This window comes from Carica papaya, chromosome 7 (assembly GCF_054855325.1).
Source record: "Carica papaya isolate Zhongbai chromosome 7, ASM5485532v1, whole genome shotgun sequence".
NCBI classification, from domain to species: Eukaryota; Viridiplantae; Streptophyta; class Magnoliopsida; order Brassicales; family Caricaceae; genus Carica; species Carica papaya.
In genome coordinates, this window is record NC_142315.1 from 3338562 (window position 1) to 3394674 (window position 56113).

Sequence of the window (56113 nt, forward strand, 5' to 3'; positions counted from 1 at the left end):
ATTTTTAGGTACGTGAAGTGTGTTTTAATTTTCGTAAAAAAATTTAGAAAATCCAGAGACAGCCAGTAGGTACAGTAGAAAGTTTGGTATTTCGGACACCAATTCGGGTAAGAATCTATCACCTTATTCTCTGTTATGGAATTGAAGCTTAATAATCGGTAATATGGTATTTTGTGTAATTTAAAATTTTTTTAGAATAATCACATATTACCAATAGAGCCAAAAATCGATTAGTCATTTATTTGTTGTCCTGTTTAATTGATGGTTGAATTTATAGCTTTAAATATATGATGATATACTGAAATGATTAATTGATTCAGTTGTGCTTTCTTGATATATATATATATATTACTTGTCTTGTGTGAATTACAGTTAATTTGTGAAATTGGTAATTAATATGTAAACAGAAAATTGATTGGTCATATGAATTAATAAATGGTAGTTTCACTGAATATCCTGGGAGTTAGTGGACGGAACGGGTACATAGGGAACACTATCGTGAACGTTACCTCATACTGGACGGGGTATCGAGAATTGATATTTTTTGCGCTCATACCAGACATGGTATGAGGATGACCTGATTCACCCTCATACTGGATATGGTATTGAGGGATAATATTTTTGACGTTCATACTGGACGAGATATGGAGATGACCAGTTAGTTGACAATGTTGAATATTAGTTCACGTGTAGTGAGATATTCTTATGGGTCCTTAGGGATACTAGTAGCAAATAAAAAGGAAAAATAATTGTTATTGCTCACTTGAAAATGAGATTGGAATGCTATTTGAATTATGGTATCTATAGGTCGATTTTACAAATCTCGCAACGGTAAATATATGCAATAAATAATTTTTCTTATGATAAATGAATTTATTTAAATTAAGAGTTCAATTAGTTATTTTTATGATTTTTACCAACCTTCAATTTCTGCATTAGTGAGTAGTGTAATATTTTTATTAGGCTAACGTAACTCACCATTCATTAACTATTTCAAATCAAGAGGACTAAGACCCAGATCCCAATCAACAAGAGAGTTGTGAATAAGTTTACCACCCGGACTCCCTTCAGAAATTAGTAAAGGTCGTTCTAAAATATTAAGTTATTGACTTTTTGCTTATTTTTTTTATTTTCGTATTTTTTTTGTAGAATTAACATTTTTGTAATACTATTGAGTATTCTAAATTATTGTGTAAGGAATGTAAACGCTAAATTTTATTATTTCGCTTCCGTATTTAATTCGTGTCTTTATTTCTTTTTAAATTTCGAGCATTTTACAAAAAAAATACTTATTTTATTTTGGTTTCTTAATCTATAAGCTTTTTATTAATGGAAGTATATAAGAAGTATATATTTGTATAAACTATTAAATAAAAAAATAATTATTTAAAAAATAAAAATAACATGAAATTTTTAAAAAATTATCATTATTTTATTCACTATTAACTCACGTATATGACTTATAAATAAAGTAAATATATTTAAAATGTGACTTTATTTTTTCAATTTACATGTTACTTTAGCACGACAACAATTCTCTATATTAAAACAATATTTTTTATTGAGTTTTTATTTTAAGTTTAATAAATTTTTTATTTATTTTCATTCATTTGTATAAGTGTATAGATTCAAGTTTTGAAATATAAATCTATGTGTTCCTATTAAAAAATTATGTTATATAACTTCTTACTAATCAATTATATTATTATTGTTGTACTCGTATTATTTAATTAGTAAAATAATAAATTTATATTTAAAAAAATATTTTCTCATTTAAAATTTTTTGACAAAATACTTATTTAGAGTATGATACACCTAAATCAATATGTCATAATTATTTAATAATAAAAAAGACATTAATAGAATAAATTCAAAGAAAATAACATATATGGACTTAATTATTATATTAAGAAAAATATGCTAATTTTTACATTTATAAAAATAATTAATTTATCAAGTCATTCACATATATAATAATAGATACAATTTCGAATTTTGTTTTCATTAAAAAATTTTAAATAATTTTATCATGCAATGAATAAATTTTTTTTACCAATTTTAAATAATTATTATAATAGTAGATAATAATCATCTTTTTTTTTTTTTCATAATCTTATGGACAAAACGACAGTCGTATTGGCAATTGCAGATAATTTATAGTAACATTATGGGTCGAAAAATAAAAATAGAATAAAATTAGGACCAAAAAGAAAATTGAATATAAATACATTAAAATTTGAAATTCTGAATCCAGGTGAGAGGCTCGCGCAATAATAAAACTCTATCTAGTTTCATTCTCCCGCGGCCAAGACAAACTGAAAGCAAAACCGTTTGCATCTCTCTGTTTTCTCCCAATTTGAACTTCGAAAATTGTATAATGGCGACAACTAAAAGGAACTCTAGAAAGCGAGGGTCAGAATTTGTGCTTACCAAATCGGATCCAGTAACTCGAGTAGACGACGACCTCGATCTTGATCTCTCTAGGTTTCGTTTCCGAAGACAATCTCATTCTATTCCTTTTTCTTTTTCGAAGCAATACCATATTTATGGCTTCTATTTGTTGACAAAACTAATTATGGTGAAAATCCAGTGATCTCAAAGGTATCTTGTCGGCTCTGCAACAGATTAAGGAGAAAGCGGCCAAGGACGGTCAAAAGAAGAATGAAGAGACAATTTCGAGGTGTTTAAATTTGGCATTCTCATTTCCGTGAAATATAGTTATGGAAATGAAGGATTTTCTTCTTTCTTCGTTTTCTAATGCTATGACGTGATCGTGTGCGCTTTTGTGTTGTCTGTTACTTTTCTATCATTTTCAAACAAAGTTACGGTTTCATTTCTATTTTGTTGAATTTATTACCGTAGAGGAAGTTTTACGGTTATTGTGAGGTTCAACATCATTTCATTCAGAATTGAAGAATTTTCGTGATTGTCAAGCAGTTTATGAGCTTTCTGTTTTGGTCGATTAGTTTAGAGGTTTGATTAAATGACTGAAAATTGAACACCTTCCAACTATTCTCTAACATTCATGTCTATCGCATCATTTTGCATGGATTAGATTAAACTCGTGATATATCGTCATAGTCTTAATATATGTTGATTCTATTAGTATATATGCTTTAGGTGGAACAATCAAACTTAGTTTTGTAGACATTTATAGGTTTTACAGAATTCTATAAAACTGAAGTTCTGATTGTTCGTAATAAACTCTTCTTCCTTATTTTAGATTTGCTACCAGAAAAACATGTGCTGTAATTAAAATTCCATCTTTGACAAAAAAAAAGATGAATTGTAATATCTTGTTTCCAGTCAATTTTGATACGCTTTCCGTATGTTTTAAGGAAAACAATTGATTCCTTCAATTGCTATTATGATCCACTTCTGCTCATTCCTAAGGCCTCATCAATAATGGTGAATTGGTTTTGTTAGTTTCTGTTGTCTCTTTCCCAAGTTTGGCACACCCGACTGCGGAATCATTTTTGCTACTTGCTGTTTATGTTTTTGGTGACAGTGTAGCCTCTGATATAAGGTCTAAGATTGATGAGTTGAAATCAAAGCTTGAGAAAGAAAGGTAAATTCAAATATGAAGATTCTTTCATTAGATTAACTTGCTTTGTCATAATCATACCAGCCTTATTCATGCATGTGATGTAATTAAATCTGCTGATTTTGTATTCGTAAAAAAAATTTGTACTGCAGACAAAGTTTTGCGAAGGCACTTTCAAAGAGCTCAAAAGAGGTTAATGGAGAACAAAAGAGCTTAGAATGATTCCTATTGAAATTGAATTTGTCTTCTTTGGTTTTATGAATTCCTTAAGCCATTCATTAAGCGATTTCATATCTGCAGTGTGAAAATTGCTTGAAGAATGAGACTGCCAAATATAAAGAGCTTTATGAGAAATTTTGCAAGGAGAAAGCTGGTCATCTGCAAGCCTTAAAAGGTACTCCCTCCTAGTAATTCCAGTACAAGTCATGTAATTAACTTGTACTTTCATTAGAAGCACGTAGTCTACTTCAGCTTTTCAACTGCTAATGTTCATATTGATACCTGGTTCCTATTACTATATGCATTACCACTGAAAGTAGCTGTTTCATTTAGTAGCTTTCAGTAAATGTGATTAAACAACTAGTAAATCATACTTATGAGCCGTTCATGATCTGGGTTTGCGTCCCTTTAAGCTGCATTGTTTAAAATATGTCTGTGTGTGTGTTGGGTTCATACTGATAAAAATATTTTTATCTGGAATGATGTTTAATTTTAAACTAAAGACACAATTCTGAATAGCAAATACTTTTGATTAGTATTAATTGTTGTATGTGCTGCTTGTTGACAGATACTATATCAAAGTTTGAAGAAGAGAAGGAAAGGCTATTCATGAAATATGAACAACTAAGTGAGCGTTGTAAAACCGACTTTCCCTCTTTAAGCAAGACATGAGCTCAACAATTAAGCTAATATTTGGTCAATAACAGGAAAAAAAGAGAAGATCATGATATCTGAACAACAGAAACTTTTCGCTGATAAAATTGGCCAATTGGAGGAATCCTTGAAGAAGAAGAAGCAGGTAAACTCATCTTTTTAAATCAATCAATCGCCCAGTTTAGACCTTGTTTTCTGAAAGTTTTATATCCTATTGATTGCTTTCCTGGTGAAAAACAGGACAACAAAACTTTCAGCCTTTTAAGGAAGACTCTTGGCTCATTCTTTGAAAATTCCTCCGATGAGGACTTCCCATCTTATGGTTGAATGTTGCTTCAGTGAACATCACTAACGGCAGTAATCTCCATGTCCTCCCAAGACACAAGCTCATGTTTAATATCCAGAGGATTCTCTTCATTTCAGGTGCTGTACAGGAACCAATGAAAATCTAATCTTTGCTCTCTAAAGTACATTATACTGCCCGTTCTTTTCTCTTCTTATTGCATCGTTTATATGGGAACAAGAACTCGTGTATTTGTTTTGAAGAATATAATGCTCAGTTAGTTGTATGGAAACAAGAAAAATATTTTTTTTTGAAGAATATAAAGAAAAATAAATGTTAAATACTAAATGCTAATGAACTGTCCTTCGTAAAATCTACTCTAATTATTTTTTTTGAAAAATAATCAACTAAATTAATTGATCACCTAAATAATATAAATACTAATGTAAGTACCTAAACTAAATCCTTTAATTTAAAGTACAAGAAAATTAAACTCAAACCCATAACAACATTTTAGCAAATCATATAAGTAAACAACATTCCATAGCCTTAATTTTAATTTTTAAAACCCCTAATCTCATCAACCATTGATTTTGATTATCTTGATTCTCTGTTTAATTATATTATGTTGTAAACAAATTAACGTATTATTGAATTTTTATGCATTTTTGATCTTCAAAAGTTATTTTACATTTATTTTCTAAAAATATTAACTTTTAAACCAACAGTTTATGGTTTTAGGATGATAATGAAATAGGTGGAAAAGTGCTTCATTTCATTCTGTTATTTTTGCTTGTCTCACATCGACGGAGGCTCTTTGTTGCAATAGAAGGGCATACTCTCATGCTTTGAAAATCATCTTATATAAGATTAAAGCCTTTACTCTTTCATGTTTTATTGTCTTTTTTTTTTTTTTTTTTTCTGTAGTGATATATTATACTAGTAAATTATAATTTAAGAAAAAAATTCTTAGACAAGATTGGTAAATTAGATGGTTAGAGGCTACAAAAAATTCAACGGGGCTACAAAAAACTAGTGGCTCAGCCTCCTTTTTCAGGGGATGGATAATAGCATTCAACGCATGTTTTTTTACTAACGTAATATATCACTCCATCAGGAGATAACTAAACTAGATCTTTTTGTGGCATCATGGCTGCCGGTGCTTAGGTTAGAGAACTCGAAAAAGAAGCTGTTAATCGACTGTAACAAGCCAACTTTTAGAAAAATCAGCAAATCTACATATATATATATGTATAGTAAAACCAACTAGCCAGTAACCCAGGGACGCAGCAAGAAGTTCAACTACCCACATAAGTTTCCGCTTACTCACAAGCTTTATTGTCTACTTTAGGAAAAACTGTTGGTTCGTGGACTAATTTGAACTTAAAATTTAACAATCATTTGACTCCAAAGCAACCTCAATTTCCTGCAAGACACATCTTGGTTCTTTAGAAGGCATGTGCATTCCATAGCAAAAGAATAGAAAACATAATATCACGATTAGAATGTTGACATCGCAAGTCTTACATGCCCTATTCAGCCATGGATAAGAAGTCTTTTGAATTGGATGACTTCTATGCATTGTCTTCAGAAGAACTGTGAGATCGGTGAATGAAACTTGCCAACGACATCCATGGAATCATAGTGCTTATTGGAGAAACATTGTAATTCCATCCGACATGACTCTTGAAGTAGCAGACACCAACTTGTGTCCATGCCAGCCATTGCCCTCCAAGTACAATACAGATGTAGGGCAATCCAGCTGAGGTATTTGGTAGCTACAGAAAATTTGTGGGCTAGTATAAGAAACTTAATGAACGGGGTTGGAAGGGGTCGGTTGCCCCTGCTGCACAGACCATGGAGGACGCCTGTTGTGTTCCTACAGGCAAAACCATCAACACAAATCAAGGTCTATAATGAACCTTCATGGACATGTACGCAACAGCTATCACTTACAACAACAAAAGGAACAATACTCTTCTCGGTTCCAGAACATCAAATTTCTTACAATAGGACTCTCGAATATTTCTTAAAACTAAACTTTTTACTGTCCCTACATTTGTACCTGAATAAACATAAGTAGATATAAATAAACATCCTACTAAAATGGACAAAGAGCAAAAAGATAGTTCACATACTCCAATTTCCGTCACATAACAGCAAGAGGAACATCTAACTGATGGAGCACCATAGGGATACATCAGCAACACTTGACAGCTCCCACATTTAACCTGTCCAACTTCATGAGCTGAAGATGTATAATAGCTTGTTAATTTTTATATAATTAGCAAAATCATAACACGAACGAGGAAAAAAAAAGTAAACAAAGTGAAGAATGTTACAATCGTATAAATTTCATTATATGCAGTACACAACATGAATTTCCTCATCCTGGCATCTACTTCAGATTATATAGTCTCCATAATTAGGAATCACCAAGTAAGCGTTGCAATAGTAACATGTTGAACCACATATTTCGTTCATAAGGAAACTAATCACATAATGGGAATTGGGCGTTTAGACTGGAAAATTTGCAAAAGACCAACCTTAGATTAGGTGTCCCACCTAACAATTTTATTTTAGTTAAGTATTGCAACTTACCTGATAAAAAGGGGTTTTTTTCCCTCATATATGGCAATAGAAAGAGCATCTATCCTGTTTAATGTCAATGGACTACACCAGCAGTACTTGTTGCTTGTTGAGTTGGCCGCAATGAAATGAATGTTCAGTAGAGACAAATGAAAAAAATCAGACTTATTGTTGTACTCGTTGGTGTAGGTTGATTACCATTACAAGTATTTTAACCATAGACTTTTTTGGTAAAAGAAATCAAAGTAATTATCTAAGGGATTCAAAATCTTCCAGAGCCCCAAAGAAGATCAATATTGCAACCAACAATCTGATAGAAATGGCACTTCATATTTCCAAGAATGAAGCATTTTAAGCAAATAGTAACTGATAATTATGAGAGATTGATAATCAGATTTAGGTAGCATTATAAGATAAGGGAGGAACCTTCTAATACATAATTAACAGTTTCGCAGCATGAACATTGAACATGTCTTGTTCCCCGTGGATATGAAAGTAATTGCCGGCAAGAACCACAAACCATTTGTGCCATTTCTGCATCCATGCAAATATTACAAAGTGATCCGCACAATCATTAGTACAGTGGAAGTATATGCCTACAGCCACTGCAATTTTCTAACTACCCCACAATTAAATAGAAAAAGAAAATTTATTGATGCACTTCACAGAAAGGAATATAATTGAAAATTCCAGTCACAAAAGTAGTAGAAGGATTTTTTAGCTCTAAAATCTGCAGGTGCAAAATTGAAAAAAGAAAATAAATAAAGAGATAGAAAATAGTGGAATGAAGACATAAGTTCTTCTCGAATCATTTCATTTACCGTAACTGGGAGTTATTAACGTTACATGACAAAATAGTTTCTTCTAATAATAAGATCAATAATTAAAAAGGGCTAAAAATAACAAATGAAAAGAAGAAGCAACCCTAGACAGCACTATTCACATGTAAGATATCTTGGGAATGGATTAAATAGCCAGCTCAAGGTCACAGAACAGACATTATCCACTCTTTTCACTTAACAGGTCAAAGGTTCGGAAGATGCCTCATATAAGTGCTGAAGTTTAGACATGTGAACATATATCTTAACCAACCTAACCTCTCCAGTTTTGCATCCTCCAGTAAGAAAGTAAATGGTTTAATTTGAATGCCCAAACGACCAAGTACCTGAACTCAAAAGATCATGCATGCCAAAGCTAAGAGATGGTTTCTATACATTGAAACCTATCCAAAACAGCCCTCTCCACTTTAGTGTTCTGTCTTCTGCTTCTAGAAGCAGGATCTCGATCTCCCAAATTCAAGTCACATGGAATTTTTAGACCTCATCCAAATCTCTAAAGAACATAAAGACATAAAATGCATCTTGAAATAAAACATGAATTAAGACCAAGAAGTTTCACAAAAAGAATCTCAACTAGCTTAAGAATTTATCTGAATACATGGTATCCTATCATAGGTATTGAATCAACCCATCATTCCAACAGAATTTAAATGGTCACACCCATTGCAGCAAAAATGGCTGAAATGCAAAGTAATGAAACTCGGCCAAACCCTGGACGAAAAAATTCCTCTACTTTGACATAGCCACTGCACGACCTAGAACTAACCCAATACTTTTTTTTTTTTGAGATAAAAATCAAGTTTATTAAGTATATGGCACCAAGGGGTTGCTGCCCCTATACAAAATATTTACATGTCAGTTAAACATCAAAGATTTTCCCAACATCATCCTACCCATATACATCATGACCAAAAATTAGAGCCTCAAAAGTATGTATTCACTATCTCTAATTCTACTAATATCCCTCACACACCCATCAAACGCTTTGTTGTTCCTCTTTTTACACATCACCCATAAAATAGTTAAAGGAATGAGTTTTATAATTTTTGACTTTTTGCCAATCCCACCCCAAGTCCAAAGTTCATTTTTTCACCAAACCCTCAATCATCTAATTGATACCCAGTAAGTTATACACCATATTCCCTGAACTATAAGTCACTGGGCACCAAAGAAGGAGATGGTTGCAAGATTCGGTTGCCTCCATGCATAAATAACAACCATTAACCATAATGTGGCCCCCTTACATCAACTTGTCAATGGTGAGTATGCATTCTCAACCTGCTTCCCAAGCAAAGAAAACAATTCTCGGTGGCGCCTTCACTTTCCAAATCTGCAGGTCAGGAAATTTCACACCATATCACTCACTGCTGGCCAAATAGTCATAGAAGGACTTAACTGTAAAGATACCATCTTTCTTTAACTTCCACATAGCCTTATCCTTAAAAGCTTCCATACGCACATTAGCCAGAACTTGAAGGAGTCAAGAAAACTCATCAACCTCCCAATCATTAAGAGTTCTAAATTTATGTCCCACCCACTCCTCCCATCCAGCCCTCCAAATACCTCTTCCACCACCACATTCTTCCTAATGGTTAAAGCATACATTCTTGGGAATTGGTCCCTAAGATTACCCCTCCAAGTCCACTCATCTCACCAAAAGTTAATGATATTACCCCTCCCAAGCTTCCACTTTCCAATATAACCAAAGTAACCTGGCATATAACCTCAATGTTCATTTTCTAATTACAATCAGAGCTCACCTAGGAAATTTGTAACCTGATTTAGCAAAAAGAGTATCCTTCCTCTATTCATCCGAACACAATAAACGTATGAGAATCATTCCAATAGAGGAACCTTTATAACCTTTCTAGTTATCAAAACGACCAAAGAGCATGCTTCAACTGGCAAAATCTCATTGAGGGTGCAGTGAAGTGGTGGGTAAAAAGGTAAAAACCAGTACGGAATAATTGCAAAGATACATAATACATGGCTCTGGGAGTTTCACTGCAAAAGAACACCCAGCTGACATTCAAGTATTTAAAATACAAAATTTTGATACATTAAAGTTTCCTGAGAACCATTTAAGTAAACAGATTTATAGAGCAAAGAACGAAGCTCAAGAGCAAAGTCAGATGCCATGCTTCAACGTTTGTCAAACATATTCGCTTATCCATATTGAAAAAAAAAGTCAAATTGACATCTCATTCATTATCAAGTGTATTCAAACAAATTTAAAGAAGAAAAAGAGAAGATTTTACCCATGTGAATCTTAAAAACACTGGCTCCCAAAAAAAAAAAATCCTCTTGCACCCTCTTTTGCTCTCCGCTTGCACTGTTTAATCTGCTTCTCCCCCTCTCAATTCTTTTCTATGTTCTGCTTCTTCGCCCAGCTCCCTCTGTTCTTCCTATTCCCTCTTGCACTTGATTTTCCCCTCTCTCCAAATCGCGCCAGATTCCCTTCCTTTATAGTGTTTTCGTCTTCAGTCCCCGCCGTCCCTGAGTCTCCCTCATCCAGCTAGAAGCAATGGCGTGGTGGTTGCTACAGATGAATCACACGCCTCCAGCAACGTCCTCACCGCGACAGCTTCAACGATGAATTGTCCTTGCCTCAGGTTGTAGCATGCAAGCCTGCTCTTCTCTGGTTTTGTCACTTTGCTCTGTCTCTCCTCTTTCTCTGCTGCAAGTCTGTACCTCTCTTGCTTCTCGCTCTACGCTTTTCTCTTGAAGCTCCGTAATGTCTTCCTCTACTTCTCTCTGAAAATTGGAAGTAAAAAGAACCAGGGAAAATAGCAAACGACGTCGTTTGGAGAGCGGTAGATATGCAGGCCGGGTTGCGCCCAGATTGAATTTGGGCCAGGATATGCAAGCTATTTAGAATTCACGCTAAAGAAATTATTATTTAAATTAAAAACGTGTTATTTATATGTATATTTAAAATAATAATAATAATAATTACAAAGATAGATTTCGTATACTAAAATTTCAAATATAAAAATTATAATTATAAACCAAATAACAGAATTTAATCATTATTCATTGGAGTCTTTTCAATTAATTCTATCCAACTAAATTATAAGTTATTTTAAAATAAAAATAAAACTAAAATACAAAACCGGGTCGGTTTAAACTCCGAACCGGACGGAATTGGGTCCCGGCGAATCCCTCACGGCCAAACCGCCACCGGGCTCCTTATTTATTTTTGTTCAAAATAAAAGGAAAGAACACCGCTCCCTCTCTCATTCCGCAGCAGACAAACCTCAACTTCTACTACTGCTCTCTGTAGCTCCTTAAAGCGAAAACCTAAAATTTATTGGGGGAAGGGTTTTCCTTCTTGTTAATCTCATAATCTCAATGATGGAGGACGATCAGGAATACGACCAACAGTACGAGGAAGAGGATGATGAGGAGATCACCCAAGAGGATGCCTGGGCGGTTATCTCGTCCTACTTCGAGGATAAAGGTTTGGTGCGGCAACAGCTTGACTCCTTCGACGAGTTCATCCAGAATACCATGCAGGAAATTGTTGATGAATCGGCCGATATCGAGATTCGCCCCGAGTCGCAGCACAACCCCGGTCACCAGTCCGATTTTGCCGAGGTGTGTTTTGGTTTTCTCGTTTTCAATAGAGGGAACCAGCGAAGCTGTTTAGGGTTGAAAAAAATTGAAGCTTGATTTTGAGAGCCTGGCTAATTGCTCTTTCTAGGGGTTCTTTAGGGTTTATATCCTCTAAAGGTTTTGAATTGTTTTAGCTGGTTGGTTTCTTCTCGTAAGGGTAATATGTGGGACATCTTTGTTGTTTTAGCTTATTGGTTCCTTGCAATTTCACAGTTAATTTGCTGTACAAACACACGCTTCTTAGTTCTTATCAAGAAAGCTTGCTCTGAAATCTTGTTACCGAAAGAAAAGAAGTCTTGAGTTTTACTTTCTTTGACTATTAAAAGCCGGTGACTCAATGGTATGGCTTTGAGTTTGAAATTAGTTCTTCAAGGGACGTGTACTTGTAATATGGTATATAACTTATTGGGTATTCTGTGGGTCTCTTCGGGTTCCGTGCTGGCTGAAGTTTGGGCTTTGGGTGGGATTCACTCTACAAAAAATATTGTAAAGATTAGTCCTTTGACTATTTTTTGAGTCATTTGGAAAGAGAGGTATTATAGAGCCTTTGAGGGAGTAGAAGTAGATAGATACAAACTTAGAGATAGGTGGTTTAAATATTTTGGGTCTTTTTCATTGGCGAATGACATCATTAGAGATGAAGATTTTAGAGATGTCATTGATACCCTTATTCACTGTAAATTCCTGTGTATACGAGCAGTACACCCCTTGGTGCCATTCTAATATAATTTTAACTTTTTCTTTCAAAAAAATAAATACTTGTAATATGATAGGCTTGGGCTAAGGTTTGTAGTATGTTGTGAAGTTTTTATTTTGTTCCTGTGGTCAATTGACAGACTGGCTTAAACTTGATTGGGAGGTATTTTACTGGAATTGCATCTTCTTAAAAGAAATGGAACCATAAGGATTTTAGTTTAGGCATTTATCGTTGATAATTGGAAGCTTTTAAAGTTTGAACTCGTCCTTACTGAACTGGTAGTCAATATTCATTTTATCCTGGCTCTGTTTTGATGAGCTGGGCTCCACTCCGGTTTAATTCAATGCTGTTACGGTGCAGTCCTTTTTTTTTTTCTTTTTGGCCAAAATGACTTGATTCTTTTAGGCTTTGTTTAGCTAAATTAACTGCTGGTTTTGGCTGTTTAATGATAGTGAGTTATAATAGGCATTTGAATTATATTTTGTTTAGATAATATGAGTAATTGATGTAATATGGTTATTCAGGATATCTGTATAAGAGGAGTCTGAAGAAGGAAAAAATGATTATGTAGATTGAATTTATATCATTATGGCTGTAGGTTTAGTGGAGTGGTCTTCATTCTTCCCTTTCTTAGTTGCTGAATGAAGCTAAATAATTTGCATGGTTTTGTTCTTTAATTTTGGGAGCTACTTTTACCTGCAGACTATCTATAAGATCAGCTTCGGTCAGATATACTTAAGTAAGCCAATGATGACGGAGTCTGATGGAGAAACTGCAACCTTGTTTCCTAAGGCTGCTAGGTTGAGGAATCTCACTTATTCAGCTCCCTTGTACGTGGATGTCACAAAGAGGGTTATAAAGAAAGGGCATGATGGTGAAGAAGTAACTGAAACTCAGGATTTCACCAAAGTTTTCATTGGGAAGGTATCTGATTAACTCTTACCAATGAATTGATTGTTCAATGAATGAATATAATTGTGGTATTCAAGCACTTCCTTCTTCCTTGTGTGTATGATTAGGTGCCAATTATGCTGCGTTCAAGTTATTGCACGCTTTTTCAGAATTCAGAAAAAGATTTGACCGAACTTGGGGAGTGTCCATATGATCAAGGTGGCTATTTTATTATTAATGGGAGTGAAAAAGTCCTCATAGCTCAAGAGAAGATGAGCACCAATCATGTCTATGTTTTCAAAAAGAGGCAGCCTAACAAATATGCCTATGTGGCTGAAGTTCGCTCAATGGCAGAGTCCCAGAACCGGCCACCTAGTACAATGTTTGTGCGCATGCTTTCTCGGACAAGTGCCAGAGGGGTAATAAAAATTAATTGTTGTGTTTGGAAGTCTTCTATATTGCATGTACTCTATGCTTAAGTTGAGGGGAGTAAGGGGTAATGAATCATAATATTCCTTGTTTGGATTAAAAATACTGGAAAAAGGGAAAGGAAGAGATTGACAACCGTTCCTTTGGACTTTCCTTTAGACATCCATTTTCACATTCTCCCAAACTGGGAGAAAAGGAGCATAAAGGAAATGAATCAAAAGATTTTGATGATAAATTTTTTTATCCTATCCTCAATGTTTGATCTTTTGTTCTATTAACAAAGAATATAATTAAAATATTGGTCATAATCTATCATTTCTTTTTTTTTAAATGATGAAAAGGAACATAAAGAAAATCTCAACCAGCCTCTCATTTCCTTTCTGTCTAAGTTGTTAGTTACCTAAATGAAGGAAACACGTTTCATTTCTCTTTCCTCTGGAAAAGCTTGTCTTTTTGTAACTAGTTTCTATCTGAACACTATTAGTTTATTTTCTTTTTTTTTTCCTTTTCTTTTTGCTTAATGTTCTGAAAGCGGCATGGGGCATTTATAGGTCTAGTTTCTTGTGGTTATTTGATCCAGGGTTCGTCAGGGCAATATATACGTGCTACACTTCCATATATTCGAACTGAAATCCCCATTATTATTGTGTTCCGAGCTTTGGGGTTTGTTGCTGACAAGGATATATTAGAGCACATATGCTATGATTTCTCTGATACTCAAATGATGGAGTTGCTTCGACCATCATTGGAAGAAGCATTCGTTATTCAAAATCAACAGGTAACTTTATTTAGGCATATCTTCTCTCTAGATATTGTTAGCTCTGTTCCCAATCCTGATTAGGTCTTGTTTCTTCAAGACTCCAGCTTGACTTCAATTAATGGCTTTCCGTTTTCTCTTCTATTTCTTATGCCTATTTATGGCTTTCCATTATAACATGTCAATTGCTATTGATTGCTTGCTGTCTATTTATATGATTTCATGTTTCATTATTATACTTCATTGTTTTCATCTGATGCTTTCGAATTGATGCTTGTCAAATGACTTTTTGTAAAAGAAGAAAGAATCAAACAGTTTATCTTGAGAAAAATAAGGGCCTAATTTTATTTCCTTCTTGAAGTATTTTATATGTATTGCACCATATTTTATGTTGGCTGCCTTGCCTGCAATTTCTACTCAACCATTTCTTTTTTACTTCTAATGTTTCTTAATGAGCCTTGTTGACATGGCTGGCTGGTGTAGGTTGCTCTTGACTATATCGGAAAAAGAGGAGCAACTGTTGGTGTTACTAGGGAAAAGAGGATTAAGTATGTAACCTTTTGAGTATCTACTTGGATAAAATTAGAATATCAAATTTTGAGGTACATATGCAGAATCATGTCTGCATGATCTTGACAGGTATGCTAAAGAGATCCTTCAAAAGGAAATGCTACCTCATGTTGGTACTGGGGATTTTTGTGAGACAAAGAAAGCTTATTATTTTGGGTATGTTTCTCCCTTTTGATATTCACTTGAATTAGGTTTCTAGATTGCTAAAGGGTTTTATTTCTGTGATTTTCAGGTATATTATTCACCGGCTTCTTCTTTGTGCACTTGGTCGGAGGGCGGAAGATGATAGGGATCATTACGGCAACAAGAGGCTAGACCTGGCTGGTCCTCTACTTGGAGGTCTATTTAGAATGGTTCGTCTTTAGTGAAATTATTACTGGAATTGGGATTTTTTTTATTGTTGTTGATTATGGCCTTTCTAATGCCTGATTATAATTTATATGAATGCAGCTTTTCAGAAAGTTAACAAGGGATGTGCGAGCTTATGTTCAGAAGGTTTTCTCATATAATTCTTTTCTTCTAGTTGTTACTGTTTCTTTTGTGGGATTTAACCTTAAACCTCTCATCCATGCTTGGTTCAGTGTGTTGACAATGGAAAGGATGTTAACCTGCAATTTGCTATCAAAGCAAAAACCATAACTAGTGGCCTTAAATATTCACTTGCCACTGGGAACTGGGGCCAAGCAAATGCAGCTGGAACAAGAGCAGGAGTGTCACAGGTTTGACTTGTGATTACAGTTTCCTCTAGTGTTAGTATGAATTTTGTCTCTTCTCTTGTAGTTCATAGGTTGCTAAATCTCCCAAGCATCACTTTCTGTGGCAATCTTTGTAATAATCTTTGTAATAATTGTTCACAAAACAAAATCGCAGGTGTTAAATCGTTTAACATATGCGTCGACGTTGTCACATTTGCGCAGACTAAACTCCCCTATTGGCCGAGAAGGTAAAACTGCTTGATTTAATTTATTTTGTTAACATTAGAATAGATGGTTTCATACTTTTAATTTTATGATTTTGGGTTATGACATCAATGATTTAGATGATTTTGGGAATGTCATTGACCACTTGTTTGACATGGAAATATTTTTTATACATAGATGGTACCCCTTTGATACCATTTGTTTATAATATATACTACGTTACACTTCTATTTCCAAAAAAAAAAAAGTGACAAATGTAGAAATAATGCTCCCCTTTTGATCTTTATCTTTTTGCTGCTTTCCTGGTACCCCCCCTCTTTTTTCTTTTTTTCTCTCTCTTTATTAACATTCCTTTACCAGGGAAGCTTGCCAAACCACGACAGTTGCATAATTCTCAGTGGGGGATGATGTGTCCGGCTGAAACACCTGAAGGACAAGTGAGTACTTTATCTATTAGCCATGTCTTTTGAGTAACGTGGGGATGGAACCCCTGATTGAAAGCCTCATGTCAGGAAGAGGAGTATGTTCCTGAGCTTAAGGGGCTTGGGCACATCCTTAGTCAGGTTTCTTATGACTTTTGAATTATACTTTATCACACTCATGACCTTGACTTGTTGACAATAAATCAGGCATGTGGGCTGGTTAAGAATCTCGCTTTGATGGTCTACATCACAGTTGGATCAGCTGCGTATCCTATCTTGGAATTTTTGGAGGAATGGGGTACAGAGAATTTTGAGGTAGTACAATGTGCCTACGAAAGTTCTTTATTTGCCTTCTTAGCCATTTGCTTGATGTTTCTGCCTATGAAAGTTCTTTATTTGCCTTCTTAGCCATTTGCCTGATATTTCTGTTTTTTAGGAAATTTCTCCTGCTGTTATTCCCCAAGCAACAAAAATTTTTGTTAATGGTTGCTGGGTTGGCATCCATCGTGATCCTGATATGTTGGTGAAGACATTGAGACGGCTAAGGAGACGGGTAAGTATGCATATTGTTATTTTTTTTCAATTAGTGCTCAATATCAGCTCGAGTTTTAAGTTGCTGGTGCTCTCTGGTGGATATTTCTCAAATGTTTCAGTACAGGTTTCATCTTCATTGCACTTGTATGTCCTTGTGTTTTATTTGTCTTATATGGTCTTAGCATGTGAGATGGATGAAGTCGTGTTCTCTCCTTTTCATTAGCCAGTAATATTTTCTAGGAAATGTACAAAGATTTAATACTTTTAACAAAATGGTGACTGATTGGACAACTGAAAGACTAGAGTTTAGATCAGTTTAGGGAAGCACTTAAGCCTGTCAGTGAAGATGAGAATTTCAAATTTTAAGTCTCAGCTGATAGATCTTAGATGTCACTATGGTTCTCCCAATTCACGTTCCTCTTGTTCCTGATTTTCAGAATTTGTGTCTCCCTTAAAATTTCATGCAAAAATGAGAGAGTAATGAGAATTCAAATTTGTGTCTCTGTGTTCTCACGATTGTCTGATTTAGGGTATTAAATAATCACCACTGATGGTGCAGCCAGAAATTAATAGGAAATTCATGCTGCAGACTTCACGTGTTTGATTCTAGCTTAAAAAAATTATTATTACTTACCAGAAAAATGTTTACGATATACCTGATGGCCATTGTTCTTTTCGCATACAGGTTGACGTTAACACTGAAGTTGGAGTTGTTAGAGATATCCGTCTCAAAGAACTGCGAATATATACTGATTATGGTCGTTGTAGTCGTCCTTTATTCATTGTGGAGAAGCAAAGGCTTCTCATAAAGAAGAAAGATATCCATGCACTGCAGCAGAGGGTGAGAACAACTAATCTTGGACTTCTTTTAATTTCCTTCCCACAGGAAGAAAATGATAGAAACATTTGTCTTACTCTTTCAGGAAAGCCCAGAAGATGGTGGCTGGCATGATCTTGTAGCAAAGGGATATATAGAATACATTGACACTGAGGAAGAAGAGACCACAATGATTTCCATGACCATCAGTGTTAGTAAATGTAGCTTTGAATGAAAGAAGCACATCTAGCTTAACCTCAGAGGCTTAGAGAACTTACACTGATTTAAATTAACTGCTATAATTCTTTTAGGATCTAGTGCAAGCAAGGATTAACCCAGAAGATGCTTATTCTGACACTTACACTCATTGTGAGATCCACCCATCGTTGATTTTGGGAGTTTGTGCCTCAATTATACCATTTCCTGACCACAATCAGGTAAGTTCATAACACTGGTTGGCTTTATCTGATTAACCATGTTCATATATGTTTTTTCTTGATCTAATTTATTTCTCTTTGTAATTAGTCTCCACGTAATACATATCAATCTGCTATGGGTAAGCAAGCCATGGGAATATATGTCACCAATTACCAGTTTCGAATGGTATGCTTTTGTTTATCAATTTATTGAATATAAATTCATCCTTCCTTGTTTGTTGTGCCTAAAAAAGGTTTTTTTTTCATCTTTACCTTGTGCAGGATACGTTGGCCTATGTTCTCTATTATCCTCAAAAACCACTTGTTACAACTAGAGCTATGGAGCACCTCCATTTTAGGCAACTTCCTGCTGGCATTGTGGGTATCAAAATCTGCATACTTATTTTTAAGCCTCTTCCACTTTTACTTTTTAGATCCTTATGGTGTCTTTTTTTGTTCTTTAGAATGCTATTGTTGCCATTGCATGCTATTCTGGGTACAACCAAGAAGATTCTGTGATTATGAACCAATCATCAATAGATCGTGGATTCTTTCGATCCCTTTTCTTCCGTTCATACAGGTAACATGTAGCATATTATTTTGTTCCATATCCTTCTGAACGCGGTCCATCTGCTTATATTTTTCACTGTAATTCTTCGTTGTTAATTACCTTCCCATAGAGATGAGGAGAAAAAGATGGGAACTCTTGTCAAAGAAGATTTTGGTCGTCCAGACAGGGCTAATACCATGGTGGGTTGTGATTATTATTGTTTTTATTTTTCTTCTCCTTCAGTGCCTTTCTAGATTTTCAACATTTAGCTAAGATTCTCTTTTGCAGGGCATGCGTCATGGATCTTATGATAAGTTGGATGATGATGGTCTTGCACCTCCTGTGAGTACATATATTAGCATGTGTCGTGTTGACATTCTTTCCTGTTTGCCCTGAATTTATTAATTCGAGACTGCACCATGTCTATTAGGGAACAAGAGTTTCAGGGGAGGACGTGATAATTGGTAAGACTACACCTATTTCTCAAGATGAAGCTCAAGGCCAAGCTTCACGCTATACAAGACGTGATCATAGCATAAGCTTACGTCATAGTGAAACTGGCATAGTTGATCAGGTAGGTTTATCTGCTTAGCATTATTATTGCAAGTTGATGGGATTGGGCTGTATTTGACTGTTTAATGATACTATCATATTACTGTTATAAAAGGTGTACTAATTGCAGTGTATTTTCATTTTCTTTGATGAATTATTTGTTTTTCTATTGACTGCCTAATTCTTTTGAAGGTTTTGCTGACAACAAATGCTGATGGTTTGAGGTTTGTGAAAGTGAGGGTTAGATCTGTTAGAATACCCCAGATAGGAGACAAGTTCAGTAGTAGGCATGGTCAGAAGGGAACAGTTGGCATGACTTACACACAGGAGGATATGCCATGGACAATTGAAGGGATCACCCCGGATATTATAGTGAATCCACATGCTATTCCCTCTCGTATGACAATTGGGCAGCTTATTGAGTGTATTATGGGGAAGGTTGCTGCCCACATGGGCAAGGAAGGGGATGCTACTCCTTTTACTGATGTTACTGTAAGTTACAGTCATCCTTGAGCTTTGACAAATGAATTTCCTACTGATCTTTTATTCCAGTTCCAATAGGACAAACTATGATTGAAATGGTTAAGTAGAGGTTAAAAAAGAGTTGTCATTTGTAATCTTTCAGGTGGACAACATTAGCAAGGCTCTTCACAAATGTGGGTATCAAATGCGAGGGTTTGAAACAATGTATAATGGTCACACAGGTAGGCGGCTTACAGCAATGATATTTCTTGGGCCTACATACTACCAGAGATTGAAGCACATGGTTGATGACAAGATACATTCACGGGGACGAGGTCCTGTGCAAATTCTCACAAGGCAGCCTGCTGAGGGACGATCTCGGGATGGTGGTCTTCGTTTTGGAGAAATGGAACGAGATTGCATGATTGCACATGGTGCTGCTCACTTTTTGAAGGAGAGACTGTTTGATCAAAGTGATGCATACAGAGTTCATGTCTGTGAGCGCTGTGGCTTAATAGCAATAGCAAACCTGAAAAAGAATTCATTTGAATGTAGAGGTTGCAAGAATAAAACAGATATTGTTCAGGTAATTTTCATCTATCCATTTTTTCCCCCGATTTTCTACCCTGCAGCATTATTTTTTTTGGACAATTAATATGCTTTTCCGTGTCCATAATATTCAGAAATCAGCAACAGCTAAGTTACGGCATTTCTTGTTGCAGGTTCACATTCCTTATGCCTGCAAACTACTCTTCCAAGAGTTAATGGCAATGGCCATTGCTCCCAGAATGCTCACAAAGGAAATAAAACCAGCCAAAGACCAGAAAAGAAAAGGAGGCTGATTTTACCTGCTACTGTAAAATTAAAAGCACAGAGCTTCCTATTTTCATTCTAAAAGGGATTGTTACTTTCTTTGTCAACCACGCGGAGAGCAGCCTGAAATTAAACAATCTGAGTCTATGATATTGAAACTGACACTAAGTTAGAGCCTGGTGACGAGAACTTTACGACGCTTAATCCGGTAGTAGAATTATTGAAAATTTCTTTTTCCATCAGCTCCACTGCCTCGGACCTTCTCCTCCCCACACCTTGAAGAAAAGGAAAAATTTGTGGCAGCGGTTATTGTATTTTGTAACGGTCATGTCATATTATTGTTTTTATAATGTTGATAGCTTGAGCAGCAGCAATTTGTGGTGGCTGCTGAAATTACTGTGTATATTAAGAACAATCTTTTAAGATAATTTTTTTTTTTTTTTAGAATTATTTCAAGATAGTTATAAGAGTATCCGAGCCAAGCACTGCTTGTATGATTCTTTACATACAAAGTTTCACTTTTATTGTTTTTGTTCCTGTGCAAGTGTTAAGAAACAAGAACAAAGAACAAATGATTTTTTTACATATTTAACTCAGTAAACAGGAAAGATTAAAATAATTCCACATAATGAAAACTGGAGATTGCAATAGTTTTCTTATCACGCATACCACACATCTATATACTTTTTAGCAGTAAGTGTTAGATTTATGTTATATATATGTATGTATATATATATTATGTTGCAAAATAGAAAATGAGAAAGATGCTCACTGATTAAACACTGTCGCTAGCCAAAAATTGAAAAATGATAGCTATAATAATCAAGAGATCTTTGCCCTCATGCATGAACAGAGATGAGAATGAACAAAAATTTTTTATTGGAGAAATAGCCGAGATCAAAAACTTAATTAACATATGTCAAACGTGAAGAGAATAATTCCCGTCCCAAAATTCAGTATGTTATTATTCATACTCGTATATAACAAGGGTACTGTGATCTTACTATGGACTAGTTAATTTCTTCTTATATATACATTCTTTAACTACAAAAATTTCTATTTTATACCGACATAAAAGGTTTAGAGTATATATTATTTTTTTAAATATTTCATCCAATCATAATATAAAATACATATATTTACTAATTAGATAATATATATATACTAATCATAATATAATATAAATAAATATTGAATGATAATATCTATTTGTTGACCAAAATTTCTTTGAATACATCATTGAATTCATTCGCGGCACGAGCAAAATTCAGGTTGGAGAAGAATACGGTTCATAGATTCTTTTTATTAGAATTATGTTTCTATTTATTTTTATTTCTAACTAGTCATATGCTCTTTTACTTTAAAAAATTATGCAGACTTATCTAATAAAAAATTAGCGGTACTCACGAATGATATAAACACTACTGTTGTTCTAACTTTACCCACATCAATAGTATATTTTTTTTTGAATCACGTACAAAAATACAATTCAATTCGAATTTACAATTTTTTAAAAAAAGAAAAGAACGTATCAACTATTAAATTAAATAATGATTGATGTTGAGTAATACATTTACTAGTTAATAAATAATGCACTATAAGTTAAATATATATATATATATATTTTTGGGTAAAAAATGAATCTCCCGTATTCACTTGGCTGCCTTCTTATTTTTAGTGAACCATTGACAGCTCCATGGTAACTAAAATTTCTAAGAAAACTATAAAGTTTTATTTCAGAGGAGCAATTCCAGATGGGTAAAATTTTTACTGAAATTGCATGGTGAATTTTTTCTTTTTCTGAAAAGTAAATAAAAACAAATTTTTTTATTTTTTATTTTATATGTTAAGTACTGATTAATTATGAGTACTTTCTTTCCCATAATTAATATTTATTAGCTTAAATGTGCATGTTACAATTATAATCGGCTACGTACCGGATATATAATTATATATATATATATATATATGCAGACTAATTTTTACCTCTTTCCAGTGCCTGCATATTCTTTTCCTTACTTGTTCCCTTATTTTCTCAGGGGTTCATCACAGTTCACAAACATTTGGTATGTAAATTCGTGACTCGTTAAAACTGAATCATTTTGTACATATTCATTTCGGATTTTAATCAAAATTAAACCAGTACAGATTGATTTCGTACTAATTGAAGTTTGTGTGTCAAATCAATATGTAATTAATATTGAAAAGCTCACTGCAGACCCTCACTTAATTTATATATATACACAAAAGCTGTTTGTATATATATATATATATATAAGTTACATGTATACAATCTAACTGCACATATTTATCCTACAACTAATCTAATATTATTGTGTCAATCAAGTGACAGTCGAATTTACAGTTGCCAAAAATAACACACACATATTGAAATTAAAATCTTCCAAACAAAGTATAAAATTAGGCTTTGCCCTTTATTTATATAAAGAATGCTCTTGTTATCATCTTAATGTATTAAATTCTTAAACATGGCTTCTCAATCTTCTCCATCACTATTTATCACCGGCATCAACGATGGTTTCTCTTCATTTCCTAAAAAAACATCACAAGTTCGGATCATTAGACATGCACGTCCCAACTTCTTCTTCAAGACAAGGTTAGTATCTTGCAAAGCTCCAATTGATATTGATTTCAATGGTGATGATGACGATCATCACCAAAACTCAACCGCTAAACAAGACAAACATCAACCTTTTATAAACAAATTTAATAGGAGGGATGCTCTTATTGGCTTGGGAGGTTTCTTTGGAGGATCTAGTTTTGTCACTACTAATAATTTTGCATCTGCTGCTCCTGTTTCAAGCATAGACCTTACTAAATGTGATATTCCACACTTGCCACCTGGTGCAAACCCTGTAAACTGTTGTCCTCCAATCTCAACAAAAATTTTAGATTTCAAATCTACTTTATCAGACTCCCCTTTACGCGTTAGGCTTGCAGCAAATTTGGTTGATAATGACTACATCGTTAAGTATCAAAAGGCAACTGAGCTTATGAAGGCACTCCCTAATGATGATCCTCGTAACTTCATGCAACAAGCCAATGTTCATTGCGCATATTGTGAAGGATCATATTATCAAGTCGGGTTTCCTGATCTTGAATTTCAAATTCATCGTTCATGGTTGTTTTTTCCTTGGCATAGATATTATCTTTACTTCTATGAGAAGATTTTGGGAAAATTAATTGGTGACCCAACTTTTGCATTGCCATTTTGGAACTGGGATTCACCTTGTGGCATGCAAATTCCTGCCATTTATGTAAACCCTAAATCTCCACTTTACAACAATTTACGTAACACAAGTCACCAGCCACCAACATTGGTTGATCTTGATTACAACTGTACTAATAACTCAACAATTTCCAATCAAGAACAACTGTCGAGAAATCTCAAAATTATGTACAGACAAATGGTGTGGAATGGAAAGACTGCTAGCCTTTTCTTTGGCAAAGCATACCGAGCTGGTCAAGAACCAAACCCAGGAGGTGGCTCAATAGAATACACCCCTCATTCAACTGTCCACTTATGGTCCGGTGATGACAAACAACCTAATTTAGAAGACATGGGGTCTTTCTATTCAGCTGGTAGAGACCCGCTTTTCTTTGCTCACCATGCTAATGTAGATCGAATGTGGAAGATATGGAAAACATTAGGAGGTAAACGCACTGATCTCTCTGATCCAGATTGGCTTAATGCGAACTTCCTTTTCTATGATGAGAATGCTAATCTTGTTCGTGTTAAGGTAGAAGATTGTTTAAACATTGAAAAATTGGGTTACGTATATCAAGATGTTGAAATTCCTTGGCGGGAATCTAAGCCAACATCAATAAGATCATATAAGAAAAAGAATGTCTCAGGTTCACTTAGTGCTACAGTTGCAGGTACGACAAAAATAACAATTAATACAATTAACCAATCCTCATTTCCGTTAGTTTTAGAGAAAGAAGTCACTCTTGAAGTTACCAGGCCAAGGAAATCGAGAAGTAGAAAAGAGAAAGAAGAAGAGGAAGAGGTCTTGGTGATTGAGAACATTGAGTTTCAGAGAGATGCATCATTAAAATTTGATGTGCATATCAACGATGAAGGCAACATGCAAATTAACCCGGAACACACTGAGTTTGCTGGGAGCTTTGTGAATGTTCCTCACATATATAAACATGGGACGAAGATAAAGACTTGTTTAACATTGGGGTTGTCAGATTTGTTGGAGGATTTGGGGATTGAAGATGATGATAGTATACTAGTGACTTTGGTTCCAAGAGTTGGGGAGGGCTTTGCCATAATTGGTAATGTGAAGATTGAATTTTTTAGAAATTGATATATCTGTATATAGTTATAATTAGTGACATGAATATTAAGTTAAATATATTACATATCGATATATAATGTATAAATTATAATTTATTTCTCATTTAACTTATTCAAATTTAAGAGTCATTTTGAATGTTTTAGATACATTATTATTACTTTTTATAAGTTTCATACATAGCAAGACTTATCATAGATAGTATCCTCCTCAAAGTTCGACAAATTCTAAAGTTTGTGTTGAATTAAAATTTCATATATGCCTCAAGGCAAGAAAAGAAAAGAAAAATATACAAACACAATCAAATATTGACATATATCTACGATTCGTTTATAAAAATAATTGATTCAAACTGTCATAATAGTGGTAATGCAAAAAACAATAAAAAATTTTGAAGAATAAAGTATAAAATTAATATGAGAATCGTTATTGGTTCCATTGGAAGAGAAATTAAACACCGGAGAATTATTGTTCTAATTTCGTATATTCTTGGTTTGAGGTGGATGATAAAGGGCGTGTTTAAATTTTTTATTCGATATTCGGGTTAAGTTTGTATTTTGCAAAACTGGTCATAAATTCTATCCAATTGGAAGTTCTAAATCAAATTATTAGTTCACCCTCAAATGCATTAATTCAGTCCAATTTCTTATAGCACTGGTTAAAGGGATATTTTTACAAAGTTATTTTGTAAGTCTTAGATGGATATTAATGTTAGAATACCATACTTACATAAAAATAATATCTTTAAAATGATATAATAATTTAAAATTATATGTAGAAGACATGTTATTATGTGATTATAGTTATAAAGACATGTTAGAATTATTGATTCTTTTACATCTTATCCAAAGAACTGTAAAATCTAATAAGTTAATAATTCTTTATTTACAGGAAATATTATCATTAACAAAATATGACATAATAATTTTACATTCCTTTTTTCTTCCCTCCTAAAGCTGTGATTTTTCTTTTTATTATATTTCCTTTCTTTTTTCTTAAACATGCTGTAAATTTTCTCATGTCATTCTATGCATTCAAGCTCCTGATCTCCACCACTTGATTCAGATTATGTTATCTTTGTTCAGCCATGATCACGCAGCTCCAACTTACTGCCTCACACTGTAGAATCACCCATCTGGCCATTGTAAGCCACCACCAGTTCCATATAAACTGCCAGATGTCAACCACAGAAGAATCAAGTAAGCACAGAAAAAATCTCTCTCCCGCTGCTTTTCTTGAGAAAATTACAGAAGATCTCTCCAACCCAACAAGCTTAATCACAAAAATGGTTTGTGGGGTTCTTCTCTCGAGCATCCCTGTACATTCAAATTCAATCCCCAGACCTGTTTCAAGGAAAGCTCCTAAGCACCAAGCAAATCGTTGTTCAACACGTAGAATTCAATGCTCAGATTCTGGTCAAGACGCGGCTATATCTACAGGTAAGCTTATGGGTCTGTCGTCTTTTCTAACTCAGGGATTTTCTTAAATTGAGAAAGTGTTTCATTAGAATTGAAGTAAGCTGCTAGTAAATTGTAAGGAGCTGGTTATGTCTTTTGTAATTAGATAGTATACCTTAATTGGGTTTTCTCTGATTGTTGTTCTGAATGTGAAGCTTTTCTCTAAGAGGTATTTTCTTGGATGGGAATCTTTCAATTTCAGAAGTGAAAACTGTTGGACTTGCTATGGTCTGTTTGTGCATTTTAGTGTCTAGTGATTGAGGCCATATTTGTCATGAGTGGCCTTTATCAGCTATTCTATCAATTCTATCTTTCATGGAGGAATTAATTTGATCCATTCAAGATTTAATCTTTACAAAACAAAGCCAACTATTTCATTAAAACTTGAAATTTCTTTAAATTTGAAAGTAAGTTGTTTGCTATCTCAAGCATAGATTTATAGTATTTTCTAGCGTCTATCTTCTGGGTATTATGAAATTGGTTTAAATAAGTTACTATATCCGCTAGTCATCTATCACTATCGAATGACTGTAGGGTGAGACCTTTGTAATGCTTTGAGTTCCAGTTGTGTATTACGTGGTTTTGGTCATAAATTCGCCATTATGGTTAGAAATTGGGATATTTTTCCATACTGCTAGTGGAGACTATAATAAGAGTATACAACAAGCTTGTGATCCTTTGTTAATATCCCTTTGTTCAATTCGTGCAGCCTTGTTGCATGTAGAAATTGATGAATGGGAATAGCTATGATTGCCCCTTTAGTTAATTTCTTATTTGATTTTATACTGTTCTTGACCTAATTGTTAATTACTTGACTATCCTTTACATGCAGAATTGGGTCATAAAAATTCCGTTCCTATATTGAATTCCTTGGTTCTGAACTTCTAGTTCCTTCTTGATTTAAGAATTATAATTTCCTCTCTAAGGAAGTCAAGTTAGATGTAAATTTAATAAGAAAACTATGATTTTCAAGAACATTCAATAATTAACTAAAAGAATAGAATAGTAGTTGAATTAGACCAAATGAGCTGTTCTAGAAGTTTTTTCATAAAAGCAAAATTTCCGTGATTGTTGGTCAAGATGATTTAGATTTCATTTAGACCTCATATCTTTACAAAATAGAAAAGAAAAAACAAGTTGAGCATATCATAGCGTGTGCCATTTACATTTTGCAATGATGATGGAATAATATATACTTCCACCTTTTGTGCTTTTTAATTATGTTCTCTGTGGTTTTTCCAAACTATTTTTTGAAGTGCTCTTGTATGCTTATTCAAACTTGAAGTAACTTTTTCTACATTTACAACAGAGAAGTTTCAACATGAAGCTTCTGTAACTGGTGGTGCATATGATTTTGAAAGAGCAACTACATCTCTTACTCAAAAGTTGCTATTATCCACAAAGAAGGTGACCCTTGTAAGGCATGGTCTTAGCACTTGGAACGAAGAAAGTAGAGTTCAGGTTTGTTGGATCTGTTTCTGCAGATTTCTTCTTCTTTTCTTTCTTTTTACCTTTCTCTTCCGGGAGGTGGATATGGAGGCAGTTGAGTGTGTTTTTTCCCAATGGAGATTTTTATATCCTGCAACCGACAAAGCAGATAAAACTCTGCTCCAATGGATGATAAAAGTAAAGAAACTACTAGTGCTATCTCGCTACTAGAGTATGTTAGTTTTATATACGATGCAGCATCTGAAAACCAATATTCTTTGGAGATGGTTGTGAACAATATCTTCAACTATGTGACAACTAAAACATAAAACAGTTTCAAGTTTGCAAGACTTCTCAAAGTATACGAGGATCAAGTTGGTATTGCTTGATTAAATAATTTGTCATGAATTTACAGTGACAACAACGTAAATTGACGGTGTCCTTGCTCTGTAAATGGAATAAACATAATACCTGAATTTCATTGATGATTTCTGTTATTTCCAAGCAGTGGTTTCTGTTTTTTTTTTTCAAATATTGATGATAACTTCAGTTTTGAAAATTATGCATGCTTTTGCCTGTGTGAGAGCAGGGAAGCTCAAACCTTTCTGTCCTGACTGAAACTGGTGTGAAGCAAGCAGAGAGATGTAGAGAGGCCTTGACAAATATTTACTTTGATAAGTGCTTCTCAAGTCCAATATCTCGTGCCAAGGTGCGAGTATGATCATTAGGTTTTCTTATGTTCATTGTTTTAGTAATTTGAACATATAGTGTGTTTGAACTAATTGTATTATATGTTAGATTACTACTTGTACCAAAATGTTAAACATAAAGGAAACAGCTCAACTTTACCGATTGCCTCCTCTTGCCCAAATCCACTTAGTTGGATGCATAAAACAGAGGTCTACCATATCTTATGCTGATTTTTTTGAATATAAATGAAGCCAAGCTAGAATTTAGCTAGTGATTTCTAGTTTAGGTACCATGAGAAATAATGGAATTACGTGATTTATGTATCCCAACAGGTTGACTTGGCAGGAACAACAGGTTGACTTGGCAGGAAAGAGTACAACTTATTGTTTATTGTCCAATAATGATCCTCTTTGCATGCTAGCACATATTGTAAACGAAAAAAAATGTATACTAGTAATAGGAGGGAATGGCTACCAATTGCCATGATTAGCTTTGGTTCTATGTGACATAGTTGTTTCCAGGTACTGACTATTCCAAAATTTTATGTGATAGTCTTGTGAGAAATAATTTTGTGATTCTTGATATTTGATTCTGATGCTATATGAAATCCAAGAAGTTGTTCATATAGTCATGTGATATTCGTGAACTCCTAATTCCTAATTCTGATATTAGATGAAATAATTGTGTCAGATTACTTGTTATCCAAAGGTTTTAATAAGAAAAACTTAACTTATTATGTATGTTGTATTCTAACATTCTGCAGTCAACTGCTGAAGTTATGTGGCAAGGAAAGGAGCAGGAACTGGTTTTCCTTGACTCGTTGAAGGAGGCCCATTTATTTTTTCTTGAAGGCATGAAAAATGGTCTGTCTCCTTTCCTTTATTTGCTTTAGTGATTTATTCTTTTAACTTGGTTAAAGCAACTTTTGGCTGGCAATTCTGTCTATCTATGCACTGAATTTGCAAGCAAATGTCCTGAACATTTCTCATCCTGTTGGTAAATTTCAGTTTGTTAATATATCACCTTAGAATTTGTTCACTTGCTCAGTTTTCACATTGTTTGGATCTAATATTCATGGAAGAGTGTTCTATAGCTGGCACAGGATTTAGTTTAGTAGTTTGATAGGTTTTAAAGCACTTCTTAGATGATATCCTTTGTCAAAACCTACAAGACTGAATCACATTCAGAATATGGAGGCAGTGGATGCTAGGCAGAGATATCCTGTGGAGTACACAACATGGAGAGAAGACCCTGCAAACTTCAGCGTCAATGGTGTCTATCCTATACGTAGATTATGGGGAACAGCTAGAGAGGCTTGGAGGGAAATACTTTTGACGCCTGTAAGCTTTTCCCCTTGTTTCTTTTATTACCAATCCTTTACATTGCAGATTGCTTGGATGACATTTGAGATATTTGTTGCCTATCAGGGAGAAAACTTTTTGGTTGTCACTCATAAATCGATTTTAAGAGCACTGATCTGCACGGCATTGGGGCTGGGCCCAGAGAGGTGTGTGATTGTCTTATAAATTGCATCCCTTATCGCAAGCATATTTTCTGGGTCTTTCAAAATGGTCTGACACTGGTTATCGGTTTCTAAAACTCCTACTAGACATAGTTCTTAAACATATTCATTGCTCGTATGAAAAGTTTTACCTTCCCTCATGGTTAAAAATTTCTTCATTTTAGAAAGGATTTCTGCTTGCTCTTCACACAAGGTTTAAAAATGTTCTTGAGGTAAAGTGCACAAGTTGATCAGTGCTTCCTCGAACTCATTTATACTATCTATTAAGAATCATTTCAGAGTTGTCATAGCACAATCTTTCTGTGTGACTTAATATCTACTAACTGTTTATAATTACTTTTTCAGGTTCCGAGCAATGGATGTGAACAATGGTGGAATTTCTGTTTTCAGTTTCAACAAAAAAGGAGAAGCAATGTTACAGTCTTTGAATATGACAGCTCACATGTACAGTGATTACAAATATATTTACTGAACTCACAGATGCTGTAATGAAATGCAGACAAAAGTTGGTCATATTTTGGTCTCTAACACAGTTGGTCATATCAGGACAGACTCATAGCCTGATGATCTATGGATCGGAAATATCATTTCTTTCCACTTCGTTCTGGATTACTTCTGCGTTAATGCAGGCAAAAGTTACTCATATTTGATTTCCTTTAGCCATTCATTTTTCGTAATAGAGGGTGTAGACTCTCATATAATAAACCTTTGTCCATAGAGAGAGCCATATAGGGTAAAGCTTCAGACTTGTACTGTTTCCTCTTTGTAGTTCGTTTCGTCGCTCTAATTTGATCTCGTAACTCATTGTTCTCATCGAATCAAATGTGTTAAACGTAAAGGAAATCTAGTCCCCTATATGTAATTCCTTCACCGATGAATATTTCATATCGTATTATATTTCATCGATGGTCTGAAACTTAGAAATGAGTGGGTTTGTATTTTGATTTTTTTACAGTGTCTTAGGAAGGTTTTATAAGAGAGTAAGATGGAAGCTTGTATAGTAGGAGTAAAAAGAAGGTAGAATAGAGTAGAGTAATGTTTTAATGAAATTGTACTTGGGAGTTAATTACAATAGAGTAAAGAAAGGTTTAATTTTAGTAAAAAATATATAATATATAATATATAATTTAATTTAGTATATAAATAATAGTCTTAACTTTGATTAAAAATATAATTTATATTTTTAAATTTTAACTATCATAGATAATATATATGTATTTGATATACATATATAATCTTTGAGAAAAATATTAATAATTAAAATATAATAATAAGTGGAAAAATTCGAAAACTAATAAGATAATTTTTTTTCTCTTCCTTTATGTTCTCAAATAAACTTAGAAATTTGAAGATTAAATATATACGGAAAATATTATTGAGATTAAGTTGTATAATGAGCAAAATTCATGTACCGAAATGATAATTTACTGTAAAATTCATAATTACATGGAAGTATAATCTAAACTAATAACCTAAATTCGTAACGAAATCTGAACAGAATTACAATCCTGGAGTTAAACCAAATGTGCCTAAACGGGATAGAGCCGTAGAATCAGTTTTACTTTGACGAATGACGTTTTGACCATCGAGGAGTAATCCGTTCATTGAGCTCTCTGTTCGTCTGGTGCGAACACCGGATCCACATTTAGGCGGAGGAGAGAATAGGGTAGTGAAAACTCCGATCACCGTGTTCATTTCTCTTCTATAGCAGCACAGAGCTTGGTAGCGAACAGTATTCAGTTATTGAGCGAGAAAAGGTCGAAAATGGTGGAGAATTCCGGTTACAAGGACTATCTGGCCGGCTTACTTGCCGGAGTTGCCACCGTTATCACTGGTCACCCTTTTGACACTGTAAAGGTAACGATAAATCCGCATACAATTTTGTTTATGTGTAGATTTCTTTTCATTGATTGAGTTTAACTGCTTTTATCTTGGTGCGGGTCTTTAGTTCGTTTTTTCCTTTTTGAAATATAGGGTCTTTAGTTCATTGAAATCTTATTTGGATACTTTTTGAATTTCTGTTTATTGATTAGGTAAGAATGTAGCTGCAGGGTTTTTCAGTGAGTTTTTGTAGGAAGATGGATGATTGGGTTATGTGTTTAGCGAGTTAAATGTGTTCTAGGATGTATTTATAGTCTTGGGTTAGTGAATCTCAAACGGGTTTTTTTGAATCTGTTTACTGATGAAAATAATGATATACCTGCAGTGCTTTCAGTAACTTTTACTATGAACATATATATATATATATATATATATATGTTTTCTGAAAGGGGTATTATGAAGATAGTTAAGCAGGCTATACCTTTCACTGAAGAGAGGTTAGAGTTTAGTTGGTTTTACTTGGGTCAATTATCTTCCTACTCTTGGGATAAGTATTTTGGTTTGTTATCTAAATCAAAGTGTGCAAAAGAAGCACTTGTTATTATAATTATTAATAGTATTATTTGATAGTAGGATTAGGATGACACAAGAGGAAGTGAGTTGTTGATTGTGTTGCAGCCAATCAGTTCATTCTCTTGGTTTCGATACCAAACAGTTTGGTAGATAGCTTTGGATCCAGTGGCATGAGGGTGGCCTTAAAAATCCTGCTTTTTCAGGGTGTTAGGTGTTATTAACGCTGGTCCTGCATATGGGTTCCAAGAAGTTTTGGAGAGAAGAACTTTTATAGTAGGAAAAATTACCTGTTATTTCAGTGAAGTGGTGTTCCTGAGAATGATCTTTTATGGCTATAAGTTGGTTGGCACTCCTGTGATTTATTTTAGTTCTCTGAGCTTGACTAGTTTCATTTTTCTATTTTGCTTTTTTGTTCTTTTTTCCCTTTCTGGAATGTTGGTTGAGTGATTTTATTTGCTATTTCTCATCTCTTATCAGGTGAAGCTTCAAAAGCACAATACAGAAACCCATGGCATCAAATACAGGAATGCTTTGCATTGCACTGCTAGAATATTGAGAATGGAAGGAGTATGGTTCTTGAGCTTTTTCTTGTGACACTCAAGATTAATCTTTTGAGGCTTTTTGTACTTTAGGACTTTAGATAATTGAAAATAGGCAATTATATGTTCTTTGCACTAATGTTGGTGGTCAGGCATGTTTACATGTCTTTGTCTGGAGATTCTTCCTTGATTCAAATATAGAGTGAAGCTGCTAACTAATTTCATCTTCTTTTAGCAAGCATCTAAATATTATTCTTTTCATTGTGGTAAACACAACTCATCTCAATTCTCATGTAGGGTATGAATTTTTCTTTTCTTCTGAATGTATAGCAACCTAAAACTGTCTATTTTGATGGGCTCAATGTTTTTCCTCTAATTTCGGCCTTTTCCAGTAATTAACTGCTTTGTGAGACAATAGATGGATGTAGTGGTCTTATTAGTGAACCATCTTACTAAGTTCCTTGTATACAATGCAAATTAAACTACAACATCAAGCTCCCTTCCCCAGTTCTCCCTGCCTGCCAAAGCAGAAAAATGGGAGAAAGAATCTTTTGTTTCAGATAAAATATCAGACTTTCAAATGAGGATTCTTGTCCTGGTTAGTGTGTTTGTTGACCTCATGATTCACTGATTTTGGTTCTATGAACATGGCTAAACTTCATAAGGTTTGCAGGTGCTGGGGTTCAGATTCGAGTAAATAATCAACATATGATTACTTTTTTGGGTTATCATAACTTTCCAGAAGTGACTCTGTTATGATCTGGGTTCTATGCTAGCATGGCTGCTGTTTTTTTCAGAATGAAACACATAGGGTCTTTTTAACCTTCTCTTATGAGACTCAAATACAACATTATAATATAATCAAAAGCTGAAAATATGTAACTGCAAGTCATCAGGATATTTTCTTGGAACATCTGATTGGTGTTTTTTGTTTTATGGCGAATGTTGTGTTTTCTTCTCAAAGTGAGTTGGTCATAGTGGAAAAGAAGGTTCTTGCATTATTGTTCTTATTGCTCCAGTGGGGGACTGAAAGGATAAATGCATAATGTCTTACTCTTAAGATATGATGGCAAAATATGGACACTTCTCAAATCTCACAGCTATTGACAGGTTAAAGGACTTTATACAGGGGCAACATCATCTTTTATTGGGGTGGCTTTTGAGAGTTCTCTTCTATTTGGCATCTATTCCCAAATAAAGCATTTACTGCAGGTATGGATGTAGATTGAATGGCATGTTTGTTGATTCCACTTAACTTAATCCATACCTTCTTTTGTCAGGGACATGACTGTAATTACTAATTCTCTATAGTTATGTCATCAAATTTATGTTTTGTTTGATTATGAAGAGAGAAGATCAGAATAGTAGACCACAATTTCAAGTAATAATTCCATCTGCAGCGTTTGGTGGAGCTTTAATCAGTTTTATATTATGTCCATCAGAGTTAGTGAAGGTAATTAAACTGGAGAATCTCACATAGCACTTCTCTTGTTTATCTGAGGATCCTGGGAAAATCTAAGTTGGGAACTCAAGATGTGTTTATTGAATTTAACAGTAACAGAATTACACGTCATTACTCCTTGGTTTGTACCAAGTCAACATAGAATGCACTTATCATTTGTTTCCATAGTATTTTGGTGACTGTGGACTCTCTTCAGTGTAGGATGCAAGTTCAAGGCACTGACTCGGTGGTTCCCAAATCTAGTGGATACAGTGGTCCTCTTGATTGTGCTCTTAAGACAATAAAAAGTGAAGGGGTGAGAAAAATGCTCTGTTCAGTGCTATCTAATATTCACATGGATTTGAGTTGAAGAAATACCTTTCAGGTTACAGGCATCTTTCGTGGTGGATCTACAACTTTGTTAAGAGAAAGTTTAGGAAATGCAGTTTTCTTCAGTGTCTATGAGTATGTAAAGTATCACATGCACTATCAGCTGGAAGCTTCATCTTCTAACAATAGCAACTTGGTTGACATGGGAATTGGGATTGTGACTGGTGGTCTTGGTGGTCTAGCTGTAAGCATTTGACAAACCTTTATTTACTTCATATTTTCAAATCTTAATTTTCATTTCTTGTACACTTCTAAGTTAAATTTTCCATATGATGTATTTAGTTCTGGTCAGCTGTTTTGCCCTTGGATGTGGCAAAAACCATTATCCAGACTACTCCAGATAGAAGTTCCTCCAGAAATCCTTTCCTTATTTTGAACTCCGTAAGATGCTCTGATTTTTTCGTTGGTTTTGTTTTTTCTTTTTTCTTCCAGAACAAATGTTCCCCTATGTTTTTTATTTTTACTTTCAGAATCAACTTCTACACCTCATATCCTCTATTTTCTAGCTCAGATAAAGTAGGGCAAATAGGTGTGGCTCTGTGAATCGAACTATAATACTGAAGAACTAATTCTTTTCCTTCTGTAGATTTATTGGAGGGCTGGACTTAAAGGATGCTATGCAGGTTTGGGTCCTACGATAATGAGAGCTTTTCCTGCTAATGCAGCGGCAATCGTCACATGGGAGCTGGCCATGAAAATGTTGGGAATCAAGCACGATTAGAGACGGTATTCTATCCTGTTTCTCTAAAGCAATTGTTTTCTACCACTTTTTAACACTGATTTCAGTCTGGGAAAGTCTGATGCTTCAATTGTTGATATTGATTGGCCCTGAGGCTTTACTGATTTGCTGTGTACTGAGAGGTTGACCATTCTCACAATCCAGTTAGAGGAGCTGAATAAGCAGTTCTCTGTTTCACATTCTTTCATTCTAAACATGTGTTTCTCCACTTTCTGGTTTCAAGATTAGGAAATTTCTTTCATAATATTGTTGAAGATGTTAGTCAAGTTTTTTGCTCTGATCATCTTCATCCATTTGATCTTTTCTGAAAATCCGTACATTTCATTGTTAAGTGACAGATACTAGTTATAACACAATCTACTAACGAGAACATATGAGAACACAAAGATCTTAATAAACGCTGTTCTTTTTATAAGTTCTACAAGATTACAGCAGAAATATCTGGTACCACCTTAGAATGGTGGTAGCCTGTCTTGTATTGCTCCTTAAATCGACACAAGGGAAGCCATGATTAATGCACTGGAACACGATTAAATCCAATGAGTTGATTTCTTTATTTCCTTTTTGATGGTGTAGACGAAGTGAGGTTGAATTCATGTACTGAAAACTTAGAACAGAGGCTGAGCTTATCTGCCAATTGAGCTGCAAAACCTGGTGCAATGTGTTGATTTTCGATAGTTATTCTGGACTGAAGCAATAAATTTCAAATTTACTACTGAAATGATATATATATATATATATATATTCTTCATTGAGAGAGAATTGCAAAGTACTTAATTGATAGTAAAAACATATTTTATTAGAAAAACTAAAAATATATATTTACTACAAGTATTTTTACTGTTCATACTGTTTTATGTATATATAATTAATTTTAAGAAATATTAAAAGAGTAAGTACTTAAATTACTTAAAAAATAAAAGAACATAACAAAAATTAAGATCATAGTGCTGATTTTTTTACATTTTTTAAAGTTATTTTTGAGAACTTAATAAATATTTTATTTTTTGTAAGTCACAAAAAAAAAACTCAGAAATTTTGGAGCAATCATGTTCAGAACTATTTATAAATACCAAATAAGCAATTCCAAGAACGCTATACATATAATCAATTTAAAACTAGAGTGTAGCTTTACAAGCTAGATTTAATTAAACTTGGTTTTTGGATTAAAGTTTAATGCATAATTTGATTATATTAGAGTTAATTATGATTAAATGCTAATTAATTAATTAAGAGTTAATTAAATGGAAATTTTAAAATTTTGTTAAGACTTTGTCTAATGAAATACGTCAAACTTACATGATGGAATTTGGCCATCCTCATCGCAGGCACCATTTCAAATGAAGGTAGGACTGGTTTCAGTGGTAGATGAAGAAGATTAGGGTTTATGATGCTCGCTACAAAGATGATTTTCATGATAATGATATGATTATATGGATGTATCTAACATTATATAGTATCTATTTCTATTATTTTTTAATTATTTAGATATAATTAATTTGTATTTTTATTTTTTATATTATAATTTTAGTATTAATAGAATGAATATTCTATAATAATTCTAGTAATTAATATGAATAATTAACAAGGTTTTAATTACAATTTTAATAATTACTTATATTAAATAATCAAAAATAAAAATTAAAGATATCAAACTTTTTATTATTATTAAATTTTCTTAAAAATATTGTGAAATTAATTTCGAAAAAATCAAGGGATTTAAGAATATTTTGCATATATTTCCTCAAAAATTCAAAAATAATTTTTCTGATCGATGCACTTGTTGAAAAAATTGTAATATAATTTATAGCGCCATATATTCTAATGATAGTATCTTTAATTCGGCCAAATTATTGAGAGTTTCACACAATTTAAATACTGTAAATGATTTATTTTAGAACATTGTCACGTGAGATTAGAGGTGATGAATGAATGTATTTTATGTAGGGAGAGTGTAGAGACAATTAACCATATCTTTTTGTATTTTAGATATGTTTGGTTGGTGGAACATAACATGGGTTATCCTACCAAGTATCTTCTCTCTTGTTATTGCTATGACAATATACGGTGAGTCTTACTTAGGGTAAGTTAGTACTTGAAATACTTTTATATGTGACTCTGTGGTTCTTTATGATTTGTAAGGAATGAGAAGGTCTTCCAAGATAAGAACCTATTGGTAACATATGTAACAAAATTAGATTGATGCGCTGGCTAAAGGCCTTGTATAGTGATTTGGTGGCATGTCAATTAATGAGATGGTCATCTCTTTACCAATAATAATAAATGATTGGGGTCCACGAAAACCAACTGAACCATCTGTTTGGAATCCATTAGAGAACAAGATACTTAAAGTTAATGTAGATGATTTAGTGTGGGAAAAATTAGAGTCAGTGGACATTAGTATTATTTTTAAAGACTGTTATGGTTGTTTTAAGTCTCTTTTCCAAGAGTATGGGAATTATGGCTTCAAACTATGTATCACATTAGCTATTAAGGTAGCTTTAGTATTGGTGGCAAGTTCTATAATGGAGATAGATTTTGTAACGGCCTCAGAAATTTAAAAAGAAATATATATAAAGAATATGAGTGCGGAAACGAAATAAAATGTCTTGATTAATATCCCTTACACAATAACTTAAACGTACTAATAATATCAAAAAATAAGTCCTCTAAAGGAAATACTAGAAGTGAAAGACTATAAGAAAACTAATAAACATCTAGGCATCTACTTGCCGTCTTCTTGTGGATCGGGCTCGAGAACCAAGTCCTCCTGATCTGAAATAGTTAAGTAAGGAATGAGCTACACTAACTGAGTAAAGACATCACACTATATCACTGTCACAGAAGTAAAGGTTGGTAGAGAACCAAAAACAACTAATAGAGCACAATTTTTAATAAATTCGTTTATCAATAATCAAACCATTTACCGTCCACTTATCTCAGCGGGATTTATAAAAACAATCCATGGAAACAACTGTAACGCCCGGAAATTTGAAAAAAAATTATTATTTTAATTAGGTTAAAAACAAAACACCACGTCAATAGCCACGTCAGCAGACTCAGTCAGCAGTCCCGGCCAACCAGGACCTGCCACGTGGCAAAACCACGTCGACCGGGGACGGGCCGCGTTGGCGATCCGCGTACACGCGATCGGACGGCCCAGATCAAGCGTGTGTACGGACGGCCCAGATTAAATCAAAATGGATGGCTGAGATCAAAAGGCAAAAGGGTATAAATAGAACCCCCACACCTGACCACAAAAACCCTAGCAGCCTGCCCTCGCCGGAGAAGACGAACCAGACGCCGACCGCCGCCACCCGCCGCCACACCGGGGAGATTTCCGACCACCGATCGAGGTAAATTTCATACCCCCGACTCGTTTTTCCACGCTGATTTCCCCTGTGGCCAAATCGGAGCCAAAATCCCAGCCAAACGGCCGAAAAACACGGCCAAAACCCAGCGGCGCCGCCGCGCCCCTCCTCGATTTTTGCCTTCGATGAGGCCCTTCCCGGCCTCCGTTTGATGCAATTTTTATATCACCGTGATCACCATTCTTTTCTCTACAGGTTGATCGGAGCTGAATCACCAAAACACGAACCTCACCGGAGAGCCGCCGCACCCGAGAGCGCCACTGCCGGTAAGCTTCGGTTTTCCGTAATTTTTTTGGCCCCCTGAGGGCCCTAGGGTTGTTTTATCGCAAGGACCGATGCAAGTGTGGCCAAATTCGGCCAAAAATGGCCAAACCGAGGCGAATCGTCGTCGCCGGAGCACGGCGGAGCCGTCGTGCCGGAATTGCGATATTGGCCAAAAAGGGGCCCTAGGCCTAATTTGAGATTTTTTTGGAACACATGCAGGTACCAGTAGTGCGTTTCAGTTCCCTGGAAAAAATTCAGGGAAAATTAGGGACAGTCTGTAGGCGCACTGTGAAGCCGTGTTCGGACCCCGAAACGAGTAAGGACCCCTCACCCTATTTCCTATCACGGTATTAAAGTTCAATAATGATAAAACGGCATTTCTTGAATCAACGAATGTGTGAAATTGCTTAAGGTCGCTAATGGAGCCCGAGTCTAGTGTGTTTGTCGGTTAACTGTTATTTGGCCTGTTTTATAGTTTTAAATGCAGTATGAGGTTTGATGTTTTCATTTTATAGTTTCGTGTGCATATTTTACTGTTTTATTGATTATGGATTGAATGACTGGGATATTGATGCTGTATGTTGTCTGTTTGGCATAAATTACCGTTTTGCTTGTTTGTATGTGAATTGATGATGCTGACTGAGGAAAAAGAGAATGAAAGATTATGTAAATGGGTAATTGTATAATGTGGTCAACCTGACTATTTATCTTGGGAGATGGTGGACGGACCGGGTCCGTAGGGAACCCTACCGGGATTGTGGTCTCCCATACCGGACGGGGTATGGAGATCTTATGTGTTTTGGCACCCATACCGGACGGGGTATGGGGACGGCCCATTTCACCCTTATACCGGACGGGGTAATGAGGTTTATAGTTTTGGCGCCCATACCGGACGGGGTATGGGGACGGCCCTGGAATCTGATTTCAAGTGTTAAGGGTTAACGGGTAGTGGGACCCCTATAGATCCCCATAGATACTAGTGGGCTGGTAAAAGAGGAAAATATGTTGTGTAATGATTGAATTACAAAAGGCGTGATAAGTATTATGTTATGCAGTTTATATATGATTTCATGATGATGATAATGTTATTGCTTTCGTATACTGTTTTATGAATTTCACCAAGGTAAGTGGATGGTAAAGGATTCATTATTGACAAGAATTTGTTGTAAATTATGCTCCATTGGTCTTTTTGTGTTTTCTACCCACCTTTACCTCCGTGACGGTGAGATATCGTGATGTCCTTACTAGGCTAGTGTAGCTCATTCCTTATTTAATCATTTCAGATCAGGAAGACATTGTTCCCGAGCCCGTTCCGTAGGAGGACGACGAAGGGGACGCCTAAAAACTCCATAGTCATATTCGTAGCTTTTACTTTCAAGTTTCTCCTTTAGGTAGTTTGATCTTTTATATTTTGTGAGCACGTTTTTTGTTTTAGTGTAAGGGATGTTAATCGAATTTTTGACTTCGTTTCCGCATTTGATATTTTTAATACACATTTCATTTTAAATTTCTGGGGTCGTTACAACAACAACATCATAGATATCATGAATTCATACATAATCTGTAACATAGTATATGTCATACTTTTATATTTCAATCATCAAACAACAGTTGCCCCATATTTATCAGCCTAATAGTATCCATGGGGATCCATAGGGGTCCCCACTACACGTGAACCATTCCCTTAACAAACTTAATTTCCAGTGCCGTCCCCATACCCCGTCTGGTATGGGTGCTAAACAATAAACCTCAATACCCCGTCCGGTATGAGGGTGAAACGGGTCGTACCCATACCTCGTCCGGTATGAGCGCCAAAACATTTAAAGTCTCCATACCCCGTCCAGTATGAGACAACGTTCTCGGTAGGGTTCCCTATGGACCCGGTCCGTCTACCATCTCCCAGGATAACTAGTGAGACTGTCATCTTATCCAATTATCAATTCACAACCCTTTCCTATTTTTTCCTTAGTCTCCGTTACTCATTCAAACATGAATACTTAAATAAGTAACGTGCATCCAACAAGGCAAACATATCGTAGATTCATAAAATCAAGAAGTAGTGAGGTAAACAGTGGTTCATGCATTCAAAACTATAGAGTAAATAAACCAGATACCATAATGCATTTAAACTGTAAAATAAATCAAACAGGAACTGACAGAGAAATATGTCCGATTCGGGCTCCAGTAGCAACCGTAATTAATTATGTATATTTACTCAATTTATACAAAATACAGTTTTATCATTTATTCAAACTTCAATCTCGTGATAGAAAATAAGGTGAGGGGTCCTTACTTGATTCGACGTCGAAAATTGAATTTTCACTGCGCTTACGAGCAGTCCCTAGATTTCTTAAATTTTTCTCCGGGAACTAAAACGCGCTTACGGTATCTACATATGTCCCAAGCAACTCAAAAATCAGACCCATGGCCTACTCGACAAATTTCAGAATTTTGGCATGGCAGCTCCGCCGTGCTCTGGTGACGGCGCTGCCACTTGCGGTGGCGATCCGCCTCGGGTTGGTTGTTTTCGGCCGTTTTCGGCCGAATTTAGCCAAACTTGCATTGGTTCCTTCGAGAAAACACCCTTAGAGTCCTCGGTGGGCCGACAGAAAACTGAAACTTACCGGCGGTGGGGCTCTCCAGTGCGGCGGCTCCTCCGACTCACATCGCGGTTTGGTGTTTTGCTCCAGTCAACCTGTAGAGGAGGGAACGATGGTCACAATGGTGGAAAAATTACATTGAACGGGAATCGGGAAGGGCCTCATCGAAGGCAAAAATCGAGACAAGCTGCGGCGGCACCGTTGGGCTTCGGCGGCGTTTTCTGGCCAATTGGCTAGTATTTTTGCTCTGATTTGGCCATAGGTGGGTTTAGAATTGAATTATGAGCCAATGGGAGAATTTTTACCTCGTTTGGCGGCTAGAAATTGCTCCGGTGCGGCGGCGGGTGGCGGCAGTCGGCTCCCGGCGGCTGGACTGTCTTCTCTGGCAAGGGGCTCTGGCGGCTAGGGTTAGGGTTTGGGTGCGGATGAGATTATTTATAACCATCCACTTTTAATCTAAGCTGTCCATCGCAATTTAATCTGGACCGTCCGATCGCGATTAAATAAGAAATGAATCTAGGTCGTTTCTTGCGATGCAATCTGGGTCGTCCGTGCGCGATTCAATCTGGGTCGTCCATGCGTACGGGAACGGATCTCAGCCGTTCGATCAAGCACACGCAGATCGCCCACGTGTCTTCCTCCAGTGTGGCCTCCCGCGTCAGCGTCTCTGCCACGCGGCGCGTCCTGGTTAGCCGGGACTGCTGACTGGGCAGTTGATGGGGCGCAATTTTTTTAAATTATGTTTTGACCTCCGATTTTTAATTTTTCTTTTAAAAATACCTTCAGAACCTAAATTTTTATCCATTTTCTCCAAAATTATTTTCAATTAAATACCTAAATAATTTTTACCCCTTATTATTATTATTACTTCTATTAAAATAAATTAAACTAAATTAAAGTCAATATATTATTACATAATTAATCATTATATTCATATAATAATTACAAAAAAAATAAATAAATAAAATTAAAAAGAAAAAAAAAAGGGTTGGGGTGTTACAGATTTAGTGATGGAAAATGATTCATTAATAGCTATATCGTGGGTAATAAACAATATTATTCTCGTGACACCTTAACAATATAACTTATTCCATGCATCTCTAGAATTAAGAAAGTAATATTTTACTATAGAAATAAAAAGAAATATGGTTGTCGATCCATTAACTAGGGTCAGGAGGGAGATGGACTGGTAACTTGTGCTGAATGTGTTACTTTTAGGGGTTTAATTCAGTTAGTTGGAGTACATAGTATCATTTTTTTAATGAGTGATGGCCTTTAAATATTTTATATAATTTTTTTAAGATTTCTCTATAAATACTGTTTCTACTTTTATTTTTTCGCTCATCTAGTATTTCCATTATGTATAGATGATCTACACCTTGTTACTAGTTCACCTGGCTATCTATTGGCCTACTTGTTTTTTATGGGGTTTAAAAAATGATATGTTGTTTTCTCATCCTCTTAATATATGACATGCACATCCTACACATGTGAGTTTTTTTCTATTTGTGTTCCTTTTTTTTTTCTTTTTTCATGTTGAACCTTAACAACTCTTAGTTTTTTTGTGTGCCTTAGTTTTTACCCTCAACAGATGCTACCTAATTTTTTGTTCTTAGTTCATTTTTTTGTCTTTTAGGTTAGATTGCTACTAATACTGAATGATTGAGGAGGACTCTGTATAATGCCCTATCTCATTTTTCTTTATTAAAATGGATTTATATTCTCCCGTATGTCTGATGATAGATGAGTCATGTATGCACGATTGGATCAATGCAAAGATCTTTTCTTATGGCTTGTTATATAGATGATGTTGTAATATCCGGGCCCAAAATTTGGTCCGGGATTAATTTTAACATTAAAAAATATATAAAAATCTATTGTTAAAATTAATAATTTTTAATTTAATGTGAAATTATAGAAAAAAATAGGTTGAGAATGAAATTAAAAATAATTTTAGGAAAAAGATGTGAAAATTTGGGTTCGGATGATGTTTTTAAAAGAAAAATCAGAAACTGGATATCAGAATGCAATTAAGGAAATTTTTGCTACGTAGGACCACCCAGTCAGCAGTCTCGACGAACCGGAGCATGCCGCGTGACAAGGCTCGCTGACTCCGTACCATGCGGGAGATCACGTGGCGATCTGCATGTCATGCGATCGGACGACCCATAAACATTCTTGCATGCGTGGACGGTTCGGATTCGTTCCCTCCTCAGGTGCGATCGAACGGTTGCGATCAAACACAATGAACAGTTCAGATTCGTTTCCTCTTTAAACGCGATCGGACGATCAAGATCAAATCACGATGAACGATCCATATTCATTTCTTCTTTAAATACGATCGTACGGTCGAGATCAAACGCGATAAACGGTTCAGATTAACGCAAGACGAGTATAAATATTTCGCATCACACTGAACCTAAACCCTAGCCGTCAGCCTCCCGCCGGAGAAAAAGAACCAGTCACCGGAAAAGAAAGTCGACCGCCGATCGTCGTCGCACCGAAGCCACCTCCAACCGCAAAAAAGGAAAAAAATTCTCCTATCCACTCGGAATTTGATTCCGAGAAACTTCATGGTCAAATTGAAGCAAAAAGAACAATGGGTGAGCCAAAAATCGCGGACAAAATCGGCTGCGGGTAAAACCCACAACTGCCTCCGATGAAACTCTTCCTGTTTTTCGTTTCTTACAATTTTTCTATTGTTGTGTTCACCGTTATATTTTCTACAGATTAATCAAAGAAAAATGCCTACCCGCGAAGGTGATCCGGCAGAGCCGCCGCACCAAAAAATTTCACTACCGGTAGGTTTTGTTTTTTATTTTTTTTGGGTCAATCGAGACCCCATAACGTGTTTTCTCACAAGAATGAGTATAAAATCAGTCGAAATCGACCAAAATTTGTTGAAAACGGCCAGACCAAGGCAAACCGTTGCTGCAAGTAGCAATGCCGTCGCCGAAGCATGGCGGTGCCGTCACTAGAGCATGGCGGTGCCGCCGTGTTGGAATCCTGAAATTTGTCAGAAAAGAAGTTTTAACATCGATTTTTTTGAGGTATTTTTAGGTACGTGAAATGTATTTTAATCTCTATATGAAAATTCAGAAAATCTAGGGACCGATAGTAGGCGCAGTAGAAAGTTCGGTATTTTAGACACCGATTCGGGTAAAAATCCATCACCTTATTCTCTGTTATAGAATTAAAGCTTAATAATCGATAATATGATATTTGTGTAATTTAAAAAACTTTGAGAATAATTTCATGTTACTAATGAAGCCGAAACTGCTTAGTTATTTATTTATTTGTCATGTGTAACTGATTGTTAACTTTTACAGCTTCAAACATATGAGAATATACTAAAATAGTTAAATGATTCAGTTGTGCTTTCTTGATGTATATTTATTAATTGTCTTACATGATTTACAGTTAATTTATGAAATTAAAAATTAATATGCAAACGAAAAATTGCTTGGTTATGTGAATTAATGAATGGTAGTATTACTGGATATCCTACGAGATGAAGGACGAATTGGGTACATAAGGAACTCTATCGTAAACGTTGCCTCATACCGGACGGGGTATCCAGAAATGGTATTTTTGGCGCTCATATCGAACAGGGTATGGGGACAGCTCGATTCACCCTCATATTGGACGAGGTATTGAGAGATGGTAGTTTTGGCGCTCATACCAGATAGGGTATGGGGACGGCCAGTTAGTTGACAATGTTGGATATTGGTTCACGCGTAGTGGGACATCTCTATGGATCTTCAGGGATACCAGTAGGCAAATAAAAATGAAAAATTGTTGTTTTTACTCACTTGAATATGAGGTTAGAATGTTATTTGAGTTATTGTCTCTATAGGTCGATTTTGAAAATATCAAAACGGTAAATATATGCAATAAATGATTTTCCTTATGATAAATGAATTTACTTAAATCAAGAGCTCTATTGGTTGTTTTTATGATTTTTACCAACCTTCAGTTTTTGTATCAGTGAGTAGTGTGATATTTTTACTAGGTTAGTGTACCTTATCTTTTCATTAACTATTTCAGATCAAGAGGATCAAGACCCAAATCTCGATCAACAAGAGGTTGTGAATAGTTCACCACCTAAACTCCCTTCAAAAGCTAGTGAAGGTCATCATTTGCTTATTTCTTTGATTTTCGTTCATTCTTTTAGAAGAGACATTTTCATAATCTTATTGGGTATTCTAAATTATTGTGTAAGGAATATAGACCTTAAAATTTATTATTTCGCTTCTACATTTAATTTATGACATTATTTCCTTTTAAATTTCGGGACTTTACAGATGTTGTAACAATTTTGACTAGTTCTTGGTGCTTAGTTCACTTGCTCAGCTACCCTATGTTTTTCTTGTTTATTGTTATTGTGATAGCAATCATGAGTCATCACATTTTGTAATGCTTAATCTAGAATATTAACCACTCTTTAGGAATATATCACTGTTGATCATTTTACGGGATATATTGTTGCTATCTTAGTGTTATGGAACACCAATCATTTAGCCTATGTTGGGTGATTCGAGATACCTGCTCATATGTTGTACCTTTATTTTTAGACTATTAGCGTCTTTGTCTATTTTGTTGGTATATTCTTGCTTTAATTTTGTGTTGTATTACATGGAATTTTTATTATAAACTTGCTTCTTGGTGATTTGTTATTATCTTAACAAGATTAGTTTACTTTCCTAAAAAATCTATTTTCTATTTCCTTTATCTGCATTGAATAAGATATTAATAATTAACATCATATTTATAAAATAATTTAACAATAAATTAGTCAATTTTATCTATAAATTTAATACAGGTCAAAACTCAAGAAATATAAATTTATTATTAAGTTTGACTCATGAGTTGATAGTAGACCAAGCCCTTGGTTGGTCTAACAAACCCCTTTCGGCCAATCTCGAATTGGCCCTTTTGTCATAGTTTTTAATTAAAATTTTAATTATTTTACAAAAAATTTTAGTTCTTATCATTATTTTATTAGTTTTAGAAAATTTTATTATTAACTTTGTTGACAATGTTATTATATTTTATTTATTTTGTTGATAAAAATTAAATTTTTTTTTTTATTAATAAATCAAATTAGATCTTAACAACAGTCGGGTAGATTCAAACCTACCCAATTAACTCAAATATTATTTTCTTCTTCACGATATTGAACTAAATTAACTCAACTTGGTGACCAACTTGACCCCACCGGTCCCATTCGAGCAAGTTGGCAGACACCGCATTCGGTTTGACACCAATTAGCAGCATCATATCTTAAAAAATTTTGTTATCTGTTGAAAATGAGGTCCACTATGATTTTCCTTTCTTTTATTGTACATTATTCTATTCTAGTACTCTAAAATAGAAGTTCGATTATGTTTAGATATGATTATGATGTGTTGTTAGATATGACATTGATTTTTCACTTCTCAAAAAGATTAACATCAATACTTTTTGATAAAAAATTTACTTAATTTGCTAACTCAAGATGCTTATTACTGTACATATTGCCTAAATACTGTATTTCCACCCCACCACCCATAAACACACACACACCCACATATATATGTATGTATTATGAGATCAAGAAGCCTATGTGCATGAACACATATATCAATGAAAGTTACCAAAACCCAAGTGGGATATAAGAGCGGAGATTAAAAAAATTTTAACCTACTCGCAACTTCTTTTTATGGAGATTACTGTGCTGATCATTTTATTCAGAATATAAATCAGCAATTACTGCCATTGAAGACAACAACTGCTTAATCTGGATAATTAAAAAGTTGAAAATACAGCAGAGAAAACCAAATTAACAAGCAGCCAACAATGTCCCCAAATAAAGCATATAATTTAATCAAAGATAAAAGATTTGACAGAAGACAGAGAGCAAGCTTGGAAAAGAGAAAGAAAAAAGGTGATAATAGTAGGATCTTTAACCGCATTTTAAAGAAGACATTTTTCTCATTTCTCCCTTTCCTTTAGGGGCTCGTTTTTTAATCAACTCTTTTTGTGTTTCAGTTCGAGCCATCCCCGATATAATCCGTTGAGCTCTTCCGGCGCCTTTCGTTGTGTCCAGCCAAACGCCTCCTGCAGCTCCTTTTAGTGTCATCGAACTCTGATACCTCGTGGAATCTGCAACAATGCATCGTTATTTTGGTAAACAAATGAGTTTTGGAGCAAACTTATTAGTTGATTGTTAAATTTTCGTATCATTAGAACACAAATAATAGTATCAACAGTTAGTGATTATCTTATTTTATTAGGACTTAATTTTATTGAAAAAAATTTTACGAGATATATTAATTTTAGGTAACATCTAGTTGAAAATGGGATGAATAAAAATGATAAGCTAACAAAAAGACTCAATTTTTAATTTGTGATAGTCAGAACAAATCTTCAGGTAATGAGTATATATAGATACTAATACGACTTTTAGAATATCAAATACATAAAAACTATAATTAAGTCTAGTTCGTGGAACATAATTAAGCCTAGTACATGAATTATCTAAAAAGACTTAAAAAGATACATTAATTATCATATTCATAACCTATATTTAACTTGGCTCCTTACTAAGACAAAAAGTCTAAACATGTTAAAATTTTCAAATTATTATTTTTAATACATTTATATTATATATGAATCATACTCTTAAATAAGATTTAAACCGAATCTATTCTAAAGCACAAGTTCGTTACAATGTTATACGCCGATCAGACATGAAATCAACTTATCTTGCACCTAAGCTGCTAAATATTGATCAAACATTTCTAAAAGGAAATGATCAACACCATTGAAAGAATTTTCGATCCCACCTAAAACAATATAAATTAACAGTTATCATTTTATATCGTATCAGAACTTGACATATAAGTAAATATCTGCGTAAAATAAGATATTAAGATACAATATAAAGAAAGCACATAAATTATTTTTTACTAAGTTAAATATTTGAAAAGATAATTGGTTCAAATCTTTACGGTATATATTTCACTATAATGTTATATTATATTAGCGGAGTGGAGTTCTTGATCAGCTTCCAGCCTTACATTAAATCCTCCCCAAGATAGTTTTTTCACAATTTTCAACTTCAGATCATCATCAAAACCTCATGAATATGATTTGTATCTCACTACTTTTTCATTTTCATGTAAAGCTCATGCACTACTGCTTATTTTTCATTTAAAAGAAAATACGAACATCCATCATCTCGAAACTGTTTTTTAATTTAATGAATCTTAAAAATAAACTCAACCCAAATCTCAGCTCTAACTCAACTCAACATCTATAACTCCAAAAGTAGTTGAAATCAACTTTTAGGATCATTATAGATTTATAAATAGATGATATTCATCAAAGTGTTAATTCTCCTACCAAAAGAAGTCTTATGAATGATTAAATATTGATGAATATACATATATTTGTGTCTGTGTGTAGTCACTAATCTATACAAGTAGTACATCTAATCTCTATATAATGTAAATGAAGTCAACTTAAATAAACTGACACATTATCTGTTAAGTTCATAGTTGATAATCACTTCTTGTCCTATAGATCTCTTCCCATAATGTCAAACTTCTTCTCAATTAAGAATTGATCGTGATTAATCTATCTCGTAGAATTCATCATATACTAATGCTAATTTCTCGTTAAACTCTTAGATCAATTTCTAGTTTTACTTTTCATATTAATCCGATGTTCTTTTTAGGACATAGTTTATCGAATTCGAATTACTATTACCCTACAAATGACAGAAAGTTCAACCTAACTTTGAAAGACAAAAATTGACTTTAGACTATACTTGGAACAAATATAAAGAAATTTATTTATAGATATTCATTTAGTTTAACTAAAAAATATTACAAATTAAAAATGCTATGTAGGATTACACATTCTATATATTACCGAAATTGATGAAACTTAGCGCTTCATTTCCAAGTCGTAGATTTTCATACTTTTTTTTTTTCAATTGTTTTATCATTTTTAAATGAATTTCACAATTATGTAATTCAACTAAGGATAAATTTTATTTCAAAAAATTTGGATTTATTCCAGACACAGTCCAATCAATTTAAATTCTAGTAACAAATCGTATTGTGAAGTTCTAATTATGTCAGGACTTCTACCAAGCTTAGAATTAGAAATTACCAAGAAATTCTTGAAAAGAAACTAAAGGCAATCGAAGTAATTTATATGTACTTGGATCAAATGCACAATAGCAGATCAACTCTAGAAATGATTTGGTCAATTGCCCATCAATTTCTTTATGAGAGAAGATTAAGGAAAAAGATGATGATCTAATCAAGGTTGCAATATGAAACAGAAAGTAAAGATTGATGAAGGGCATTAAGAAAAGCATGGAGAATTAGGGTTTTCAGACCTGCTACATTGCTGGCAAAAGCGTTGTTGGACTCCATTAACTAGAACAAAAGAAGCTTTAGCATGATACTCGCAGACTTTATGGCGTTTATAGTAGCGCTTAGCATCACCCATATCGACCGTACAATGATCTGCTTGACAGCAAGGGAGCATTGAAGCTCCTGCAGCTTCAGCAGCACTGGATCCTCTCCTTCCTTTCTTCTTCTTCTTCTCCTCCTCCTCAAACCCTAATCCACCTGTACAGTCATCATCTTCTTCTTCTTCCTCATCCTCCTCTATCTCCTTCAAGCTCCTTTTTCCTTCAGCTCTGCTTGTTCCCATTTTCAAGAGAAGGTAAGTGTAGAAAAAAGAGGAAGAGGAAGAAAGATGGGGCAGACAAGAAGATGGAGATGAATATATACAGGACAAAAACAAAGCAAAAAAAAAAAAATTAAAAATTAAAAAAGAAAAAACAGAGATAAGAAGGTGAATAAAAGAAAAGGTAGAGGAAAAAGAAAAGAATGAAAAGTGAGGACCACAAATTCCATTTTATCACCATTATAATCTTATTAGCAGAAAAGGGTATAGATATAGTAACCATAAACAGTAACTATAAACAGTACCCGTATACCTTGATTCTATAATTAACTTACTTGTAGGTTTAACTTTTTCTTCTCCAATTTTGACCAACAAAATTAAATTTCTTGGCGCCTTCTTAAGTACCCTTCATATTATATATATATAAAAACATATACATGTATGTGTTGTGGTGTATAGATAGACTAAACAGAAACCTACGGCTAGACCTAAATGATCAGCAATGAGGGTAAAAGTTCCTGTCTCCATTTTAACCTATTTTAAAAGAGTCTCTTTCAAGAGGGCAATCATATATGTACGTATACATATATATATATATATATATGAAACTGAAACTGAAAACCAATAGGTTTACTGATCAGAATCGTTAGACCACAAAAACAGGTTTGAGTATATTAAATAAAAAATAGTCTTTTTAATTAACAAGATAAAATTTTGTATGCAGACATGCATGTGGAGCCTGTCTAGCTAATTAAATAATTATATGTAGATGGATACAAATCTTACAAGTGCAAGTTGTATTATTGAAAGGGTTGAAAGAAAATAAAAAGAAAAAACTTGAATGGTCCAGTATGAAATTGCCTATGAGATTTAGACACGTTGTAGTACTATTTAAAACTATACATATACATATATATATATATTAATATAAACTAATTTATGTCCTTCGCATCTTATTATTCTCTTCTTCCTTTTCTTACCTTTGGTTTTACCCATATCTCTGCAAATTTTTGGTTTGCCCAACTGGGTTGCAGCTTAGTGCGTGGGAACCTATACATATACATATATGTACATGTATATACAGACCCATACTTGAGCTGGTGTGGGGTATTTATATACATATACATGTAGCAGTTGGTTTGTATTGGTGTATGTATACATATAGTAGCTATAACTACATAGCAGCCAATAGGTCCACAGATTTCGTACAGATTATATATCATGGAAATTGGTCCCCAAATGTACGAGGTCGGTTAATTTTTTTTTTTTTTTCTTTCTTCTTTTTTCTTTTTTCTTAAGTAGGTGCTGCATTTATGTAGTGAAAATCTTGAAGATATATTTTAACCACGTAAGTAATTATTACTAGTTTCCCGTATATATACACATATATGTATAGACGAGAGTGAGTGAAAATGGTAAGTGAATTGAATTGAATTGAATTGAATTGAATATTTGGAAGAATATGATGCAGGCTGCTGTCAATCAGTTTGTGTACTGGAAAGAGAGAAGAGGATTCATTGAATTAATGGTCAATTTGGAGAAGAAGAAAATAAACCAACATCGTCAAATATACATACACATATACATATATATATATCTTCAGCCAACTTCTGTGTGGAAAGAAGTTTCCGTGTGATAGCAGTGACGACTTGAGTCAACTTTTGAATAATACAACTTTTGGTGGGTATGGTTTTTTTTTTTTTTTTTGGCTTTTGTCACATATACATATAAAGCTATATCGATCATTTTAGTTTGGAGTAACTTAAAAGATTAATACGCTTTTGTAATTCAAAAGAAGTGATATACATATATATACATATATATATTTGCGCCAAACTACTAATAATGAGATTGTGTCAAAATTGTAAAAGTAATTTACAGAGAGTAATGTGGTGGGGTTGTGAAAGGCGAGGTAGGGACGTTTGGCTTGAAGTAGGGTACCTTTGTGTATGTCTACATATATATATATATATATATGTATGTACACATACATACATACATATATATATATATATGAATCTATAGGCTGTTGTATTCAAGTATATAAAACAAAAGCCATTAGTGTTCGGATAGAAATAGGTCGAAATTTTCTTATCCAAACTTTGGGTTGCCCCAACTTTTCTGTAAACTAGGAGTGAAATAAAATGTGTTAAATATTAAAGTAAACAGTAATTAAACTGGATTAAATTAGCACGCCAGGATACAGTGAAAATTAATTACTGATAACTCCAGTGTAGGCAACACTAAGCAAGGCCCTTTAATTATCTCAGCCGCCACTCCACCATAAATGGTACTAATTAAAAGAATATAATTAATTACATAATTACATATTAATTAATTATAAAAAAAAAAAAAACCTATAGATATAATTGATTATATATGTATATGTGAAGAAAGGATGAGCACCAATTAAAAGCAAAAGCCAAAGGTGGAATCTCTGGTCTCTACCACTCCGACGAAGAACCGGGTACTTTCTGTTGGGTTAAGTGCGAGTCATCAAATAAAAAAAAAGTTGTAAACTTTTTCCAAGTGCACGTGTTTTTTTTTCTAACTTTATATTAGCAAGTCTATTAGGGAATTATTTGGTCGATCTTGTGTGCGTCAAAGGTAAGTTGTATGGCTTGAAATCTTGCCTTTCCATTTTGGTATATAGCTCCACTTATGCCTTGCTAATTTGTATTATCTTCTTCTCATATGGTACATAAGATTTTGAGATGAATTGAGAAGTTGATTCTATTATATGGGTTTTGGTTATATATATATATATATATATATGGGGTGTATGATGCATATCTATATATAGGGAGATAGGTGATTTGGTTCAAATGGTACGTGTGAATATATGTGTGTCTAAAAGTATTATTTTTACTTAAATTTAGTTGAGTAGAAATAGAAGTTCTTACAATTTTAATTTAATCTTATGTAAAAGTTGTAAATCCTCTGATATATTTATAAAAAGTTAGACAGACAGATATATTAACTTTTAAACAAAAAATGTTGCTAGTGTTGCGTGGACGAAGCTTAATTAATACATTAGTAAGATGATTTTTGTTTGAGATTTGAGAGACTAATTAGTAACTAGCTTACATCTTAATTGATGTTAAAATGTAGTTTACGCCAATATTGTTACTGGGAGTAATTAGATGAAGGAATAAATATACAAGATGTATTTAATTTCGGTAGAAGACATGACTGCTATGCCCTGCTTGTCAAAGGACCAAGAGATTGGATTAGAACCTAAATAGACAATATATGTTAAAATAGAGTAAAAATCATCCTTATTATTAACCTAACCTGCATTATTAGATGTTTCAGGAGACCACTTGAAAATTTGCTCGAAAAACAAACTAAAAGAGAAGAAATCTTGGAGATATATGAGGCATTAGAGGGACGTCTGATGGAGCTGAGCAGGTTTAACGCATATATTGAGACAATTTAGTGTTAAACATGTTGACATTAAGAACATCACAAATTCATTTTTTTATAGAGAAAAAGACCAATAAAAAGGTTGAAACAATCTCTATGCCTAGAAAATAATTTAAAAGTCCTAGTTTTTAATGAAGAAATTCTTCGTTAACGAATAGATAAAGACAATAATAACTTCTTTTTAATTTTTTGTCATGATAAGATTGCCAACATACACACAATTTTTTAACTCAATTTGAAATCTCTAAAGAACTTACTTATTATTGACTATCTAGTCTTATATAGAGAAACTTTAAAATTATTTTTTGTAATCCATTTAGTTTTATAATAAAAGATAAGGTAAACCTCTTGTTTGTGTTTTTAATTAGATAAATACATTGTATGGTAAGTTAGAAATATTATCAACTCATTTTTACAAAAGAAATTAAAGGAGATAATAAAAATATCAAATTGTTTGTTTGAGTATAGGGCATAGGACTAGACTAATGAGTGAACTTCTATAAATTGAGTTTGTAATATCCTTTTCTTATTCTTTTTTATTTATATATTGCTTTAACTCATGTTAGAAATGAATGTTAGCCTACTTATTAATTTGCTATCAGGGGCTCAATTTTAGAATTTAAGATATTTAAGCTTAAAAAATCTAAGTCACTTCATTTATGTCGTCATAAGCACTTGGCCTAATTAGATGATTCTTAATGTTTCTTTTAGCACTTGGCCTAATTAGATGATTCTTAATGTTTCTTTTAAGAAAGATTTAGTAATAAGAATTTTCTTCCAAGTGAGGTTTCTTGACACTCTTTTTAGAAAAAGTTCGACAGTTAGGTCTTTTTTTCTTTTTGAGCTCCAAGTTCCTTTAAAGTATTTTCTTATGTAAGTTTTGAGGTTTTAATATATTGTTACCATCTTCTGATGAGTAATAAAGAATATATTCTACACAGAGATGATTCTATTCATATGGTAAATAATAAATAAATAACCGACAGAAAGTTTATAACTAATATTATTTCATTTTTTAAAGTTGATATTTTACTTTTTATTTGAAAATTAAGCGAGCAGGCCAATCTTCTATTTTGTTATGTGTTATTATGGAATGACTTTATTAAGTGTTGCAATAAAATGACTAACTCCAAAAAAATTTTGAGAGGGTTGTCCTTGGAGTTGGTTGTTTAAGCCTTGTCTATCATTTTCTGCATACCCTTCCCATTGTCTGTTACACAATGCTTATAGTAACAAATATGCATAAGCTTATGGTCTTGCATTAAGCTTTTTAAACTTGTTAGTTTATGGATTGATTGTGGTGAAATTACAGTATCTTAAATTTCATAACTTGTTATTTGCAGAGTTCAAAAATTTCAACCACTTAGAGAAGAATCTTTACTAGCATTTGGAATGAATGAGTATCGAAGTCAGAGGATATTCTACCGAATTATCTATTCCTATAGGGACATAGCCTTTACTCAAATGTATATATATGTGCTTGTAGTGGCTTGTAACTTTCATGTGGACCTAATACATTATCTTCATTGTGTCTATTATTGAGGGCTCCTCTATTTCTGTTACCATGTATAATTTTTTAACTCTTCTACACTCATAATACTTTTAAATTTTTATTTTAAAAAAAAAAATCCTCCCCTCAACTAGGGACTTAGGATGAATTTTAAATGAGAAAAAAAATTTAGATTATTATTATTAGTTCTTATTCCATCAACAATAAAACTAGGGATACACTTTTTAGAAAATCTTATATTCATGATGAATAACACTACCTACCATAAGGTGTGTGGTGTTGTATTATATTCATAGTAAATTTATTTTTCAAAAATTATATATGATTAGATAAATGGTCTTACTTTTTATTGTGTACTACCCTACTCATTATACAAAATCTTCTCTTATTTTGTTATATTATCTCGGCTCAAAATGAATATTAAAAAGGAAACAATGTACATAAATACTTGATGGAATCAAATAATTATATATTTAGATTAGTCTATGCAATTAAATCAAATCTCAATAAATTCTTTTTTATATGCACTGAATGTGTCATCCACTATCATCGAATATATGATGAATCTATATATCTCAAAGTTGTTGTCACGAGATTATAACATTTTTTTTCCTTGTAACTTCAATGTAATTGTCATGATGTTGATTGTCCTTAATGTGTTATGAAAGTTAAAGGGAAAATTGTCACTTTCAATATGAAATGAACTTACCCTTTATACAAAAAAAAATTAAATTAAATTACATAATAACTCTCAAT

General features: G+C 33.9%; 7 protein-coding genes across 14 annotated transcripts; 5 read left to right on the plus strand and 2 right to left on the minus strand.

Moving 5' to 3' along the window:
- The first annotated feature begins 2247 nt into the window (after positions 1 to 2247).
- On the plus strand, positions 2248 to 4986 carry LOC110817930 (DNA ligase-like protein). The gene is made up of 8 exons (XM_022046651.2): positions 2248 to 2484; positions 2591 to 2680; positions 3509 to 3568; positions 3697 to 3736; positions 3845 to 3938; positions 4332 to 4391; positions 4471 to 4562; positions 4658 to 4986. Exons 1-8 carry the CDS (start codon positions 2378 to 2380, stop codon positions 4742 to 4744), a joined length of 630 nt encoding a protein of 209 aa, XP_021902343.1. The 5' UTR covers positions 2248 to 2377; the 3' UTR covers positions 4745 to 4986.
- Positions 4987 to 5915: 929 nt separating this feature from the next.
- On the minus strand, positions 5916 to 10892 carry LOL2 (lsd one like 2). 4 transcript variants are annotated; one of them, XR_015813446.1, is made up of 5 exons: positions 8455 to 10380; positions 7716 to 7823; positions 6839 to 6948; positions 6228 to 6579; positions 5916 to 6126 (listed from the first exon to the last, which is right to left on the minus strand). XR_015813446.1 is itself a non-coding variant. In XM_088207948.1 (4 exons), the coding sequence occupies exons 1-4, from the start codon at positions 10388 to 10390 to the stop codon at positions 6511 to 6513; spliced, it is 291 nt and encodes a 96-aa protein (XP_088064074.1). In that variant the 5' UTR covers positions 10391 to 10892; the 3' UTR covers positions 6004 to 6510. The 4 variants fall into 4 exon arrangements, 2 of the variants coding, with proteins under 2 accessions (XP_088064074.1, XP_088064073.1); XR_002540274.2 differs by having other exon boundaries at positions 5916 to 6146; XM_088207948.1 differs by lacking the exon at positions 8455 to 10380 and adding an exon at positions 10387 to 10892 and having other exon boundaries at positions 6004 to 6579.
- A 461-nt stretch (positions 10893 to 11353) lies between these two features.
- NRPB2 (DNA-directed RNA polymerase family protein) lies at positions 11354 to 21104 on the plus strand. Its single transcript, XM_022046567.2, has 25 exons — positions 11354 to 11725; positions 13143 to 13364; positions 13460 to 13750; positions 14341 to 14538; positions 15001 to 15065; positions 15157 to 15243; positions 15320 to 15440; positions 15538 to 15582; positions 15669 to 15806; positions 15958 to 16030; positions 16368 to 16444; positions 16637 to 16744; positions 16866 to 16982; positions 17649 to 17804; positions 17887 to 17991; positions 18092 to 18217; positions 18306 to 18383; positions 18479 to 18574; positions 18661 to 18776; positions 18877 to 18946; positions 19035 to 19088; positions 19177 to 19320; positions 19491 to 19790; positions 19924 to 20346; positions 20483 to 21104. The coding sequence occupies exons 1-25, from the start codon at positions 11480 to 11482 to the stop codon at positions 20600 to 20602; spliced, it is 3576 nt and encodes a 1191-aa protein (XP_021902259.2). The 5' UTR covers positions 11354 to 11479; the 3' UTR covers positions 20603 to 21104.
- Positions 21105 to 22964: 1860 nt separating this feature from the next.
- Positions 22965 to 24910, plus strand: LOC110817849 (polyphenol oxidase, chloroplastic-like). Its single transcript, XM_022046566.2, has one exon. The coding sequence runs from the start codon at positions 23063 to 23065 to the stop codon at positions 24908 to 24910; it is 1848 nt and encodes a 615-aa protein (XP_021902258.1). The 5' UTR covers positions 22965 to 23062.
- Positions 24911 to 25914: 1004 nt separating this feature from the next.
- LOC110817832 (putative 2-carboxy-D-arabinitol-1-phosphatase) lies at positions 25915 to 30638 on the plus strand. Of its 2 annotated transcripts, XM_022046545.2 has the most exons (7): positions 25915 to 26337; positions 27665 to 27816; positions 28373 to 28492; positions 29237 to 29336; positions 29674 to 29813; positions 29901 to 29980; positions 30341 to 30638. In XM_022046545.2, the coding sequence occupies exons 1-7, from the start codon at positions 25986 to 25988 to the stop codon at positions 30465 to 30467; spliced, it is 1071 nt and encodes a 356-aa protein (XP_021902237.1). In that variant the 5' UTR covers positions 25915 to 25985; the 3' UTR covers positions 30468 to 30638. The 2 variants fall into 2 exon arrangements, with proteins under 2 accessions (XP_021902237.1, XP_021902238.1); XM_022046546.2 differs by lacking the exon at positions 28373 to 28492 and having other exon boundaries at positions 25918 to 26337.
- Positions 30639 to 31466: 828 nt separating this feature from the next.
- Positions 31467 to 35913, plus strand: MBAC1 (Mitochondrial substrate carrier family protein). Of its 4 annotated transcripts, none has more exons than XM_088208019.1 (8): positions 31469 to 31852; positions 32867 to 32956; positions 34039 to 34148; positions 34240 to 34381; positions 34587 to 34685; positions 34755 to 34943; positions 35042 to 35140; positions 35346 to 35791. In XM_088208019.1, exons 1-8 carry the CDS (start codon positions 31760 to 31762, stop codon positions 35478 to 35480), a joined length of 957 nt encoding a protein of 318 aa, XP_088064145.1. In that variant the 5' UTR covers positions 31469 to 31759; the 3' UTR covers positions 35481 to 35791. The 4 variants fall into 4 exon arrangements, with proteins under 4 accessions (XP_088064144.1, XP_088064145.1, XP_021902338.1 ...); XM_022046646.2 differs by having other exon boundaries at positions 31470 to 31852; positions 34039 to 34140; positions 34277 to 34381; XM_088208018.1 differs by lacking the exon at positions 35042 to 35140 and having other exon boundaries at positions 31467 to 31852; positions 34039 to 34140; positions 34277 to 34381; positions 35346 to 35913.
- An 11659-nt stretch (positions 35914 to 47572) lies between these two features.
- Positions 47573 to 50515, minus strand: SPL3 (squamosa promoter binding protein-like 3). The gene is made up of 2 exons (XM_022046391.2): positions 50126 to 50515; positions 47573 to 47877 (listed from the first exon to the last, which is right to left on the minus strand). Exons 1-2 carry the CDS (start codon positions 50443 to 50445, stop codon positions 47760 to 47762), a joined length of 438 nt encoding a protein of 145 aa, XP_021902083.1. The 5' UTR covers positions 50446 to 50515; the 3' UTR covers positions 47573 to 47759.
- Between the last annotated feature and the right edge of the window lie 5598 nt (positions 50516 to 56113).

Bases quoted from the DNA above. Each gene is read 5' to 3' on its own strand.
- SPL3 (XM_022046391.2), bottom strand. From the start codon at position 50,445: ATGGGAACAAGCAGAGCTGAAGGAAAAAGGAGCTTGAAGGAGATAGAG. The intron at 47,878-50,125 runs GTCTGAAAACCC...GCATTGTTGCAG, and splicing joins TTTTGCCAGCAATGTAGCAG to ATTCCACGAGGTATCAGAGT.
- LOL2 (XM_088207947.1), bottom strand. From the start codon at position 8,476: ATGCATGATCTTTTGAGTTCAG. The intron at 7,824-8,454 runs GTACTTGGTCGT...GCATGGATGCAG, and splicing joins GCATGATCTTTTGAGTTCAG to AAATGGCACAAATGGTTTGT. The intron at 6,580-6,838 runs GTATGTGAACTA...TTTTGCCTGTAG, and splicing joins GTTATGTGACGGAAATTGGA to GAACACAACAGGCGTCCTCC.
- LOC110817930 (XM_022046651.2), top strand. From the start codon at position 2,378: ATGGCGACAACTAAAAGGAACTCTAGAAAGCGAGGGTCAGAATTTGTG. The intron at 3,939-4,331 runs GTACTCCCTCCT...GCTTGTTGACAG, and splicing joins TCATCTGCAAGCCTTAAAAG to ATACTATATCAAAGTTTGAA. The intron at 4,563-4,657 runs GTAAACTCATCT...GGTGAAAAACAG, and splicing joins CCTTGAAGAAGAAGAAGCAG to GACAACAAAACTTTCAGCCT.
- NRPB2 (XM_022046567.2), top strand. From the start codon at position 11,480: ATGATGGAGGACGATCAGGAATACGACCAACAGTACGAGGAAGAGGAT. The intron at 13,751-14,340 runs GTAATAAAAATT...TATTTGATCCAG, and splicing joins CTCGGACAAGTGCCAGAGGG to GGTTCGTCAGGGCAATATAT. The intron at 17,992-18,091 runs GTTAGTAAATGT...TAATTCTTTTAG, and splicing joins TGATTTCCATGACCATCAGT to GATCTAGTGCAAGCAAGGAT.
- MBAC1 (XM_088208019.1), top strand. From the start codon at position 31,760: ATGGTGGAGAATTCCGGTTACAAGGACTATCTGGCCGGCTTACTTGCC. The intron at 31,853-32,866 runs GTAACGATAAAT...ATCTCTTATCAG, and splicing joins ACCCTTTTGACACTGTAAAG to GTGAAGCTTCAAAAGCACAA. The intron at 32,957-34,038 runs GTATGGTTCTTG...AGCTATTGACAG, and splicing joins GAATATTGAGAATGGAAGGA to GTTAAAGGACTTTATACAGG.
- LOC110817849 (XM_022046566.2), top strand. From the start codon at position 23,063: ATGGCTTCTCAATCTTCTCCATCACTATTTATCACCGGCATCAACGAT.
- LOC110817832 (XM_022046545.2), top strand. From the start codon at position 25,986: ATGATCACGCAGCTCCAACTTACTGCCTCACACTGTAGAATCACCCAT. The intron at 29,337-29,673 runs GTCTGTCTCCTT...ATATGGAGGCAG, and splicing joins TCTTGAAGGCATGAAAAATG to TGGATGCTAGGCAGAGATAT. The intron at 29,814-29,900 runs GTAAGCTTTTCC...GTTGCCTATCAG, and splicing joins GGGAAATACTTTTGACGCCT to GGAGAAAACTTTTTGGTTGT.